At 42.8% G+C, this 72,089-nt stretch overlaps 3 protein-coding genes and 1 long non-coding RNA gene across 6 annotated transcripts in view; 2 read left to right on the plus strand and 2 right to left on the minus strand.

Moving 5' to 3' along the window:
* Positions 1–9,002: 9,002 nt before the first annotated feature.
* LOC134183736 (uncharacterized) lies at positions 9,003–10,668 on the minus strand. The gene is made up of 3 exons (XR_009970545.1): positions 10,413–10,668; positions 10,207–10,312; positions 9,003–9,337 (listed from the first exon to the last, which is right to left on the minus strand). It is a non-coding gene; the product is annotated as an uncharacterized LOC134183736 (long non-coding RNA).
* A 6,423-nt stretch (positions 10,669–17,091) lies between these two features.
* On the minus strand, positions 17,092–38,113 carry LOC134183139 (THO complex subunit 1-like). 2 transcript variants are annotated; one of them, XM_062650606.1, is made up of 19 exons: positions 37,995–38,113; positions 37,876–37,924; positions 37,686–37,781; positions 36,240–36,316; positions 36,123–36,184; positions 34,489–34,597; positions 34,353–34,432; positions 34,232–34,292; positions 28,024–28,065; positions 27,895–27,953; positions 27,642–27,708; positions 27,534–27,584; positions 21,589–21,659; positions 21,491–21,523; positions 21,299–21,427; positions 20,935–21,018; positions 20,846–20,877; positions 20,411–20,649; positions 17,092–17,329 (listed from the first exon to the last, which is right to left on the minus strand). In XM_062650606.1, exons 1-19 carry the CDS (start codon positions 38,109–38,111, stop codon positions 17,276–17,278), a joined length of 1,512 nt encoding a protein of 503 aa, XP_062506590.1. In that variant the 5' UTR covers positions 38,112–38,113; the 3' UTR covers positions 17,092–17,275. The 2 variants fall into 2 exon arrangements, with proteins under 2 accessions (XP_062506590.1, XP_062506591.1); XM_062650607.1 differs by lacking the exon at positions 17,092–17,329 and adding an exon at positions 17,350–19,754.
* Positions 38,114–63,612: 25,499 nt separating this feature from the next.
* On the plus strand, positions 63,613–70,787 carry LOC134183064 (ras-related protein Rab-23-like). Of its 2 annotated transcripts, XM_062650512.1 has the most exons (7): positions 63,613–63,679; positions 63,730–63,998; positions 64,073–64,235; positions 68,520–68,599; positions 68,661–68,743; positions 68,801–68,887; positions 70,463–70,787. In XM_062650512.1, the coding sequence occupies exons 2-7, from the start codon at positions 63,844–63,846 to the stop codon at positions 70,657–70,659; spliced, it is 765 nt and encodes a 254-aa protein (XP_062506496.1). In that variant the 5' UTR covers positions 63,613–63,679; positions 63,730–63,843; the 3' UTR covers positions 70,660–70,787. The 2 variants fall into 2 exon arrangements, with proteins under 2 accessions (XP_062506496.1, XP_062506494.1); XM_062650510.1 differs by having other exon boundaries at positions 63,616–63,998.
* Positions 70,788–70,818: 31 nt separating this feature from the next.
* LOC134183063 (heterogeneous nuclear ribonucleoprotein D-like) overlaps positions 70,819–72,089 on the plus strand; it is a 1,554-nt gene continuing 283 nt past the window's right edge. The window contains exons 1-2 of the mRNA XM_062650509.1: positions 70,819–71,016; positions 71,101–72,089. The exon at positions 71,101–72,089 is cut by the window's right edge and continues 283 nt beyond it. Of these exons, the coding sequence (XP_062506493.1) occupies positions 70,920–71,016; positions 71,101–72,089 (1,086 nt within the window). The 5' untranslated portion in view covers positions 70,819–70,919. The remainder of the gene's footprint in view (positions 71,017–71,100) is intronic.

Here is a 72,089-nt window from a genome sequence, read left to right on the forward strand (position 1 = left end):
ACCCTAACCCTAACCCTAACCCTAACCCTAACCCTAACCTAACCCTAACCCTAACCCTAACCCTAACCCTAACCCTAACCCTAACCCTAACCCTAACCCTAACCCTAACCCTAACCCTAACCCTAACCCTAACCCTAACCCTAACCCTAACCCTAACCCTAACCCTAACCCTAACCCTAACCCTAACCCTAACCCTAACCCTAACCCTAACCCTAACCCTAACCCTAACCCTAACCCTAACCCTAACCCTAACCCTAACCCTAACCCTAACCCTAACCCTAACCCTAACCCTAACCCTAACCCTAACCCTAACCCTAACCCTAACCCTAACCCTAACCCTAACCCTAACCCTAACCCTAACCCTAACCCCTAACCCTAACCCTAACCCTAACCCTAACCCTAACCCTAACCCTAACCCTAACCCTAACCCTAACCCTAACCCTAACCCTAACCCTAACCCTAACCCTAACCCTAACCCTAACCCTAACCCTAACCCTAACCCTAACCCTAACCCTAACCCTAACCCTAACCCTAACCCTAACCCTAACCCTAACCCTAACCCTAACCCTAACCCTAACCCTAACCCTAACCCTAACCCTAACCCTAACCCTAACCCTAACCCTAACCCTAACCCTAACCCTAACCCTAACCCTAACCCTAACCCTAACCCTAACCCTAACCCTAACCCTAACCCTAACCCTAACCCTAACCCTAACCCTAACCCTAACCCTAACCCTAACCCTAACCCTAACCCTAACCCTAACCCTAACCCTAACCCTAACCCTAACCCTAACCCTAACCCTAACCCTAACCCTAACCCTAACCCTAACCCTAACCCTAACCCTAACCCTAACCCTAACCCTAACCCTAACCCTAACCCTAACCCTAACCCTAACCCTAACCCTAACCCTAACCCTAACCCTAACCCTAACCCTAACCCTAACCCTAACCCTAACCCTAACCCTAACCCTAACCCTAACCCTAACCCTAACCCTAACCCTAACCCTAACCCTAACCCTAACCCTAACCCTAACCCTAACCCTAACCCTAACCCTAACCCTAACCCTAACCCTAACCCTAACCCTAACCCTAACCCTAACCCTAACCCTAACCCTAACCCTAACCCTAACCCTAACCCTAACCCTAACCCTAACCCTAACCCTAACCCTAACCCTAACCCTAACCCTAACCCTAACCCTAACCCTAACCCTAACCCTAACCCTAACCCTAACCCTAACCCTAACCCTAACCCTAACCCTAACCCTAACCCTAACCCTAACCCTAACCCTAACCCTAACCCTAACCCTAACCCTAACCCTAACCCTAACCCTAACCCTAACCCTAACCCTAACCCTAACCCTAACCCTAACCCTAACCCTAACCCTAACCCTAACCCTAACCCTAACCCTAACCCTAACCCTAACCCTAACCCTAACCCTAACCCTAACCCTAACCCTAACCCTAACCCTAACCCTAACCCTAACCCTAACCCTAACCCTAACCCTAACCCTAACCCTAACCCTAACCCTAACCCTAACCCTAACCCTAACCCTAACCCTAACCCTAACCCTAACCCTAACCCTAACCCTAACCCTAACCCTAACCCTAACCCTAACCCTAACCCTAACCCTAACCCTAACCCTAACCCTAACCCTAACCCTAACCCTAACCCTAACCCTAACCCTAACCCTAACCCTAACCCTAACCCTAACCCTAACCCTAACCCTAACCCTAACCCTAACCCTAACCCTAACCCTAACCCTAACCCTAACCCTAACCCTAACCCTAACCCTAACCCTAACCCTAACCCTAACCCTAACCCTAACCCTAACCCTAACCCTAACCCTAACCCTAACCCTAACCCTAACCCTAACCCTAACCCTAACCCTAACCCTAACCCTAACCCTAACCCTAACCCTAACCCTAACCCTAACCCTAACCCTAACCCTAACCCTAACCCTAACCCTAACCCTAACCCTAACCCTAACCCTAACCCTAACCCTAACCCTAACCCTAACCCTAACCCTAACCCTAACCCTAACCCTAACCCTAACCCTAACCCTAACCCTAACCCTAACCCTAACCCTAACCCTAACCCTAACCCTAACCCTAACCCTAACCCTAACCCTAACCCTAACCCTAACCCTAACCCTAACCCTAACCCTAACCCTAACCCTAACCCTAACCCTAACCCTAACCCTAACCCTAACCCTAACCCTAACCCTAACCCTAACCCTAACCCTAACCCTAACCCTAACCCTAACCCTAACCCTAACCCTAACCCTAACCCTAACCCTAACCCTAACCCTAACCCTAACCCTAACCCTAACCCTAACCCTAACCCTAACCCTAACCCTAACCCTAACCCTAACCCTAACCCTAACCCTAACCCTAACCCTAACCCTAACCCTAACCCTAACCCTAACCCTAACCCTAACCCTAACCCTAACCCTAACCCTAACCCTAACCCTAACCCTAACCCTAACCCTAACCCTAACCCTAACCCTAACCCTAACCCTAACCCTAACCCTAACCCTAACCCTAACCCTAACCCTAACCCTAACCCTAACCCTAACCCTAACCCTAACCCTAACCCTAACCCTAACCCTAACCCTAACCCTAACCCTAACCCTAACCCTAACCCTAACCCTAACCCTAACCCTAACCCTAACCCTAACCCTAACCCTAACCCTAACCCTAACCCTAACCCTAACCCTAACCCTAACCCTAACCCTAACCCTAACCCTAACCCTAACCCTAACCCTAACCCTAACCCTAACCCTAACCCTAACCCTAACCCTAACCCTAACCCTAACCCTAACCCTAACCCTAACCCTAACCCTAACCCTAACCCTAACCCTAACCCTAACCCTAACCCTAACCCTAACCCTAACCCTAACCCTAACCCTAACCCTAACCCTAACCCTAACCCTAACCCTAACCCTAACCCTAACCCTAACCCTAACCCTAACCCTAACCCTAACCCTAACCCTAACCCTAACCCTAACCCTAACCCTAACCCTAACCCTAACCCTAACCCTAACCCTAACCCTAACCCTAACCCTAACCCTAACCCTAACCCTAACCCTAACCCTAACCCTAACCCTAACCCTAACCCTAACCCTAACCCTAACCCTAACCCTAACCCTAACCCTAACCCTAACCCTAACCCTAACCCTAACCCTAACCCTAACCCTAACCCTAACCCTAACCCTAACCCTAACCCTAACCCTAACCCTAACCCTAACCCTAACCCTAACCCTAACCCTAACCCTAACCCTAACCCTAACCCTAACCCTAACCCTAACCCTAACCCTAACCCTAACCCTAACCCTAACCCTAACCCTAACCCTAACCCTAACCCTAACCCTAACCCTAACCCTAACCCTAACCCTAACCCTAACCCTAACCCTAACCCTAACCCTAACCCTAACCCTAACCCTAACCCTAACCCTAACCCTAACCCTAACCCTAACCCTAACCCTAACCCTAACCCTAACCCTAACCCTAACCCTAACCCTAACCCTAACCCTAACCCTAACCCTAACCCTAACCCTAACCCTAACCCTAACCCTAACCCTAACCCTAACCCTAACCCTAACCCTAACCCTAACCCTAACCCTAACCCTAACCCTAACCCTAACCCTAACCCTAACCCTAACCCTAACCCTAACCCTAACCCTAACCCTAACCCTAACCCTAACCCTAACCCTAACCCTAACCCTAACCCTAACCCTAACCCTAACCCTAACCCTAACCCTAACCCTAACCCTAACCCTAACCCTAACCCTAACCCTAACCCTAACCCTAACCCTAACCCTAACCCTAACCCTAACCCTAACCCTAACCCTAACCCTAACCCTAACCCTAACCCTAACCCTAACCCTAACCCTAACCCTAACCCTAACCCTAACCCTAACCCTAACCCTAACCCTAACCCTAACCCTAACCCTAACCCTAACCCTAACCCTAACCCTAACCCTAACCCTAACCCTAACCCTAACCCTAACCCTAACCCTAACCCTAACCCTAACCCTAACCCTAACCCTAAACTAATACACACACACACACACACACACACACACACACAAATACACACACAAAACCTACATGCCACACGTATACATGCCTAGACATACACGACGATTTACCGATCTGGATCGTCGTCACTTCGGTGGGAGTTTATCATCATTTGTGCTCTTCGCCTGCATTACTAAGAACAGACTTTCCTGGCCATCATACCGCTGTCCGTTTCTTCTGAAGCCGTCTAACGAGAATATTCGATACAAAACGAGATCACATGACAAATATTCCCCGGATATAAACACATGCCTCGGTACACCACCGCCACAAGTCATGAAACAGACAAGATAACGCGTCAACAGTTATTAGACCGAAAAGAATCATTGCTCTTATTGTTCTCAAGCCTGTCGAAGCCTCCAGTCAAGTCGTCAGAATTTCTCTCAACTGAAACGGCGTTGACGAGACACTCTCTTGCGTGCCACAAGGTTGGACATTCTCATCGGTACGTGCCTGGCGCTGAGGAAGGTTAACCAAACCGAAACGCGTACGCCAATAGGTCGTACCGCGTTCGTTTAATTGTGTGCACGCTACAACGATACCCAACGCTGGATATCGTTTCCTACGCTTTGACGAGTGATCACACCTCAAAACTCACATCTCTCTCAACACCAAATCGATATTGTCTTGAATCGCTTTCATAACAACTGCATTCAAACAGACAAGCACTCTAGACACAACTACGCCCAAACTACTGGTACAACAGACCAGACCTAACTACGTATGTCGAAGAAAACGAGTACAGAACAATAAAAAGTCTTCAACTTTCACACTGGAAATACCATCTCAACGTATCCTGCTTCAAACTGCGTTCTCCATGAATGGGGATCAGCAAATAAATATCTTGAATTACTCCAACCACTGATCATATTAAATGACACAGAAAGACCTACACACATAATTTGACATACGTTCACACATATACCAAAACAAGTTTCACTTGAAAATACATTGAACAAGGAGTGCCAACTATATTGATATACAATTCAAGCTACAGATCAACTCATAACAAGACACATGACATATTGAAGAAATGCTACTATGACCAAACAAACACTACAAGACCTCAACACACCTCAAGCTATTCCAGGATCGTCTCACAATATAGAACATCAGCAACCCAACTTCTTCCACCGAGATAAATACCCACATACCTCAACATTCAAACTCTACAACATACATTCAAATGCACGCGTGCACACACCCATACCCTTCCCCCCCTCCACACACACACACACACACACACACACACACACACACACACACACACACACACACACACATGAACACACACACACCTACACACACACACACGAACGTTACACGCAAGCTCACACATGTGCACATTTCAACAATGTGCTTGACCCTCAACCTAGCTAATAAATTTATTATTTAATTACTACATAAATTAGTAATGAATTAATAATTTACTTAATAAACTATTTAATAAACTAATTGCTTGCATACATAACTTGTCTTTCCTTTCTATCACCTATACGTTTATCGTCATTGGTCAGACTAAACTCATAGCCCAATTCGATATCAGAACAACAAGTTCATAGTACACACAATTATGCTAAGTTGAGCACAGCCAACTTTAAAGCATTCATCACACAGACACACATGGGAGAGCTAAATTGAGCACTGTGCCGACCGGAAAGCAACGTTTGACAGTCAACGACAAGCTGTACACCCAAAGGAGAACCCCACAAAATAGGAATGGAGCCCCGCACGTTTACCGGACCAGGCATTGCCCTGAAGGTTCTAAAACATGAAAAGGTGTTTTAAAGGGCTGAGCGCCTTAACCCAGAACCGTAACCCTAACTCTGACTCTAACCCTAACTCACATAAACTGAATATATAACCTAGACTTAGTACTTGTATGTGCATGGCTCTGGAACAAGTTTGTCTACGTATTTAATGGATGCCCAACGCCACCCGGACCCCAAACTAAAATTTACTAATTGCTCATTTAACTAACATGCTACTTACTATATTTTACTAATTATTATAATCAACTTACTACGTATTATAGAATTACAAAATAAAAACTGCAATGCATGAATCTGACAACGGTTGTCTATTTATCGTAACTATTCAGTAGATGCATTACGTAAGGTTCATTAGTTAAAAACTTTAGAACATACAAGACCGATACAAATTGGAGAACAACCAACTCTAAAGCACCTCTGAAAGAGAGACATATGGCAAGCTAATTTGAGCACTGTGCCAACCGTGAAGCAACGTTTGACAGTCAACGACAAGCTGTACGCCCGAGGGAGCACCCCACAAGATAAATGGAGCCCCGCACGTTCGCCGGACCAGGCACTGCCCTGAAAGTTCTGGCACGTGAAAAGGTGTTTTTGGAGGGCTGGGCGCCCTAACCCAAAACTCTACTCCTAACCCTAACCCAAAACTAATATACCAAAGCACTGAGACCATTATCTTTTTGGCCACTGAAGTGTTCACACACAGCTTAAAAGACACGGTCTTAAATAACGACTTTCAAGAATCGATTATTGGAAGACTCTCTCTTGCGTGCCAAAAAGTTAGACAATCTCATCGGTACATGCCTGGCGCTGATGAAGGCTAGTAAGCTGAAACGCGTATGCCAATAGTCAGTACCGCGTTCGTTTATGTGCACGCGCTCCGGCGATATCGGACTTGATATCGCTCTCTGAGCTAGCCTATAACATATTCTCTCTAAAGAAATTACATGGATGTTGCTCATATATCATGTTTCTTTAATAACGACTCACTATACATTCAAACAGAAATATATGATGTCAAAGAAACAAACAAAACAAATCACATCCACACCGGGATCGTATAGACACACGATCCACTCTATGGCAGAAGCCATGGAGAAAACTCACAGCAAACAACCACAGCTCAGAAGGGGTCAAAAGATCATTGAAGACGATCAACTTATACACTCCATGGAAATTGAAGACAATGCCGCTGAAACCAACCAGACGGAGACAAATCAGCCACCATCACATCACGCCACTCCTGATGATGATGCGCTCTTGGATGAGGAGTTCGACAGACACATTGCAGACCTATCACAACAACGTACCAGTACACCACTGGAAAGAGATCTCGCGCGACTTTGCGTGGATCTACCGACAGAACCACCTAGGGCGCCTCCACCGCCACCTGCATCGCTCCCCACATCTACTACACGTTTACAACAACTTCTGAAACAAAACGCGTTCCCCGAAGATGGGGATCAACAGAAACAGAACTTAGATAACCAGCAACAACCATCAAACGTTGGCACAGTCATACACACACTTCTCTCTAACCGACGAGAACTACTCTTCAACCTAGAAAAACTAGAGCATCACCATTCCTACCTACACCATTCTATTGAGGCCAAAGTTCTTCCTACATGGCTACAAACTTTCAACACAACAAACATACGCCCCATCCTTGCAACCCGCACTGACATCACCACACAAATAGACGATGCAACAACCGAATACCACATGAAACTCGCAACACTGCTACGAAAACATTACAACCAAACCTCAACTACCTTGAAAGAAGACTTAGAAAAAATCGACACAGAACTACAAACCAACATGAGCCTCATCGACCCAGAACAGACAACTGATCTACTACAAACAGTAACGGAATCGGTCGTACAAACCAATGAAGATCTGAAAGTTTAACGACAAGCCTCACAAAAAAAAGAGGCAAAACACACTGAGAAATTTTAAGCGGAACCGACCGGACAACTGGGAGGATGACAGACACGGTGGCAATATAACTAGCTCATCCAAACGATTGAATACAATAAGACACACACTCTCTGGACCATCCAAACGACCGACGGAGAAAAGAACAGTTGATGGTGAGCCTCGAAGTGAGAAATTTTCACATCACAATTTTTCTAAGTTATCAAATACGATTATTAAAATCCAAACTTCTCTAACCTTTTCCCACAGAATACTCGAGAGCTCACAACAACTACGGTCGAAACAGAGATTACTACCAGGACAAACGGTGACTCACTCCATCACCGAGGAGTTACCGATCACACAAACGAGACCCAGAAGAAGACAGAAGTCGAAGCACACGATGAGAAGAGTTAAAACGTTGAATAGACCCTGTACATTATCTAGAACTGTCAGAAATAGAAATAGATTAGACAATAATACAGTTATTGATGAAACCAAGGTTACTGAGTCAAATGTTGATCACAGACACACTAGGCCAACAGATACTGTCTCGCGATCACCCCCAACCACCACTACACCGATGAAAACAACAATATCAACTAAAACAACAACAATGAGAGCCAACAAATACATTCTGAACAGAAGCAACCAAGAACTATCACACACAGAAATGACCTTACTCGATAAAGGTTTCACCTTCGTTCCAATCGAGCGAAAACCGAACAGACATTGATTGCTACAAAAATTCGACAATTTCACTAGACGACTCCGCATTCTTACACACGACAATCGATGGCACGAACAACACCATGACACTAACAACGAAGACGGAAATGTTGCACACATTCCCGGCAGACCACAGCCATTTCGAATGAAATCAAAATGGAATCTTCCAACCACAAGCTATCAAGCTCTAGAAACTTACATAACCAGAACAAGACAGTGGCTTACTGAAGCAAAACCAGCAAAACATATTCATCAAAATCTATCCCAACATGAACGAACTGCCCTCACACGTCTCACACGCAGGAATGACATAATTATGAAAAAAGCTGACAAGGGATCCCTGATAGTAATTGAAGACAGACAAACCTATATTGAGAAAGGCTTGGAACAAGTACACGACGCACAAACCTATCGACATCTAGACAAAGACCCAACACAATCCATAGTAGAACAAATCAATCAGACAGTTACTGACATACACAAATTAGGACTTCTGGATAGAAAGACACTACAATTTCTTTTCCAACTTAAACCATCTAAAGTACGAACACAACAACTCTATTTTCTTAGTAAAATACACAAAACTCCAGTCGCATATCGACCAATCGTGTCTGGTTGCTCAGGACCGACTGAAGCCATCTCTCAACTTAATTAAACCATCTAAAGTACGAACACAACAACTCTATTTTCTCAGTAAAATACACAAAACTCCAGTCGCATATCGACCAATCGTGTCTGGTTGCTCAGGACCGACTGAAGCCATCTCTCAATTCGTAGACTATCTTCTCAAACCAATTGCACTCACACAGAACAGTTACATCCGGGACTCAAATGACTACATATCCCTAATCGAAACAACAAGAATAAAACATGATGCCATACTAGTCACAATAGACGTTACATCGCTCTACACAAACATTCCACACAAGGAAGGCATACATGTATGCATTGAAAAACTCCAAGACTATATTCGAACCACCGACAACGAAGTATATTATAACATTGGCTTTTCACCAAATCTTATTTGGATAACCGAGACATTTCTGACTCACATTTTAACTAACAACATATTCGAATTCAATGGTGAAATATATAGACAACTTTTTGGTGTTGCCATGGGAACAAAAGTTGCCCCAACATTTGCCAATTTCTTCATGGCCGACCTCGAAGAAAGGTTTCTCCGAAATGAACCAACCAGACCACTGATCTGGAAGAGATTCATCGATGACATATATGTCATCTGGGAAGACACTACTCAAACCCTACAACACATGATGGAACGACTCAACAATTTTCACCCCACAATCAAATTTACATACACACAAAGCAACACAGAAGCCGTCTTCCTCGACGTTCTTACATACAAAGGCAATCGGTTTTCACAAAACAACATCCTTGACTGCAAGACTCATTTTAAAACCACTAACAAATTCCAATACCTGCATCACTCCTCATGCCTTGCACCGAGTACATTCAGAGCTGTCACACTTGGTGAGGCACACCGGTTCCTAAGATCCACATCAGACCCAACCGAGTACCGTCACATTCTTAACGACCACAGAACGCCTCATATCAAGAGGTTACCCCAAGAAACAAACCACAAGACTACTCTCAAAACTACCATTCAGCAAGAGACGTTACCTTCTTAAGAATACGACACACGATAAACAACAAACACAAAACACTACATCAATATTCACGACAACTTTCTCACCCTGGTTCCCAAACATCAAACAATTGATCCACAGACAATGGCAAATCATGATCGACAGCGATCCCCAACTCGAATCAATACTTGGATGTCACCCACCAATGATTGCCTACAAAAGAGCAAAGAACATCGGTGATCACATCACACGGGCCCGATTACGGGGAACCTCCAAACCAATAAAAGACGTTAAAACAGCGACGTCTCAGTACCTAGAGTCGCCATTACGCCAGTCACGACAACTTGAAACCACACACAATGCGGAATATGCCATCAGATCACGATTTGCTCTGCCATCCGCAGCACCACCACCGGTAAGTCATACCCACTATATTTCCAAAACAACAACACAACAATAAATGGACGAATGACATGCGCATCAACAAACATAATTTATGTCATTACGTGTGATGTACCCAGATGTCACAAACAATACGTTGGACAAACAGGTGGCACACTCAGAGTCCGTATGAGACACCACCGCAACAAACTGCGATCACAAGAAACAAAAAAGATCTACTTACATTGTAACGAACGAAACCACAACTCAAAGGGACTTTAGAAAATAACACCGATCCAAATCGAAGAAAATCACCAACGACGCCTAACTCTGGAAAACGAATGGATAACACGACTCAAAACCACTGGTAGATTCGGCCTAAACAAAAAGGCACAACAATCAACTGACAATAACGATGGAAATAAACGAAGAGACACACCGGTGGTGGAGGCCCCACAACCGTTGCTACCTCATGTGATGACCTCACAGCGTCCGAACACAAGCGCATCAGCACTTTACATTGAGTCGTCACACACAGACTTCAACCAAATGGAAACAGAACTATTGCCAATACAAATAGTCACAAACCATTAAACTTTAGAAAGACATTTTGTACATCATCACTATTATATTAGAGTTTTCTTTTTTTTAAAAGAAATTCACCATCATATGAAATATTGGTTCTCTATTTAAAACAAATTACAAAAATAAAAAGTTTACAGAAAACCGCCTACGGAACTGAACATTTATGACATCACAAACATGGAGACATCCACTACCGAGATACCTCAAACTCAACTAAACGCAACTCCAATGTCATCACAGTGTACACACACCAGCTCACGAAGTCTCTCACAAAAATACAATTTAACTCAACCCCTACCATGACTCAAGATCAACATTCAAGCACGATTAACATTTACAGAAACACAGTCATTTAATCAACACACCACACACAAACAAAGAACTCGTCAACAATTACCTACACACTCTCGAGACCTCAACAACACCATCTCATCACAAGCCACACAACATTACCAGCCAACAGTCATCTTTCTTCCATTGAGGTCAGTATTTACACAACCACATTAACCACCCCACACCACAGCACGCACAAACATGGTCCCACTCAAATTAAATTGAATACTCTAATCTAATCTTAAGTAGTACATGACTTAACATACACTAAATTCAAGAAAGCATCTTTCAGGAGTCTAAAATTATCCTGTTGCTTGGCTGATGAATGTTGAAGCAGCTGTCCCCACCCCCACAACAAATAAAATTTAATATTTAATGATCTAAATTATATATGAATTACCAAAAAACTACTAACTCAATTTTTAGGATATCAAACTCTGACTGAAGGTGACAATACAAAACTGCTTCTTTGGAGGTATATCAAACCCCGAATCCACTACCAATAATATAGTCTCACTATTTAGTTGGTCTACCGATTGTGGGACCAATTATTTATACATTTAATAAATTAATTAAGAGCCATGATACTTTACCCCATAGCCCAGTTCAATCTTGATTGTGTGGCGTACGACGTAATTAACCTAGCAACATAATCTAATCTTATCAAGTAATTAATTTATTACTACAATAACTATTTGATTAAAATTAATATGAGTGAGTGTGTTCAATTTGAATTCATAGCTTCTCAGATCTAACACAACTGCACGAATTTTTTATGATCCCCTCTTCGGCAAATATCCTGGTCTATTCAATATCTGTGGCGCCAAAACTACGATTATCTCAAGGTGACCGTATCTGAAGGCGTGAGCCATATCAGAGCCAAAGTCTTCAGCACCTCAATTGTAACACAAGCGCACTATAGATTTGCGACAGTTGCTTGCAGCGCTCACTATAACCTAAAGTAGGAAAAGCAATAGGTGGCAGCGTAGCAATTGCGGTAAATGTTTTTGTAGATATAGGAGACTAGGAAGGGCATCACGGAAGGTATACAGATTACGTTACACATCAAAACGGAATCGAGTTCATCGAAAGACCGACGAAATAGTTGAAGAAGCGGTCGACCATGTTCTCATTGAAGTAAGGCGTGAAGAAGAGACTTCAGAAAGCGAAGAAGCCTTTGTTTCTAGAACAGATGACGCCTGTAGTGATTAGAATGACACAATTAGCCTGTCGGTGCGGGTAAAGTCACAGATGGTCGTTCTATTTGCTCATGAGGGCGTAATCACATCGCGTGCTATACAGGAAGTAGCCAATTCTGTAGTTGCACAATACCGATCAAAAACAAGCTCTATATATTTGTCTTCTCGTCATCCTCAACTTCCTAAAGATGTTAGAATTATCTGTTTGCGATGTATAGTTAGCGAGATTCACGATTTTTCCCTTGGTTCCAGCTATTACTTTTCCTACTTTAGTAAACGTCAGTATGGCTCATCATTTACGCATAGTTGCATGATAGATTTACGGTCTTGCACTGCGGCAGCCAACATAGCCTGGTCGACTTTGTGTGCACCTCATTCACGACATAATCAAACTGTGGATTCGTGACCAACGCTTGCGGCAAATACAATAATCTTGTCGACGTCTGGAACTCCACATAAACGACATAGTTGCATTTATATTTGTTACCGTCGGCTACTACCCAAACAATAGATGTATTTAAATTGGTGACCCCCCAATCACGAATCAGGCGCATAATGTGTTCTTGACCATCTTTTGAGGCCCATAACATAATCGAGTTACAATTGAAGGCTCCCTATTTTCAACATAAATGAACGAATTCTTGGTGACCACCTTGTGTAGCCCATTCTATGACATGGTCGAGATCGACCTTGCCATAATCGTAGCACAATCGCACAATGTGTATGTGAAATTCACAGGCAGACATGTTCATAGACTATTGCATGTAAGTTGCGCCAAGTTGTCGAGCTAGATGTGGTGGTATGACTCGAAGTGCAAGCTATGCTTATGATTTCATTAGGAGAAAGGGTATGTCCATCTACAATGACTTCTCTTTCATTCAAATGCATTCGAACACCCAACTAGTAGACTCCGAAAACATTCTTTGTACGCACAGCATATTCAGAAAGAGATGAATAGTAATATAAAAGCTTGATCACTGGCAAGAATTTGTTGAGGTATCAACATCGTGTATATAATATAGATAACATTTGTCTAGTATGGCGCACCTCTTAGTGCCTCTGTATACCTCGGGTGTCCTAATAACGTCGTTTACGCTTTTTCTTTTACATTTCTCGGCTTCTGCTAAATGGATATCGCTGATTCTCTTTTGTAAGCGTATGTACACGACAACAGATTCGGCCCCACTATTTTTATTAAAAATGTCAGGACGTATCTCCTCGGTCCAGAATTTGAAGTCCTCCGGATCATTCTTCCTACTCCAGAGTTGCCAGAATTCGTTGAAGCACTTTAGATGTCTCATGGGCAGCAGTCTGTCTTCAACTTCTGTGACCACTCGCTCTGTGATTCTTTTACAGAGGGAAATGGTTTTAACGGAGATCGACAACCAGCTGCAGGAACGCCATGAACAAATCATTAAGACTCAGAGGTCAGGGTTGGTTCTGCTAGATCGACTTTATATCGTTGATAATGAAAATGTGAAGCCCGGTTGCCAGTTTGGGCGAATACCCACAATACAGCAACAGCTCATTTCCTAGGATGATCGCGAAGATACAACCTTAAAATATTTTACGTCTGGCCACATAATCAACAACTCAGTCGATACATCAAACAAGAGGTAGTAGGTTCCCTATAGTTACCGTATTAAATTCAGGCACAGCTGCCATCGCACACAATTGTGTAGCTATATACTAGAGATGTTACTATTCTAAATACGGCGCAAATTTTACGTAAGGTATCCAGTGGTTATGCGACCTAATGGATTTCACGAGTTCTAGCAGTATATCGGTGATTATAAATGATACTGCCTGCCTCTCCCCCAAATTTTTGGGCTCATCTCCGCTCGAGACTGCGAAAATATGGAGAGAAACAGGTGGTTTTATTCTAAAGTCAAATATACTTTTTTCTTCTCGCCCCGCACAGTCTATCCTATCTCGCTCCGCGCAGTCCTTACAAAACTTCCTTCGCCCAGTCTATTCTATCTCGCAAAGTGTCGTTTTTCTTTCTCGCCCAATGCATTTTTTGGTCGTCGCCCCGCGCAGTCTTTTTAATCTCGCCAGTGCAGTCTTTTCAATTTCGCCCTGCCCATTGTTATCTCTCGCCCCGCGCAGTCCATCTCTTTCGCCCAGCCGCCTTTTCTTTTTCGCCCCCCGCAGTCTTTTATCTCTGGCCCTCTCATGCAGTCTCTTCAATCTTGACCCGCGTAGTCATTTCTCTTTCCCGCCCTGCCCAGTCATTTCTCTATCTCGTTCCGCGCAGTCGATTCTCTCGCCACGCGCAGTCTTTTCTTTCTCGCTCCATCCATTCTTTTCGTTGTCGCATTTTTAATGCGCGCAAGCGAGTGCTTTACCAGAGCCGAGCTCTGTTACAATATATTGGTTGTCTGACTATTGAATTAGACTAGATAAACACAGTGTCAAATTGTAGTCTGGCTGTATGATTATTAGGTTGGATGTTAATTAAGTTAATTAATATTCTTAGTTGAATGTTTAGTATGTCTGGTTCTAATAGGATGGTCGGGGCTACCTGACTATATCGTGTACGTTTCATCAATACGAGTCTGTTTGTCCGGTCTGTCAGAGTAGAAAATTATACTGTCGTGTCAATAGAATTAATAGGCACAGGCGAAAGTTCTATATCGAGGCGACCTTTGTTATAATCTATTGATGGTCTGACTTCTGGGTTAGACTAGATAAATACTAGCCTCGACATAAGCCATCTTCGCCTTACGTTGTTGAGTAAATCGAGCGATTATGTGTAGGGTTCACATGACCGGAAACGAAGTTGCCACCGTAAGGTCTAGGGACACATTATGTCACGTGATAAACTAGTTTGTCACGTGGCGACATTCTCACGTTGCGATTGGTTGTTGAGACATTATGTATGCAATTAAATTAGCCTAATGATTATTGCTAGGTGGTGCCTGTAAAGTCAGTTAGTTAATTGGCAATAGAATGGCATGCACATAAGAAATGGAGTGTGAGATCGCAGCGATCAAAGCGCTAAAATAATGAACGAAAACCTAAGTCTATGCGTGCAAACAGGATTGGTACCGCTTTGTGAGTGTCATTTTACTTGTGCCTCCAAAGATTCTGTGACTAGATGTCCTCTCAGGACCGCATGCACAGTCTCAGACTACATGTCTACAATCGCCGTTAGCGTGGCAATTGTTTGTCGATTCTTCCACACCATCCTTGCAGTTCAACGGAGTTGTAAAGTTCTGCTGATCTGTAGACGGTTGTCGTTCGATCTGTAGCCTACACAGCTGGAAACATTTTTTCCAGTTTGCTTAGTAGTTACGGAATGAGAGGTGATGATGACGAACCAGGAGGAGCTTACTCCATTAGAGTAATTGAATAAAGATTATTGATTAATTGGATAATAAGTCACGTGAGTGTATTTATGCATAATGTGTTCCTAGTCCAATCGTCGCCTTACGGTGGCAACTTCGTTTCCGGTAATGTAAATCCTACGCATAATCGCGAGCGTTACTCCACCACGTAAGGCGAAGATAGCCTAACGTCGAGACTAGATAAACATTGCGAGTCAATTTATAGTCTGGCTGTCTAGTTAATAGATTAAATGTTATAATAGTCTTAGTTTTATTCAGTATGTCCGGTTCTAATAGTATGTCATGTAATAGTCGGGCAGCCTGGTTATCGCATTCGGATTTCAGTAGGAGTCTAATTAATTAATAAAGTTAATAGAGGCTTTAGCCAGAGCCGAGCTCTATAATTTATTGGTGGTCTGATTGCTGTAGTAGACTAGATAAACACGGTGTCAAATTGCAGTCTGGCTGTCTGATTATTAATTAGGTTAGATGTTAATAGTCTTAGGGTGCGTTCCAATACTAGTTCTAGAACTGGAATTGGCGGGGGAACAAAGTGCTATAGCGTTTGATTGGTAGTTCCAGCAGTTCTGCCTAGCGAGCTGGACTTGTTGGAACTGTCACGCCCTAAATGCAAATCCCGAAGGCTGCCGAAGTGAAATGGCGGGTACAGATGCTGAGGTCGTTGTGGACCTTCTTGTTGGTTCTAATGAATACTTGTGGCGACCATCGGCTTGGCAAACACCAGAAAAAGCGACATTTGGAACTGATTACAGTGACCTTGGCGAGCAGTACCAAAAAACCGAAAGCGAAAGCCCTGCTGATGTTTGAACAGACTACAACAAGTTATTGGAGTAGAAACGCCACTCTACTTCATAGTGCGCTTACTGGAGGTATGAGACATTTCGCATGCTCAACTTGCTGACAGTTCTAGGCGTTCGTTTGTTACCAAGAGTTCCAACAGTCTTAACAGTTCTGGCAGTTCCAGTTCTAGAACTGGAACTAGTATTCGAACGCACCCTAAGTGAAATTGTTCAGTGTCTGATTTTAACTTGTAAATTGTATATTACGATCTACTAGCTAGATGAATCTACTCGGGCGATTCCAAAGTTTCAATCAATTTGTACTCCAGTTAGAGGAAATTCCCAATGACTATTGCTTCGCAGCTTTCATTTGTTGCTACGCTCGACAAAGGTTCACATATTAATAGTTGGTATTCACAATCAAATAGTATATATTAAACTGAGAAGCTCAGCACATAATGCACCTAGGCAAATCCAACGCTGGCAAACTGCATGAACGAGTACAGCACATGTCTCTGCATGTATAAGTAAATAACTAAGCTAAGTCGTTTACTCAATTTCTGTTTCGGATGCTTTCATTGACTTGGGGCTTTCTTTTATGTCCTAATAAGGCAAACAGAAGTCAAAAGAAACACCAGCCAGTCACTCTAAAAACACTACGTTAAATTAAATAAACACCAAGAGTATGATATTGACGTACTATATTATAAAACCCTAAATGTATACATACAGCACATTGTCATAAATAAGTCTAACAAACAAACCTCAAAGCCACCAAACTCGTCAGAGAAGAGTCAAAATTAGTATTGCTAACAATACAGTAACATGACATTGTACTGCCACAACATACCTACAGCAGTACGTTCAAATGCATGGAGTGCAGTATACTACAGTTTCCCCAACAGAAGGATTGCAGCAAATGACTAGCCACGTGGACAGATCAACACAGGACTGCATGCATGGTGAGAATGGACAGCGGAAACTAACGCACACGCCAAAGCTGATAGAATTGACCAAATCTCGAAATAAGAAAACTTAAAGCGCCATTGTCTCTATGTACGGCTCTAGTCAAGATTTTAGCCTCGGATACCTGGCGTCTGAACGCCTCCGCAAACTTAAATTTACGTAGACATTTTTCAAGTTCTTCAAAACGACGAACCGTTGGCAAGTGTGATTTCAACCATAGTTATATTGCGTTATCTGCCACGTTTTGGCAATAGATCGACTTTCGTCGTACTTTGACAATGAGTGCATGCCTGACTGCCGCTAGATCGCGATCGTCAATCGTACTAACTAGGTCATTGCGCGTCGACTTGATACACCGCATACGTTTTGCAAATATAGAGTAGGCATAGCGTTTGTTTTCGACGTCGAACGGTTCCTTTGTACGGCGACAAAGGCCCCTTTAGAAGCCACACGTGAAGGACAAGAGTCCCGAAAGTTGTCTCCGTTAATATCGGTATCTCAGAAGACAATCCACGGAGGTGCACGTCAAGCGGCAGGACGCCGTCGCAATTGCACAGCAAGCGTTATGAAGACCATTCTAGTACTCGTATACAGTATCTAGTACGCTTCCTATAGTCATTACGCTGTCCTAGGAGTCCCGATGTAGATTTGCGCGAAGTGTGACACGCCTAGAGCGCACAAGCATGCGCATAAATCTTGACAAAGTCGCTTTAATTGTCTTGATTGAAATTACATTTTCATGTCAAAGTTACGTGTAGTCGCATCAAGTTTGCTTTATGTTAACTTAAACTTCTATTTGGTCATACCAGGTATACTCAACCCAACTTGGTACATTGTGCCATGTACACAAAAACTGCAGACTGCTCCGTGATTGGACTACACAGAAGGCGTGGCACATTCCACAGGCGTGACTAGACTACAGGACGCGTTCGATTGACGTCTTCCAAATAAGACTGAAAGATCTGGGAAAGACACTTTGATAGAATTGAAAAAGACTAATTAAGACTGGAGTTAGCGGAATGGTGTTTCCTCGCTGAAAGAAAGCCGCACCAAGTGTGCAAGCTCATGCAGTTAGTTGCTTCTCGACATCATAAACGTTTGCAGTACTAGTGTTGTTCCTTGCACCATCTATTCAAAGTCACTTGAAATATAATGCTAAGGACGAGAAAGAGATGAAACTTACAGCCGACGATGACTTTTGCCACAAGACGCTCACTGCAAAACATGCGAAGTACGCGTTTCTCGGATTCTTCCATCCTTGCAGGAGCTGGAAGAAGTGGGAGAGGCTGGAAGAGTCTTCCAAAAGACGTCCGTGATCAATCGAACGCGCCCATAGCCAGCCAGTCACATAGCTCGCAGACAGTGAGTCAGTTAACCCATCGCTATGTGATTTAAAGCTACAGTACGTTATGTATATACTCCGCAAGTCTCGTGAATTTTACAAGTCCAGTTTCCCAGGGCTCATAGCTGACGTAAAGGCAGAAGTATGTCTAGAATACACGATACGGATAGAATGCGCTGATTTTGGCATCATGGAACTGGCTAATAGGATTTTTGGGCTAGCGCTGTAGCGCTCCGTGAAAATGAAACGTTTATGGCATGTGCGTGTCGGTATCAAGCGGCGCGAGGCAGACAGACGGCGAAGCAAACTACGTGCTATTGGGACGCGTGGTCTCACATGATCGCATTTAGTAGTAAAATGCACGTACGATAGGATCCTTGTCATCATTATCAAGTTACCCGTATAGAATACCGTCACAGAAGCACAAATCATAATGCAATCTGGTTTCCATCCGCGAAGAGCATAAGACAACCGACAAGCAAAGCTGCAATTATAAACAATCACCCGAAAACAATGTCATGGTACTCAAAAACCTTTCGAACTTCATCATCAGCAATCATGTTTTCCAAACTTTATCACTACTATAAATATATAACTTCGTAAACTTCATCATTAGCAACCGTATGATTATCACTACTATAAAATGATAAGTTTCAAAGGTCTTTGAGTACAATGACATACTGCCAGTTTTCTAGCCAGAAGTTATAGAGAGGATTCCATCTAGTATCATAAAAAGTACTACCGTCAATAAATCTTTATTCTCAACTTTACAATGCTAAATGCTGACTGGAAATGTCTTGACACTCATTAATTAACTTATTATAGCATGTTGCCAGCAGCATGTTTTCTTATCCTCTCATATCACTATTATAATAGTCTAAGACACTAACTGTGCAGCTTATGCCTTCTTCATTAGTTAGGTGTTCTTGCACTGTGGCTTTATTCTATTATTTATCAATCAGTAGACAACTGCGGTTCCTCTACCATCCTTTAGATAAACCGTAAACTTTGACCCTTCTAACTACAGTATAAGCTACAGGTGCACAGTTAATGACGTCTAAACGTCATTGACAAGTAAGTGTAAAGTCGGCTGCAACCAAATTCGTTTCAGTTCAATTAACTGGTGCAAAGACAAAGCAAAACCATTGTCTTTCTCACAAGAACATACATTTACTCCCCGTAAATCCCCACAAAAACACGGTATTGAGGTTATTAGCAGTTGTCCCAGCTGCCACAACCTATTTAGACTAAGAGTTCAAACTTATTCAGCTAATGTTTAAACTAATAAAGTTATAAACTACTTCAGTTATACATTAATGGCATTACAACTCAACAAGATTACAATAAATACAGTATCACATTACTAAGTCACTTACCATTTCTAAATTGTTCACTGATAGACTATCAACAGTTGTGCTTGTAGTACAGATATTTGGAACAACCAACTGTGCTTTTTCCTTAGCTAGTTGAGCAGTAACACTCTCGACATAGTGTGACATGGCTTTCATGCCCTGAGTTGGACTTTGTCCCTTTTCCTTTTCTTGAGTCTGATGTTGTTGATGAGAACTGCTCGCTTGAAAGTATGTCGGGCCCCTTCGTGACAGAAGTCGTAAAGCTAAAAACAATCATTGTCACACACACACACACACACACACACACACACACACACACACACACACACACACACACACACACAAACACACACACACACACACACACACGCACGCACGCACTCACACATACGCAAGCAACACTCACTCAAACAGTAACTAACAATCAACAGACTATTCCGTAATTAAACATTAGCTCACCTCGCCACACAAAGCTGCTGTTATTGACCAACCTGTAGACATGACAAACACTTAAGTATCAACTAGAATGATTTCCATTGCTTACATACTTATACTCATCTTCAATCATAGCATCAACATCAGTTTGTTCTATAGCTTCATCAAAGAAAGCATGCATTCCTGGTAGGAAGTCTCTACAAAACACACAGGTTACAGACACATGCACAACAAACAGTGGCGTTGTTCAAGGGACTGTGTGGGCCTAGTCCGAATTCTAGTACGCGGGGACTACTAGACAAGTGACAAGTTGAAGTCTTAAAAGTCTTATAACTCTTGCATATGCCATTTCATTTTTGAAAACCCAGTAATGCCACCGCTGCACAAATAATGGCTAGAAGCAAAACTCAAAATTCTAACAGTGACAGACTGGATCAAGTTACAGCAAACTCAATATGAGGTAATAAATATAACGACCTGTCTTGTAAGCAGCAAGCTTCCATGTTGTCTAGACACAAGTTCCAAAGTCTTGTCAGTTCAGGACTGCCTAAATCTACTCGTTTTGCAGAAGACCCAGGAGGAGGATAAAATCTCTTCCTTGACCGTCTGTACATTCAAAAAGAAAAATTCTGCTAGTCCATATCATCTAGTAGCTGCACAAGAGATTACCTTGATTTAACAGCAGCACTCGGTGGTACTGATCTAAACATAAAAACACGTGTTACTCGTACAGAGGAAACATGTCTAAAAATTGCTAATTAACCAACTTGTCCTTAACAAATGTTTTGCAACCATCATTTTTCCATCCAATCCAGTTCTCTTCTCGAGTCAAAACATGCTACAAAATACAATGCAAATAGGTAAAACACACAACAGTGATCACATCTACTGCAACACTACATCACATTATCCTTTACACAACCAGCTCTCTACATCACAATGGTTTAATAGCATCTATATGACAAAAATGGATAATACTGCTCAAAGTAAAGTCTCAACGCTGTACGAACATCAGTGCCAACAAACCAGAAATTAGCCAGACTTCCATTGAATTATTGATTCAAACATTTCTGGAATTTGCACAAAGCTGATGCAATAGCCTTGTCAGTGTCTGCAGCTTGCCAAAAGAAGTGTAAATACATCAACCAAAGATGCTGAGGTGGAAAAATCTTGACACCAGCAATGCACTTGTCAATATCAACGTATTGCCGGTCTGCTCCCCGTGTAATAAACTTTAAAACATCTTGTCAATATTTAATAATAAGAGTCCCGGATATTGATGGAAGATGGACGTCTAGCTGTATGGTTCGTCTCAGAGCTAGCTGAGGAGTGCGTTCCTTGTCGGGAATTCAGGACAGGGCTCGAAAAGTCCGCATCTGGAATCACTGGAGCTGTTGGGAAGACCAGGAATAGTTCTGGGCGTAGGGCGACTGGTCGAACCATCTCTAGTCCGGCGTCTGATTTGAATTTGGCTTCAAATCCCGCTTACGAGACTACTGTGATGCCCACCGTTCCTAGCGAATCTTGTGTTTCGGCTAACAGGAACGGCAATGCAACAAGACGACGGAAATAGACGCAACAAATGAATAGAGAAGTGATGTTTTGTTATTACCACGTGCTGTTGTCGTGCAAGTTCTCCTCTTTCAGAAAACCCATGCATCGGCTGTGGTGTGAGCAAAATCCTTCTCTGACTGACGTCTCTGAGCAGCGTTTGGCAGACCAGAAGCCATATCTCCTAACTTCTGGAAGTCTGACTGAATCAGAGTTGGAGGAGATTAAACGCGAGGCCGCACAGGATGGAAAGCCCGTCTCATGATTGTTATCTGTTACGACTGATGTTTGTCCTGGTGTGCAGATGTCAGCGTTGGATGTGGTTTCTGTTCTATCAGCTGATAGCTCAGTTGTCACGCCTTTGTTTGACAATGTGTCACCTTGCATGGCTTCAGTCAGGATGACACCTGCTGCATGTGGTGGAAAACCTGTTGTGTCAATGATGCAAAAGGATCATCAGTTTGCTAATCACTTGGAAGATGGCTCCCTTGTTCAGTCAGTCACTATTCTCTCTAAGGACTGCTCATCTGCAAGAGATAGTGGTGATATCCTATCCGTAGATGACACTTTGGATTCAGTTCAGTGCAGTGCTGTCAGGGAATCACCATCCCCTTGTGACTCTGAGAGCTCTGATCTGACGACTACACATCCCAATATAGCTTCTCGGCTAGAAAGGATGGAAACTCCTACATCTCAACTCAGTCCAGACTGCTGCCAAACGGAGGATGGTCTTTCGCTTGATTGTGATGCTGCTGTGGACCTTGTACTTCGTCGAGAGTTTCTTGAGGAGTTGCAGAAAGTCAGGCAAATTCCTATCTGTGAGAGACAACGCCTTCCAAGGATCTTTGTGAACAGTGGAACTCTGAAGCTTATTGGTGATCTTAACACGATCATCAGTTCGTTGAAGGATGAACCAGATATGAGTGAAATCAGTTACCTGGTATACTCTGCTGCTTCACTAGTGTCCAAAAGGCGGGGCTTAAAGACGACGAAGTCAACCATTTCTCAAACACAAACATGGAGACGAAGGCTGGATAGGGAGATTTTCACACTTCGACGTGTGCTCTGACTGTTGCTGGAGGTTAGAAAGGGTTCATCGGGCATTCGTATGTTACATGAACTCCGACGTCTTCGGCATCGGTTGGGCATTTCCTGTTCGGAGAGTTGTGAGGTCTCCATCAATCGATTGAAAATGGAACTTAAGTCCAAGGTCGAGCGGACCAGGAGGCTGGAGAAGAATCGTAAGAGACTTCGCCAGAATGGTTTGTTTCAACGAGATGCTGGACGGTTTTACAGAGAGCTGAATAAGCAGACTATCCAGGTCACTTCCCCGCCATCCAAGTCTGAGATTGAACAGTATTGGGGTGGTATCCTAGAAACTGAGGCACATCACAATGAGTCTGCCTTCTGGCTGAGACGTCAAACTGATGGCGAGACGCACCGGAAAGATGAGCAGCAGTGGTTACCTATCTCAGACAATGAGGTCACATTGTGTCTCAAAAGGATGGGGAACTGGAAGTTTCCTGGTCCAGACAAGGTTTATGGTTTCTGGGTCAAGCGTATCACGTGTCTTCACACTGATCTGACTTGTAACTACAACCTGCTGGTTCAGAATCCAGACTCTGTACCCGACTGGTTGTCTCAAGGAATAACTACTCTGATTCCTAAGAATGACAACACTGACCAGGCCAAAAATTACCGGCCTATCACGTGTCTGTCTGTCTTCTGTAAGACCCTCACCTCAGTCATCAGGAAGAGGATTGCAGGGAATTTGGATCAGAGAAACCTCATGGCTCTGGAGCAGAAGGGTTGTCGACAGGGATCTTTTGGTGAAAAGGATCAGCTGTTGATCAACAAGCTGCTTACCGAAGACTGTAAGACCAGGCACAAGAGCTTGAGCATGGCTTGGGTGGACTACCAGAAAGCCTATGACAGCGTGCCACACAGTTGGTTGCTCCAATGCCTTCAGATGCATAAGATCAGTCCAGTCTTGTGCGAGTTCTTGTCACGTGTGATGAAGAGTTGGACGACATCGATGGTGCTTTCTTGCGGGAATAGTACGATCAAGACAAGGCTTATGCAGATCAGGAGGGGTATTTTCCAAGGTGACTCACTTTCTCCACTTCTCTTCTGTATGGCTCTCAATCCTCTGAGCAAGGAGCTGAACAGAACCGGTTACGGCTACCGGATGACCACTGGGCAAGGTGAGACCGCCAAACGTCAGCTCATCAGTCATCTACTTTACATGGATGATCTGAAGATGTATGGCAGAAACTCTGATCAGTTGGACGGATTGTTGCACACGGTTTGTACCTTCTCTGATGACATCCAGATGAAGTTTGGTCTGGACAAATGTGCTGTTGCACACTTTGTCAATGGCAGGCTATCTGGACACAACTCTGGAGTGACGGTTGGAAAAACGTACACCATCAACTGTCTGGAACCGGGTCAAGTCTACAAGTACTTGGGTGTAGATGAGAGTAACGGTATTCAGCACAACATGATGCGGGAGAGTCTCCGTCGTGAGTACTTCCGCAGAGTGAAGGTGGTTCTCCGGACTGAGTTGTATGGTCGGAACAAGATTCTAGCCATTAATGGGTTTGCACTACCGATTCTCACTTACGGTTTTGGCGTCATTCATTGGGGGTGCACGGACCTGCAGCAGCTCGATCGACGGACCAGAAAGCTCCTCTCTATGCACAGTGTCCACCATCCTGCTGCAGACGTTGACCGACTGTACGCTCTTTGCAGTGATGGGGGTAGGGGGTTACAACAGATTGAGTTGACATATCAATCTTGTATTGTGAGGCTGAACTGTTACCTTGCTGACAGTTCTGATCCTTTCATGCAGATGATACGAGAGTGTGACTCTGGAAAATCTTTAAACTCGATCAAGCGCATGGCTTGTCGGTTTACTGCACAGCTGCAAAGGAGTCTTGTTTCGGACGACAAGTCGCAGAACTTACACAGGAATGCATCCATCTCGGTTAAAGGTGGCTTCGAGCAAGCGGATGAAACAGATGCGAGACATTACCGTACGTGTTGCAGTTCTCTTCGTGTGCGGTCCTGGAGCGAGAAGCCTATGCACGGGCAGTATCGCCGTCTCACTGAGCAACCGCCTGTGGACATGAAAGAGACCTATGGATGGCTAAAGGCAGCGAATCTTTCTGCTGCAACTGAGGGACTGGTTGTTGCTGCTCAAGACCAAGCTCTTCGGACTCGGTACTATGATGGCAAGATTCTACATCGTGATGTCAGTCCTACTTGCCGCATGTGCAGTGTAGGCCTGGAAACAGTCGACCACATTGTGGCAGCCTGTAGTGCTTTGACACCGACGGACTACACTGATCGACACAATCAGGTGACCTCCATCATTCACTGGGATGTTTGTCGCCATTTTGGGGTTCCAGTGGAGAGCAGATGGTACCAGCATCATCCTGATAGGCTTGTGGAGACGGATGACATTACTATGATGTGGGATATCACCATCCCCACTGCCAGGAAGATCAAAGCCAATCGTCCAAACATCTGTCTCAGAAATAGGAAGACAAACATTTGTCTTCTTATTGATATCAGCTGTCCTGCTGATGGCAACATTGGCAAGAAACATGCTGAGAAGTTGGCGAAGTACAGCGACTTGCGAGTGGAGATAAGCCGCATGTGGCATTGTCGAACACTGGTGGTTCCAGTGGTCTTGGGAGCTTTGGGCACAGCGCACGCAGGTATTGCACGGTGGCTGGACATTATTCCAGGTCATCACAACCTGCAGCACTTACAGAAAACAGTGCTTCTGGGATCTACTCGGATCCTTCGTAAAGTCATGTCTTCTTTCTAGACAGCCGTGATGGTCTAAGTACTTCTGAAGCAGGGTTTGCTTCCGGTACTTGTAATAGACTTTACAAACCAGACTGATCTGGTTGAGCACGACACACAAAGCAAATGATCTGATCCCATCCCAAGCAAAACTTACTGCTACAACTGTGGTATCATATCGGTTGGTATTATCATCTGCACCAAACTAACTGCCTCGTTGCTTCTTAATACATTGCAGAAGACTAACATTGCCATTGCAATGTTCATTGTATTAATTATAGATATCCCCATTGATACTTTCCAACTTCTAGCACTCTAACCCCATATTATTGCTAATACATGAATAAATACGTACATTTGCCTTCAGAGGTCCCCATAATTTAATCTTGTAGGGGTATCCACAAAACATTAGCATAATGAAACACAAGACACAAAGAGGTAAAGTCTACTTTGCATGTGTCCCCTACATTGACAAGCAAGAATATTAAAAAATGTAGGTTAGCTCCAATTTAACCAGAAAAACCAATGAATACTAGAAACTAAAGCTGTGTTTACACTATCACTTCCACAGCTATAAGCCCTCTGAAACAATCGACTTGTTGCAAAGTATTACATATTTAATTTAGACACCATTTTGCTTTCAAGCGCGCTTCTGTAAAATCTATCTAAGAGTTAACACATTAGAACATAAATGGTTATGCAATGTTAAGTTTCCGTATAATTATCATAATTCAGAAAACAATAGATTTCCTTTAAGCCGTTGCATGGAGTTAGGTTTCTGTTGGTCCCTTCTGACAAGACACAATATTCATTAACGGTAGCAGTGTGTGTGATGAACTGTCTGTCCACTATTTGTAGTCGCTACGTACGACCAAACATGAAGATTGTTCTACGATTAGACCATTTTGAATGCACCAATAGTGCAGCAAATATTTAGGTGCATGTGCTCACACACACACACACACACACACACACACACACCACGCATGCACGCACGCATGCACACATGCACAAGCACGCACGCACACACACACACACACACACACACACACACACACACACACACACACACACACACACACTCACACACACACAGACAAATGTTAAGTCCATCAGTATTCCAACGATAGCTCCCCATCCCTAGGAACGGCCCTGTTAGTTAGACTATAACCTCCTGGAGCTTGGCCAGAGTTATCCAGGTGTACTGACCATGGTGTAACACATTGTGTATGAGCTAGCACAGCCACTGTGCACACACACACACACACACACACACGCACGTTCCACGTTCTTCAATACTGCAAATTTGATTATAACATAGCAGTCAGCCATCTATATTAGTGCTCACCTCAACTGTTCTAGCAAACTGTTGCCCATCCGGTGGAGTGTCTTTCAATAGCTGAATAACCAAACAATTAGGCATGAAGTCCATTAGTAACTATCAATTTAATCTCACAGCATAAACATTTTCTGTCATTTGTCTAATCCATGCGTGTTGTTCTTCATTCAAAACATGAGCAGGTCTAAATACATTGCTGATACACAAGCTGTCATAGTACATTTCTTTGTCAAATTAAGTAATTATTAATAAATGCCAAATTTAGAAACATATCAGTCACAAGTTTCATTAAATCCACTAGTAGTAAGAATAAACATGCATAAGGAAAAGCAAACACATCAGAGACAATAGAGTTCTAAAGACAACAAACCCTTTAAACTTGACAGTTCCCGTGAGATACTGAAACAAAATGAGAAACTGTACAAGAATCTAAAAAGTACCAAACATGTTTCTCCATCAGTTATATCTTCATGAAATATCACAAACTGCCAAGGCTTACATGCTGCCTAAATTTACTGTCGTATATCTGGAGATCCAACAACTAAACACATCAATCAGATGAAATACGACACAACATTCCAAAGAACAAATTACGTGATTCAATAATATACCAGAATACAAAATTATAATAATAATAATAATAATAATAATCTATATCAAATTGGCTAGTCATTGATCGCCGTGTGGACTACACAAAAACAAGTACCCTGCTGGGCTCACCTACCGGGTTGGTGGGCGCCCAGATGGGGGTAAAGACCCCACTTGCCCATTATAGAGGGGCATAACGACACATAATAAATAAAATAAAAATGTCCTGGATATTGATGGAAGATGGACGTCTAGCTGTATCGCTCGTCTCAGAGCTAGCTGAGGAGTGCGTTCCTTGTTGGGAAACCAGGACAGGGCTCGAAAAGTCGGCTTCTGGAATCACTGGAGCTGTTGGGGAGACCAGGAATAGTTCTGGGCGTAGGGCGACTGGTCGAACCATCTCTGGTGCGGCGTATGATTTAAATTTGGCTTCAAATCCCGCTTACGAGACTACTGTGATGCCCACCGTTCCTAGCGAATCTTGTGTTTCGGCTAACAGGAACGGCAATGCAACAAGACGACGGAAATAGACGCAACAAATGAATAGAGAAGTGATGTTTTGTTATTACCACGTGCTGTTGTCGTGCAAGTTCTCCTCTTTCAGAAAACCCATGCATCAGCTGTGGTGTGAGCAAAATCCTTCTCTGACTGACGTCTCTGAGCAGCGTCTGGCAGACTAGAAGCCATATCTCCTAACTTCTGGAAGTCTGACTGCATCAGAGTTGGAGGAGATTAAACGCGAGGCTGCACAGGATGGAAAGCCCGTCTCATGATTGTTATCTGTTACGACTGATGTTTGTCCTGGTGTGCAGATGTCAGCGTTGGATGTGGTTTCTGCTCTATCAGCTGATTGTTCAGTTGTCACGCCTTTGTTTGACAATGTGTCACCTTGCATGGCTTCAGTCAGGATGGCGCCTGCTGCATGTGGGGGAAAACCTGTTGTGTCAATGATGCAAAAGGATCATCAGTCTGCTAATCACTTGGAAGATGGCTCCCTTGTTCAGTCAGTCACCGTTCTCTCTAAGGACTGCTCATCTGCAAGAGATAGTGGTGATATCCTATCCGTAGATGACACTTTGGATTCAGTTCAGTGCAGTGCTGTCAGGGAATCACCATCCCCTTGTGACTCTGTGAGCTCTGATCTGATGACTACACATCCTAGTATAGCTTCTCAGCTACAAAAGACGAAAACTCCTACATCTCAACTCAGTCCAGACTGCTGCTAAAAGGAGGATGGTCTTTCACTTGATAGTGATGCTGCTGTGGACCTTGTACTTTATCGAGAGTTTCTTGGGGAGTTGCAGAAAGTCAGGCAAATTCCTATCTGTGAGAGACAACGCCTTCCAAGGATCTTTGTGAACAGTGGAACTCTGAAACTTGCTGGGGATATTAACACGATCATCAGTTCGTTGAAGGATGAACCAGATATGAGTGAAATCAGTTACCTGGTATACTCTGCTGCTTCACTAGTGTCCAAAAGGCGGGGTTTAAAGATGACGAAGTCAACCAATTTTTAAACACCGACATGGAGACAAAGGCTGGATATGGAGATTCTCACACTTCGACGTGTGCTCTCACTGTTGCTGGAGGTTAGAAAGAGTTCATCAGGCATTCGTATACTCCATGAACTCCGACTTCTCCGGCATCGGTTGGGCATTTCCCGTTCGGAGAGTTGTGAGGTCACCATCAATCGATTGAAAATGGAACTTAAGTCCAAGGTCGAGCGGACCAGGAGGCTGGAGAAGAATCGTAAGAGACTTCGCCAGAACCGTTTGTTTCAACGAGATGCTGGACGGTTTTACAGAGAGTTGGGTAAGCAGACTATCCAGGTTACTTCCCCGCCATCCAAGTCTGAGATCGAGCAGTATTGGGGTGGTATCCTAGAAACTGAGGTACATCACAATGAGTCTGCCTTCTGGCTGAGATGTCAAACTGATGGCGAGACGCACCGAAGAGATGAGCAGCAGTGGTTACCTATCTCAGACAATGAGGTCACATCGTGTCTCAAAAGGATGGGGAACTGGAAGTCTCCTGGTCCAGACAAGGTTTATGGTTTCTGGGTCAAGGGTATTACATGTCTTCACACTGATCTGACTTGTAACTACAACCTGCTGGTTCAGAATCCAGACTCTGTACCCGACTGGTTATCTCAAGGAACAACCACTCTGATTCCTAAGAATGACAAGACTGACCAGGCCAAAAACTACCGGCCTATCACGTGTCTGTCTGTCTTCTGTAAGACCCTCACCTCAGTCATCAGGAAGAGGATTGCAGGGAATTTGGTTCAGAGAAACCTCATGGCTCTGGAGCAGAAGGGTTGTCGACAGGGATCTTTTGGTGCAAAGGATCAGCTGTTGATCAACAAGCTGCTTACCGAAGAAGACTGTAAGACCAGGCACAAGAGCTTGAGCATGGCTTGGGTGGACTACCAGAAAGCCTATGACAGCGTTCCACACAGTTGGTTGCTCCAATGCCTTCAGATGCATAAGATCAGTCCAGTCTTGTGTAGGTTCCTGTCATGTGTGATGAAGAGTTGGACGACATCGATGGTGCTTTCTTGCGGGAATAGTACGATCAAGACAAGGCTTATGCAGATCAGGAGGGGTATTTTTCAAGGTGACTCACTTTCTCCACTTCTCTTCTGTATGGCTCTCAACCCTCTGAGTAAAGAGTTGAACAGAACCGGTTACGGCTACCGGATGACCACTGGGCATGGTGAGACTGCCAAACGTCAGCTCATCAGTCATCTACTTTACATGGATGATCTGAAGATGTATGGCAGAAACTCTGATCAGTTGGATGGGTTGTTGCACACAGTTCGTACCTTCTCTGATGACATCCAGATGAAATTTGGTCTGGACAAATGTGCTGTTGCACACTTTGTCAATGGCAGGCTATCTGGACACAACTCTGGAGTGACGGTAGGGAAAACGTACACCATCAACTGTCTGGAACCGGGTCAAGTCTACAAGTACTTGGGTGTAGATGAGAGTAACGGTATTTAGCACAACATGATGCGGGAGAGATTCCGTCGTGAGTACTTCCGCAGAGTGAAGGTGGTTCTCCGGACTGAGTCCTATGGTCGGAACAAGATTCTAGCCATTAATGGGTTTGCACTACCGGTTCTCACTTACGGTTTTGGCGTCATTCATTGGGGATGCACGGACCTGCACGGACCAGAAAGCTCCTCTCTATGCACAGTGTCCACCATCCTTCTGCAGACGTTGACCGACTGTACGCTCCTTGCAGTGATGGGAGTAGGGCGTTACAACAGAGTGAGTCGACATATCAATCTTGTATTGTGAGGCTGAACTGTTACCTTGCTGACAGTTCGGATCCTTTCATACAGATGATACGAGAGTGTGACTTCGGAAAATCTTTAAACTCGATCAACCGCATGGCTTGTCGGTTTACTGCACAGCTGCAAAGGAGTCTTGCTTAGGATGACAAGTCGCAGAGCTTACACAGAAATCCATCCATCTTGGTTGAAGGTGGCTTCGAGCAAGCGGATGAAACAGATGTGAGACATTACCGTACGTGTTGCAGTTCTCTTCGTGTGCGGTCCTGGAGCGAGAAGCCTATGCACGGGCAGTATCGCCGTCTCACTGAGCAACCGCCTGTGGACATGAAAAAGACCTACGGATGGCTAAAGGCAGCGAATCTTTCTGTTGCAACTGAGGGACTGGTTGTTGCTGCTCAAGACCAAGCTCATTGGACTCGATACTATGATGGCAAGATTCTACATCGTGATGTCAGTCCTACTTGCCGCATGTGCAGTGTAGGCCTGGAAACAGACGACCACATTGTGGCAGGCTGTAGTGCTTCGGCACCGACGGATTACACTGATCGACACAATCAGGTGACCTCCATCATTCACTGGGATGTTTGTCGCCATTTTGGGGTTCCAGTGGAGAGCAGATGGTACCGGCATCACCCTCATAGGCTTGTGGAGACGGATGACATTACTATGATGTGGGATACCACCATCCCCACTGTCAAGAAGATCAAAGCCAATCGTCCAAACATCTGTCTCAGAAATAGGAAGACACACACTTGTCTTCTTATTGATATCAGCTGTCCTGCTGATGGCAACATTGGCAAGAAACATGCTGAGAAGTTGGCAAAGTACAGCGACTTGCGAGTGGAGATACGCCTCATGTGGCATTGTCGAACACTGGTGGTTCCAGTGGTCTTGGGAGCTTTGGGCACAGCGCACGCAGGTATTGTACGGTGGCTGGACATTATTCCAGGTCATCACAACCTGCAGCACTTACAGAAAACAGTGCTTCTGGAATCTACTCGGATCCTTCGTAAAGTCATGTCTTCTTTCTAGACAGCCGTGATGATCTAAGTACTTCTGAAGCAGGGTTTGCTTCCCGTACTTGTAATAGACTTTACAAACTAGACTGATCTGGTTGAGCACAACATTATATACATAATTACGAACCACCATAACTCCGCTGCATCTAACATACTCTAGCAAAAAATGTAACAAAACTACAAAACCCTTTACATCTGCAATGGATAATTTCAAACCAGTTGGGAAGCCTATTAGGCTCTTTACTTCTTTCCAGACACCCATATCAATGACACCTAGAGTCAAACATCCTGTTTGTAAAATTGCAGTCCTTCTAAAATTTCTCTTTCAAGGTAATAGCAATCTCCTTTTACATACAACGTACATGGAACAAGACATACAGAATAGACAATAAACAGTGACAATCCACGTTTAAACAACATTTAGACTAACTGTGATAACAAGCACGTTAACACAGTAAAAATGGCATTTCTATAGCACTCACGAATCATTATAGCCATAAGCAATTCACTTGGTGTTGATACCAGTACCTACACATATTCCAACTAATACTACCGTAATTCTGCAAACTATTATTCTATGGCTAAAATAATGCATATCGACACAGTTGAAGGTTTTCTAATGATAACGTTATTCATGTATATTAAAATGCAAGCATGAAATGTAACGCAATCAAAATGATGTATCAGAAACTTTAGTATCATTGAATGACTTATATATTTCACATTAAATAAATGATTTATTAGATTACCAAACTACTTTCCAAATTATGCATAAAATCAGAACAGTTATAATTATAATAACTTGAATACAAAATATTTCTTTAGAGGTTTGAATTGACAAAATACCCACCACTAGTCTGTCAAAACAATGGCCTTCCTTGGCGAGGTAAATAAATACGAAAAGGCATATATAACCACTTCAAAAGAGAAATTACACAGTATTGAATGCATCTGAAACCTTCCTGTCATTCTCATGAAGACCTTTAGAGGAAAACTCTCACCAAATACTAAAACTTGTTGAAAGATACAAGGCCTGGTATCTTCCTGCAGAAAACCTACAGTCCAGACAGCCACAGAAGCATAGAATCGGCAACAAATTGTTCAGACAATTCCCCATATGTACACAAAATCTTACTCTCTCGAAGCAACTACTTTAGGTTTAACCATACCAAGTGCTCCTAACGCACCCAAAGTTCAGGCATGAATCAGCAAAACATGATCTATGAGCTAATCCAAGAAGGGTCTCCTTCTGAGGTTGTATTGCCACAGTCGATACTTACGTGATAACTTTGGGGTCCCAGTTTGCTTTAGTTAATAAATCACAACTTGACACCATATGTCTCACAACCCTTACCTTGAAATGTGCACAGATATCGGTCTTCCTTGCTAACCAACAATCAGAGGTACGTATACGCCACATACGGGTACTAAACACGCCTACGCAGGTAATTTCAATGCTCTATTTCTTCGTTACAGTAAACTTCTGCAGTAAATGGTTGCAAAGGGTTGTGTCAGGAAGTGACAGCTTTCATCTGAGAGCTAGTTGATTTTAGTGAGAGTTCTCCTTTAATTACAAAACAAAGAAAGAACAGAACAATCAACTTTGCCTCCATAATCAATGTAAAGAAACACCAATTCACACAGAAAAGTAAACACATACAGACAACATAAAACAAACTACGGTACTTAATTACTTAAAGAAGCATGCATTCTGTTCAGTTAATTACTTGTTGTAAAACAATACAGTACAGTAAGTAGTCAGCCATGGCTTTACAGTAAGTAGTCAGCCATGGCTTTACCTTTTCACTAGTTAGATACTTAGTGAAGTAGCAGTGAGACATCTCATCACCATTAGAGTCACTACGCAGAACATATAAATCAGTGAAAACAAAACAGATGCTTCTGATATTATAGCCAAACCTCCCTATTTCAACATGTGGAGCAGAAGTTGTCTGGCCAAGCTTAAAGCTAGCAAAGACTTCAAGAACTTTATCCGTATTCTAGACATAAACAGCCACAAACATATTAACTGTAAAGATAAAATGTACAGGATAACCATTTTAAGTGTTTTCCAATGTTCTGGTGAATAGCATCTTGATGGCTCTCGAAAACAATCCTGTAACTTCCAAAACTGTTTGTACAGCTCAAAGTCAATTGGATGTGGACTAGCATAAAAGACACAATAAATTAATACAAATAACGCACACAAAAACCAGTAGGATTAGACGAGACCATTCTGCCTGCGCTAGCACATCACAAACACTGAAACTGTCAGATTATGATTTAAACCCTTGCCAGTTTTCAAAAAGGTACATGATAGTATCCTTTTAGATACTCAATGTAATGATCGATGCAATGCTCTGAGAACAGCAAACACTAATCATGAAATCACTTCAAGCATGTACATATTTTAGAAAATGTTCCAACATGCAAAGAATGCTGCATATTACTATATATGGCCTCTAAACAACATTCACTAACCATCCAGTTGTTACTTAACTTAGTGTGAAACCTGTTGAAGCACTACAGTGCAAACCCTCCGTGTGCCATAGCTATGCAGCTTGATTCACGTCCACAATATTAAACGTACGCGACATTTATTTGGTCACATGTTATGTCGTTGCCTAGCAGGTCGGTTGTACGTACCACGAGGCGTTACTATACCTACCATTTCAAGCGTCCGTAATGAAAAATCACCTTGGTAATACCAACTGTGCTATCCACAGCCTCTCCTAATATAATAGGCAATACCTATGTGCAAATGAATGACGTATTGCTTCAGGCATAATAGTTTGGTCACAGATACGCGTTCTTTTCACATGAAGCCAATGTCCCAAAAGTTCAACCTGATACTACAGAACATCAATTCTTGGTGACACTAATATTTGGCAAAATGGACCCAAAATGTCTATTATTAAATTGTGGCAAATATTGGTGACCTACAAGTTCCTACATAGAAGACCTACAACAACATAGCATGTGTACACAGTGTGCTCTTTCCTTCTGCCCTGTCTACATCTGGCATTCCATGCAGGTATTGCACGCTCATGCAGCCCATCTAAGTGGAAGTCCATGTAACCTTCACCAATGAACGGCTCCAGATGTCAGGGTAAATAATTATGATGACCACAGATACAGCTTTGAGCTTTGTATAGTTATACTGTAAAAAGGAAGACTGGCAATAGCCATGATTAACACACTGTGGGCAGTGATAGGTGAATTGTGACAAACTGTTAGAATAAGTATGCACATGCACAATGGGACATCCAACCAATATTGACAAATTTTAACATTGCCAATTCTCTTGTCAATTGACAAATCTCCAAATTAAAACTGGCATCAAAGTTTCTCAGTCTACAGGAATCAGTTAGATGACAATGCGAAGGACAACACTCCAATACCATGATGTCTCTTGTCCAAAGAAGCGACAGTACAATAAACTCCCACTGATGGCATTTATAAAATATCTAATAAAACGACTTTAAATCTAAATATAATATTATAGAAATATATTAGAAACCACTAACTAAGTTTTAAGGTACAGACTAAAGTAAAGGAATCACAACAGATTGTCTACCTGCCTGTCTGTCTGTCATGATAAACCTTAATCTGACAATTTCAGTGTAACCTAATCTACAGACAGAAAAACAGCAATCGCTGTCACGCAAGCTCAGAGTCACTAAAACTTACATAACAGGTGGAGTCTCTCCTTCCTCTGCATTGTTGTCATCATCTTCTATCACACTAACCAGCTGCAAACATAAGAACATAATATGGTTTACCTGCCAGCGATATGACATAAACAACCCTCTCAGTATCTGTGTCCGGCTCTTCAGCAAATGTTGTCACATTTTCAACATTGAATTGGCTCATTAGATTGAGTCCTAATAACAGCAATCATTAAAAATTAAAAATTAACCATTCTATGAACAGATAGGCTACATAGTTACGAAAACACATCAAAATAAAAACATGAATCCTAAATGCAATACACGTAAATCAAAGTCTGTCAATCAAGATAAGATATCAGGAGCATTAACTTCAGACAACTTATGACAAAGCTGCTGAAGTTAGAATAAATACTAGAGAGTCCCATTACTTATAAACGTTTAACAATACATTACATTAAAACAATGACTTAAAGAGACGTAAAAGATGCAACACAATGACAAGTACACCAAGATTGTCAAGATTAAGTTATTGCATTAGACACAATTCCTGTACATGCAGTATTTCTACAAAGAAAAGTTTCTGTAATTCTGTGAAAATAAAAGACTGTTGCAACTAATGGTTTGTAACCCTTATGTAACTGCCAGTGCTAACTTCACAGATCAGCAGCAAGCAGCAAGCATTCTGTCTGGTCTACAACCGCTATCCAAATTATCAATGCAGTAAGGAGTGGTTCAAAATCATCGACAATTTCACAAGTATACAAAACGCACACTAGGAAAGGAGGCTATGGCCTCTGTACGTTTTATAAAATGTTGATTGGTAGCAAATGGCTCGTGCCAATTTCTGTTTTCCATGACCGGAATTGCATCGTGCATTGTTCCCCTGCTAGTCACCCGTATGTACAGAATTTGCAAACATGTACAACCACGGCAGTCTACTCCAGTTTTGTTCTAGAACAACAACAGCCACTCAAAAAGAGCCCAGCTGTCTCTACAATGACTTTCTCAATGCTCTCGGCTTTGTCTATTTGAATGACCGAGAACCTTAAGATGACATCATTTGAGCGGGTCAACTGGAATGGAAGAAGAACTGTCTCAATGCAGAAGCGTTGAAGACCACATGTCAACCCTCTAATAGATGGTTCACACCATGGTAAAGCTATTGAATTGTGCACCAACCATATTGCGTACACTTCGCGAAGGGGAACGGCTTCAGAAAAGCAAGCACTTTGTATGCTCGTGAAATTGTCAATAATCTTGAACGACCCCTAACAAAGTGTGGAATTAAGTCTTGCACTGAGTGTCCAGTAGCTTATTTCATCTTAGTTCACTTAATACCTCAAGAACCATAGACTACAATAAAATAATTATGCCAGAAGATAACAATGGTCAAAAGTATGACTGCATCCAAAAAATTATATTGTAAAATAATTCAACATGAGCTTTTAAGCACATTTGCAACAATTAACTACCACTAAAATACTGTTTATGGCAGCCCTAAAGAGCCATTGAGATATCAGTTGAGTTTTACACTCACTAAAATCCTATTTTCTACTTCAAGTACAAGTGAATACTGTAGTACCTGATTTTTCTGATAAAGGAAAGATTCTTGCTAGAAACAACTGAATTCGCCCACAGAACACCGTGTTCCTAGATGGCGACAATCTCCTCAACAAATCTAACAACAAACAATACCATATCACATAACCAACAACATGCCAAAATTCTGTTACTTAATTAATCAGACAGACACAATCTTCCCAAATCCTTACCATTACACATCCGGAGAAGGAAGTTCTTTCCATATGAGTAAAGAAAAGGCTACAATGTTCATTAATAGTATAAAATCAGAAATCATGCATTCAATGTGCTCTGGTTGCTGATAACATACTGATGTCCATAAAGCCACATTTTTCTCCACATAAGAAAATGCCTTCTCACAGACATCCAGAGTTACACAGTCAAAGGCGTCACCAAGAAGAATAAAGGGCAGTGCAGCCGAACACATTCCTACACAAAATACAAAATACCAAACAACACTCTTATAACTCCAAGTTGCCACTAGTAATTAATACACAATGTAGAGCACAGTGAGACACATTCACACAACTTTACAAGAACATCATAGATGCTATGTTTTCACACAGCTATGAGCGCTCTAAAAAATTCAAACTGATCGACTTATTGCAAGCATACAAAGTTAGATGCCATTCTGCTTCCAAGCACGATTCTTAAAAAGCTATATTACATTTGTAAGCAACTATCATTTCACGTGACAACAAATTCCCTAACACCATTAAATTGTCTGTCACAGAGCTCAAAATAAGGGCTGGATTGCTATTTGTCTGGGCAACTGAATATATGCGCGGACATCCTAGTCCAGTCAATCATTTGAACTGTAGCCAAGAAAACTTGCTTTTTGTTAACCAATGTGAGTTTATAACAAGCTAGAGCAAACTGTCGAGCATGTAACTTTTAGCGTGTACATGTACAAGGCAGTATTCTATGTCTGCTGCATCACACGTAGTCACAGGTGAAGGTAACACATTTAAGTCTTTAGGTGTCTTACAATAACAAACAGCTGGTGTTACCATTCTAGGTGTTGTGTTAATTAATTAGGTTGAATTCGTTTTTCTGGCAGTTGTTGCAGGTCTTGAATATGTCTAGGTAAGGCAGCCATCCCAGTCCTTTGGCCAACCATCCATTGAGTGTAGTCCTGCAACTACTATGCAATCTTGTCTCTTTCTATGCAATTAGTAGGCTCTAGCATAGTTTCACATACTGATGATAGGTGTCATAGGCTATTAGTCTAGCTTCCTAACTTTTACCTGTCTTTCGTTTTCTGATGGCTGTGTTTGAGTTTCCCAAGATTGATTTACATTCCTTCAGAGTGGACACAGTTGCAGCATCAATTCTGCCGGAAGAAGCACAATCTGGTTACCTACCAGTAATGGTGAAAGGTGATGGGAATTGCCTCTTTTGGTCAGCAAGCGTTTTCGCATTTGGAGAAGAGAACCAACATAACATTTTAAGAACTTTGACGATGAAAGAAATGGATGAAAACGCAGAGTATTATGATGATCAGATTCTGCACAGAGCTACCACTATAACGGAAGTAGATTCCTTATCACTGTCTGTAAACTGCTTGCTAATGCAAGAATTGGGCAAAGAGGCTAGTGGTGTATTCTCACAATGCCTTCAAGAAAAGCTATCTCCTAGAGAAGCAATTGTGCATGGACTGAGGTGTGAAAGTGCTGTCCCGGTGCAAAATTGGTGAATGGTCAGGAATGGCAGAAATAGCAGCTCTAGCCACTGTTTTGGGCCGGAACCTTATTTCTGTATATCCCTCAAAATTTACTCTTGCCTGCCAAGCATACATGAATACAACATTTTCTCCCCAACTATCAGAAGGCACCAGTACCATGGCATTAGATTCGGGATCCATGGCTTCACAATCTGAATGTCACATTATGTGGTCATGTAGTGGAAATAACCTGCTCCGTCATAGAAATCCTCAGTCAAATCACTTTGTACCATTAGTGAAACTTAGTTTTCCTTCTTCAAGTGTGGCCACTGTCACTATGGCCAGTGATGCTGCTAGTGTTGACAAGTGTAAACCACAATCAAAGCGCCTTCAAGGTATGTCGTCAAAGTCATCTGGTCAACCACCACTAAAGAAACATAAACAGGGATCTTTGTTTTAATTCTTGCCATGCAGTAAACGTACTGTACCTGAATCCCGAGCTGATGATTGTTGTAACCCTTGCCAAGAACAGCCACTGATATCAACTTTAAGTAGGACTGTTGCCAGAATTGACCAAGGACTGCTGTTACCACCAAACCCTTCCCTTGATGATGCTAGAGACGGCACTGACAAAGCAAGGGGAATGAAACTCGAAAATATGGAAAAATCATTGCAAACAGTACCATGCACTAAAAGCGAAAAGTTACAGTGAACACAGCAAATAAGTGGATCTCTGATCATGACAGATCTATGAACACAACTCAGTGGTTGCATTTTGACAGTAATGGAACATTTGTTACAGTCTTGAAATGCACTGTTTGTCAATTCGAAGAGAAATTGATTGGCTGTAGAAATTTTACTCATAGTTTTATTCAAGGTTCAACTAACCTTCGATCTTCCTCCTTCAAAGAGCATTCAGAGTCGTTTATGCATCGCAGAGCCATGATTCTTCTCAGACAAACGCAGTCACAGCATGTGACAGACTATTCTCCAATTGCTAAATCTCTTACCACCCTTGACATTGCAACTGAACCTAAGATTCGACGTAAGTTTGATGTTGCTTACTTTATTGCCAAACAGAATTTGTCATTAGCAAGCATGCCACCGTTGTGTGACTTGGAAGAAAGGCATGGGTTGACCTGGAAAGGGACTACAGACACGACAAAGCTTGTGCCACGTTTGTCAAATACATCGCCGCATCTCTACGTGAAGACCTAAGAACTGCATTAAACGAAAGTCTCTTTTTCAGTGTTCAAATTGACAGCAGTACTGACCGCGAAAACATAGAAGAAGAGGTACTTCTAGCATGTTTTTTCAAAACTAACTCTACTGTCTCTGACAGAAAAGTTCATGTACAAACAAAAGTTCTTGCAGTCTGCCAGCCAGAGCAAGCGACAGGACTAGGCCTGTGCCACTGTCTCAAACAATCTTTTACACGCGTTGAAGTAAAAGAATGGAGGAAAAAGTTAGTTGCCGTTGGTTGTGATGGTGCAAGTGCCAATCTTGCACATAGAGGCTTGAGAGGGCATTTAGAAGCGGACGTTCCATGGGTAGTTATGTTTGGTGCTTTTCACATAGATTAAAACTTGCTCTGAAGGATTCTCTAAAGGCAAACCAACTGTTCAAAGACATTGATGAACTCATGCTACGCCTCTACTACCTTTATGAAAAATCTCCAAAAAATGCCGGGAGCTGACTGACATCACCCAGACATTGGCAGCTAGTTTTGACCAAGCTGAATTTCCTAGCAGAGGTGGCTACAGACCTATTCAATCTTGTGGTACTCAATTTATTAGCCACAAAGTAGCTGCCATGAATAGGCCAGTAGAACGCTACTGTACATATCTGGGCCATGTCATTACCTTGGCTAAGAATAAGATGATCAAGGGCACTGATAGACAGAAATTCTTAGGATACGCAAAAAATGGAGTGACAGCAGAATTTTGATTGGCTGTGCAATGATTCACGATCTCCTTAGACCATGTGCCACACTTTGCAAGGCATTGCAAAACGGTGACATATGTACAATCACAGCAATCAGTTCCTTGGTCAAAGCTGCAAAGTCCATTGATGAGCTCAAGACCATTGACTTTGCAGAATTACCCACTGTCAAGAAAGTACTAACTAGATTGCACCACGAGGCAGCTGAGACAACGTATCAAGGTGTGAAGATCACGAAGTACAATAGAAGCGTAGAATATTTAAAGTTGCAAAAAACATTCTTTTGACTTCTATTCTTCATTGCCTAAAGGATTGTGTGAAAAGCTCACATTTAGATTTGCTAAACGAAGCAGCTACAGTTTTGGCAACCTATGGCTGGGAAAAGACAAAGAAGGAAGATCATGAAGACTCTGCTGTTCAGAACTGCATCATTTCGAAACACCCCTAGAACACGCAGGCGTTGACATCCCAGTTCTTGTTGATGAATGGCGTGCGCTATGTGGCTATGGCAGAAACTATCTTAATCTTGTCGAAGATAGTTATCAAACTATTTGGTGGAAGATTTTCAATTCTGCAGATGTTGGAAAGTGGACAAACATCTTAGCTCTTGTTAGACTTCTTTTTACACTTCCTGTTGCTAACGGCAGTGTAGAAAGAATCTTTTCAAGGCTCAACCTGATCAAGAGTGACCGTCACTGCAGTCTGGGAGAAGATAGTCTTGAGAATTTAGTTCGCATTTGCGTAGCTGGACCTCCGCTTTCACAGTGGGATGCAAGCAGTGCCATTAGATGTTGGTGGAAAGACAAACTGCGTAGACATAGTAGAAAAACTGAAATATGTGAGGTCAATGGAAGCACTTTAGCTAAACCAGGTAGTGAAAATTAGGAAGATGTCTTTGACTTGCAAGATTGGGACAAGTATTTTGCTCAGTGTTAGTATAAAAAATTTAAATTTGTATTTTGCTAGCAGGTCATTGTATATGACAATAACTCGATGCTAAAGATCACAGATAAGTGTTTGTGTTTTTTTTTTCATTGCACTAGTACAATCATGTATGCAAACAGTGAAAAGAGTGCCAAGGTGTTAGAATTGACTCAAGTTACTTAAAACAATGAACAGTTGCTATCCCAGTAAGGCAGTAGTGCCCTGGGCTTCAAGCCCCAAATGGCACCTACTAATCTGGTTGCAAAGAGGTACATGTAGTGTGATGCTGCATCCATGAAGTCCATAGAGCAGTGACAACAGCTCTTTATCTCTCTATTTGTATAGATACATCTAATATATAAAGCTCAAATTGTCTGTGTGTGTGTGTGTGTGTGTGTGTGTGTGTGTGTGTGTGTGTGTGTGTGTGTGTGTGTGTGTGTTCGCATTTGGCGGCCACGTCTTTTGTCCGTTCACAACCGAAATTGGCACGCACACCCGGCACGCACAGAGGAAGATTTGTGTAAAAAAATTTTAAAAATTACGCACCGGGTCCCCTCTCGAGGGGTCGACCCCAGCGCAAAATTTCTCGACGACGCAAACGCTACACATTGCACTTCATTTGAACACATGCCAACACCAGTCCTGTGTAGACTGTATGCATCGTCGTCCTTCGCAAAGCTTCCAGCAATCGAATATCTCTTGCCGACAAAACTTACTCTTCTAGCGCTTTCGTTTCACTTCAAATTCCGATTGCATTTGCACCGAATCCAACCTACACATTTTCTGCAGCAAGCGCTACATGGTGTGTGTGTCAATGTCTATCGAAACAAGCACGAAGAGCAAGATTCAAATTCATTCAGCACATCCGGGACCTCGCAACAAAGACTGTACGTGACGTGTCCACAGACCTATCTTTACACTACAGTATCTTGCCCGTGCGAAGGACGGGCCATGTATACTAGTTATGAATATAGTTTGCATATATATTATAATATATATATATATATATATATATATATATATATATAAAACCATATATTCGTATATAATACAGATAACACAGATAACACATATCCGCCCTAAGGATGGAAGCACAAAGAGTCTAAGTCATAATAATTAGGTAGATAGTCACTAATCAGTCTTGAGTTATACTGCCATAAACGAACAGATAACTGTTCGTGAAATTGCCTGGAAGTTTGGCCCAGAGACAAGCCAGATGATACAAGAGACTTCTTTACAATTGATCTCAACACCTCCAAACTATGTGCAGCCCACACTCCGTATGATTCCACCACAAGAGGGTAGAACAAACAGCCATAACTTGAAATGTTAGCAAGATGGCATTCATCTTTGTCCACTTCCCCAGCCTCAGCAGCAGCACCAGCTTTATGGCAGCATTAATAAGGTGAGAGGGAGTGAACAAATTCCTCACAGAAATGTCGAAATAAGCAGCCTTGCCTAGGGAAAAGTCGGGATGGAAAACATCACCTGGTCTTGTCATAGAGTGAGAGGAACAGCGTTGTTCTCAACGTACATTGGAGTTGTCTAAGAGCAACCAGTGGAAGATGACGTCACATAAGGCATCATGTCGCTTAATCCGAAGAGGACCACCGCCAAGAGCATGGTCACCAAAAATGTCCAATTCATGACCGCACACACAACGAACTGAGTGTGAGGGTGCTGGAAAAACCAGAATTCCCAAACACAAACGCAAAGAAGTCACAAATATATATATATATATATATATATATATATATATATATATATATATATATATATATCTGGAAAGCTGAATGCTATCATGTCTCCGTGGCTGGTAGAAGCTCCCCTGACCGCCCTCCGCAAGAAAACCGAGGTTACCGGCCAATAGCAGTGGGGGAAGTTATCCGTCGTTTAGCTAGCAAGCTTTGTTGTGCGGCTGCAAAATCTCGTCTTCCAGATTTATTGCTACCATATGGTCAAGTGGGTGTCGGAACCAAGGGAGGATTGGAAGCTGCAATTCATACATTGCGTACTGCCTTCAAGGAGGAAGGTCACAAAGACGATCTATGCTGTTTCAAAGTAGACATGCAAAATGCATTTAATGAATGTGACCGTTCATCGTTTTTGGAGCATGTCAAGGAAGACTTGCCTGATTTATTTCCCTATGTGCAGTGGTGTTACACAACTATAGGAGAATTAAGATTTGGTCAACATCGTATTTTGTCAACAACTGGAGTGCAGCAAGGTGACCCTCTGGGTCCTCTGCTTTTCTCGCTTGTAGTCCTTCAATTGTTGGATACCATTGGTCCAATCGATGGACTTTTCCCTCACGTTTGGTATCTTGATGACGGTACCTTTGTTGGGACCAGAGACGCTGTTTCTTCATTCTTGAATTCATTGATTAACAATGGACCGTCTTTTGGTTTAAAACTCAACCTGAAGAAGTGCGAAGTCTGTTGGCCGTCAGGTGATCAATCATTTCCTAAGTTTCCATCACAAATCCACCGCATCTGCATTAAAGATACCGGAGTTGAGCTCAACTTCGGCTGCCGCTTTTCTTGGTAGCTGTCAAGCTTCTCGGAAGCTTTCAACACGCCTTCTAGTTCAGAACAAGAAGTTGCCTACACCTGTGTTAGTTCCAACGTCACCAATGTTTGTCGAATCACCTTGTACGCCAATATCCATCCCAGGTGAAGAAAACGCCCTTGTCCGCTATAGACAAGTTCTGGCTAGTTACGGTGCGGACAATCATCCTAATAACTCATCTGGTGAGTCTCAACGTGTATTACAGAGGCAGCTGGATGACGCTTTGCTCTCCACCCTTAAAGACACAAGCAGTCTTCGAGACAAGGCACGTCTCAACACAGTCGTCAGTTCATGCTGCAGCATGGTTACGGGCCATTCCAAACGTTAAGTTAGGCCTATCCATGGCTCCGCATGAATTTACAGTTGCTCTGAAGCTATGCCTTGGAATTCCGATTATTTCTCCTTCACAATCAATACGTTGTTCCTGTGGGCGTGTAATTGATTGCTTTGGCGACCATCTTCTTGGATGTGGTCACAGTTCTTTACGTTCTAAACGCCACGATGCACTGAGGAACATCATATATCACGCATTACTGGTGGATAACAAAGGCGCTCAGCTCGAGCAACGTTGTGGTCCAGACAGCAATAGCCGCCCTGGAGATATCTTTCATCCAGATTTCGCTGATGGACGACCAGGTTATTTCAACGTTTCGATAAGAAACATCATGCAGCCGGCGTATGTCGCTAAATCCGCCATTTCTACTGGAGCCGCTGCAATGGCTGGTGAAGAAGAGAAAGACCATCGACACGACAGTGAAGTCAATGCGGCAGGAGGTTACTTCTACCCAATAATAGTGGAGTCTTTTGGTTTGTGGACGTCTTCCAGTCTTGCCACTTTGAAGGTTATCGCGTCCAAGACCACAGCAAAGACAGGAATAAGTTTTAGTAGGGCAGTCAGTAACTTGCTGCAACAGCTTTCAGTTCGCTTATTTCAGTTTAACGCACGTATGATTTGCACTAGTTTGCGATTTGACACTGAGTTTGACTTTTGGGATTTGCCAACTTTGGCAGGGGACGGGTAGTTGTTATCTGCAATAAGAATATAATATAATATATATATATATACCCGGATATGTCATGGCGACGTCTACGCTGTGATTGTTGTCTGTGATTTCTTCCTCTGTTTTGGTTCTTTGATAACTGTCAGCTTGCTTGTTTACACAAGGTCAACACATTCTTCAGTTTGCTTAGTTTCTGATAGCTGCCTGCTCGATCCCGTTCGTGTTGGAGCTATGTCTGAGTCTGATGAGGAAAATGATTCTCCAACTTCCTATCCTTCTCAATGCTGCTCCTCTCAAGAAGTTACAAAGTGTCCTCTTTGTGCGGTTGTCTCGAAGAACACAGGGTCTTTGTTACAGCATATCAACTCATGTCATATAACTTATCGTCAGTTCCCGGATACAAATTTCCTTGAGTCTTACAATCGTCGCCTCTGTTCTGATTGTGGGTTTGCTTACGAGAAACACTTTAGTCGGTGCCGTCATTCTTTAGGATCAGGTATTTCCCGATGCAGAGGTGAAATGGTTGCACCTATGTTGTCTCCATGGTTACATGATGGGACTTCACACCGCTGTACGTCTGAATCTGCTGTCGATGGTGCTGAAGCTGCCAATGATGTTGAAGCTGCCGATGGTGCTGAAGCTGCCGATGATACTGAAGTTGCCAGTGAAATGCAAAGTCCTTGTGTTGAAAAGGTAATCACTGACATAGTTCTAGATGGTATAGAGGCAGCTACTACTCTTGGCAAGCCCCATGGAGATGAAGAAGAAACGTTATATTCTGTTATGAGGAAAATTGCCACTTTGCCTGTAAACACCATTATGCACGTGCCATCATCTGTCCGACCACTTCTTGCCCAAGTTCTTGCTGATGAATTCAATCATTGCAACAGCAAAAATGGCATCTGGGGATTTACGAGGCTATTTATGTTTGCCAAAACTGTTCTTCGTTCCCCGCCCAGAGGAGGCAGAAGTAAACGGTGTGCAGTGAAAACAATCTTGAACACACGTTTACTACGTTGGAAAGGTGATCTTTGTGGTTTATGGCAGGAGGCCAAGGCTGAGGCTAGACCCCGAAAAGTCTTGTCTGTACAGCACAGTAACAGTATTCGGGCACTGAGATTGGCTAAAGAGGGCAGGTATGGTGATGCAATGCATTCCTTGAGCTCCCAAGGTTGTGCATCTCATGACAATGAAGATGCACTAACAGATTTGCAACGTTGTCATCCAGATCATGTTCTCCCTACTTGATGTGAAGAATTACCTCCACCACTGGTAGCTGATTCAAGTACGGTCCTGTCTTGTTTACAAGCTTTTCCTAGAGGGTCTAGTCCTGGCTTTTCACAACTTGGTGCTCAACACCTATTAGATGCCATCAAAGGCACCAATGTTCCAGCGGCTACTACTTGCCTTGATAATCTCACGAAGCTTATGAACTTGTTGTTGTCTGGGAAAGCTGATCGACGCATTGCACCCTGGTTACTTGGTGCACCACTAACAGCAATTCACAAAGCAGTGGTGGGTTTCGTCCTATCGCAGTAGGTGATACTCTCCGTCGATTAGCAAGCAGAATTTGTTGTTTGTTTGCAAAACCCCACCTTCCTGAGCTATTTCTTCCTTACGGTCAAGTGGGTGTTGGGATCAAAGGAGGCCTTAAGAGTGTGGTTCACACAGTACGTACCATTATTGATCGTCATAGCAGTTCAGGGGATTTCTGCTGCTTCAAGGTTGACATGACTAATGCATTTAATGAATGCAGCAGGACTACGTTTTTGAAACGACTTGTGAAAGAGTTTCCAGAGTAGAAGAGAGGACATGCAACCAACATTTAAGATCTCCATATCATACAAATTTCTGGGAATCGACATTTATTGGGGTTGTTCCAAGTTGTTTAGTGCAACTCGCACATGGCATATCTGGCTTATCTCTCACAGAAATGAAGCTGTCTTTCCTGGCGGCAATCCCCAGGTTTTTGTATCTTTCTCTGCTTGTAGTTTCTAATTACTGATCTTGGCATGTGTACTGTGCAGTATCACAGTTAGAATGGAGTTACAAACAAAGACCAAGCTTTGACACGCCCCTATGGTCTAAAGATGAGTCTTTGCCTAGTTACCAAAAAGCTGCAGATCATAAGGGTGACGTCTTGGTTCTAGTAAATAATAGTAAGTATGCATAACAGGAAGTGTTTATTAAGGTGTACAACATGTGCAAAAAAGGTTTGCAAACTTGCAAACTAAAAGTGGCGCCATGTTATATATGTATATTGTCATAACTTATTAGCATTGCCGGTTGAGACAAAATCTTAGTGAGAACACTAAATTTGTATATGTTAGGTACCTAATAGTTTACACAAATGCATCTGTTACGATCACAATTGAAATACTACCATCACTCCGCACACTGTAAACTGAACACATACAACCGAAGATTCAAAGAAGACTACAGTGGCTAGGACATGTAAGAAAGCCAAACAACCATCCAAAAAAACAACTGCTACATAATCCACGTTTACACGACATTATAGAACCGGGCCGAACCTGGGACCATGTGTTTACACGACAATTGTTCAGGCCAAGTTGGCCCAGACCCCACAGGCAGAGATCACTTTCGAATGCCAAGTTCCCCTCCCCTTATGATATAGCTCTGCCCACCATTGACTAGCACACGCATGCAGTTAATTAATCATGGCAAAAGATCATGAACTCATCTCACGCCTTTCAAGAAATTTTGTCTTGCCATCAAGCTGGTTTTGCACGCTCTCATCTCCCCATATCCCAATGAGAGTCGTCACCTCTTCGTCAGTCCATAGTACGGTTCTGCGTCCCACCATTGTTTACAGACCACGTCATTGACTCGCATATCAGACCCTATGCATCTAGCTGAGATGCCAATGGTGGCTATGGATGTGTGAATGCAAAACAGGGCCGAGCCCGGGACTACGGTTGTGGGTCAAGACCGAGACACAATTCAGTGAGCCTCGTGTAAACGCAGGAATAGTAGACTTCTCAATCATAAACGTCCAGCTCACAGTATAGTACAGACTACTTGACAACGCTGGGTTGATAAAGTTCAAAATGACTTGAAATCATTGAACTTATCCATAAAGGACTCACACAATGGCTCAACATGGCAATCTATTATGCAAGGCCTAAACCCATAGTGGGTCTGGCTAAATTTCAGGTTGAGGTGTGTGTATTTTAATTTACATAGGCCATGTAAAGTCAGGTCTCATTCAATTTGGTATGCAATCTCGTTAGAATTGAATCAATTAAAGTTTAGATTACCGAATCAGTTTCCATAGGTCTGGCCTTCACCAAGAGTAGACAGAATGCAAAAATCTACAACTACATTGCAAAAATACATTGAATTTCGTGGAATGTCTAGTCTCACTAAGATATAACAAAAAAAGTCACGTTTAAGTGGCACATTAATTGCATTTAGTTAAAGTAATTTCTAAAACTCCATACCTTCCTTGACACAATCAGCAGACACGGTGACGAGAGCTGTCAACTTCTGCTCGTCAGTAGATACGATTTCCTTCAGCGCATCACGAAATGTTTGATCAAGAATTGTCTTGCGCTCAGCTTCACTGCATATACAAAACATTGCTGTTGTATAAGTATGCATTGCTATACAGACCTTGTTTATATGGGACTTTTAGATATACTGATTCAGTAATTTTTAGAAGCCTACCTAGAGTGAGAACAGTACATAGTACAAAGAGTATGCAGATACAACTGCCCGAACAATTTGATTTTACAAACTTGATGAGTGGCCACAATGGGCCCAAAGGTTCAAACAGTTTCATCAAATGTCTGGTTTGTCAGCAAAGGACGATAAGCATCAGGTGAGTATGTTCGTCTATGCTATGGGCAACAAAGCAAACGATATTTTGAAAACCTTGCAACTGACTGATGAGGAGAAGGAAGTCTATGTCACCGTAAAAGGAAAACTAGACGGTTACTTTGTCAAAAGACGAAACACAATTTATGAACAGGCGCGATTCAATCAAAGAGTACAACTCAAAGGAAAGTCCGCTGATGACTTCATAGCATCACTCTATTATTTGGTCAAACATTGTGCATACAGAACGTTGACTAACGAAATGATTCGTGACAGGATTGTTGTAGGTATTCAAAATCAAAAGTTAGCAGAAAAGTTACAACTAGACTTGGAATTAACTTTAGACAAAGCCATTACAATGGTGCAACAGTCAGAAGCTGTAAAAGAGCAACAAACAGTAGGGCAACAAGAGCTGAATACCAAGAAACCCAATCGAAGAGAACTAGACACCAGCTATATGTAATGGATATTTCACAAATAGAAGAACCCTTCCAACTAGAAGTAGGCAAGATATGATGTCCAATAGCTTTGTAGTGCAAAGTGTTGCAGTATCTGTTGTTGTAGGTGTAGTATCTGTTGTAAGTGTAGTATCTGTGTTGTTGTAAGTGTAGTATCTGTTGTTGTAAGTGTAGTATCTGTTGTTGTAGGTGTAGTATCTGTTTTAGGTGTAGTATTTGTTGTTGTAGGTGTAGTATCTGGTCTAGGTGTAGTATATGTTGTTGTAGGTGTAGTATCTGTTGTTGTAGGTGTAGTATCTGTTGTAGGTGTAGTATCTGTTGTACGTGTAGTATTTGTTGTTGTAGGTGTGGTATCTGTTGTTGTACGTGTAGTATCTGTTGTAGGTGTAGTATCTGTTGTTGTAGGTGTAATCTCCTTTGCGATCCATAGCTACATACTTTGTAGTATTGATATATGTTACGAGCTACAGTAGTCTCCCACTTCCATGGCTTTGCTACTTCCATACAACTAGGTATCCAAACCTCAACCCAACATACCTTCTAGATCGAAAGAGACAGCTCCAAGAGATCTATCGATCTATCTGAGATATTAGGAACACACTATACAAACCTCGCTTTCGAACATACATCCTTGTTCTTGTAGCGTTCGAAGAGTAACTACAAGTTCTTTGTCCTTTTCTGTAGAGCAAATACTGCTAGTCTTGCTGGCACACAGTCACTCCAACCTACCCCTAGTTGTGCCTACAGGCTTGCTGTATCTCCCCTTGCCAGCAATCTTGTTCGACAAAGTCTTGCAGCATTGTGCTATCCATAGAAATCGTTTCCTATACAACAACAATGAATCTATTCTGTTTCTAGCTTGTAGAAATGCAATGAGATCTCTACTTCTAGATTTCCCACCAAGACGTTGTATATCTGATCCAACACTTTGCAAAATATTTTTGAGTTTGTCCATGTCTAGTCCTACTAGTCTGTGTGGGGGTAGATAGCCATAGTTTTCTATAGTCGAACTATCCACTCTGGTGTCTAGCATCTCTTGCAGACTAGGGTTGGTTTTGGACATGCCGCCAGCATCTCCTCGTGGGCCACCATGTGTGTATGTATTGTCGGCTCTATAGAGGACCTAGGGAATTGGACGTCTACCTACCGGCATCCCATCGTCGGACACCGCTTGTCTAGTTACTGCTCTAGAGGACCTAGGGATAGGTATTGGATGTCTACCCAGTGGCATCCCATCGTTGGACACCGCTTGTGTAGTTGCTACTTTAGAGGACCTAGGGATAGGTATTGGACGTCCCTGCCACATCCCATCATCAGCCGCTACGGGTGTATGTGCTGCTATCATTTTTCCAGATTACATGTCCAAGTTGTACTTTCCAAAATAGACACCCTCTTTGAAATAGAAGTAGACTATATACATGGCTACATATTTTCAATGGAACCTATTGTCTGATGTCCTCTGTTTGCAACCCAACATCTCTAGTTGTCAACACAATATCTGGGTCTTTTTCCTCGGTCTGGCCATCTTTGTATCCAAGAGGTACAGTAGATCCAAAAGATGTACCGAGCTGTCCGAGATGTTTGGTGTCCGCCAATCCCACTTCGATACGTATCCACGGCTATGTACTTTCCAAAGAATGGACACGACTTCTTGGTATGCCATAGGGTCTTTGGCTTGCATCTCCGACCCGATTTGCCTTTCACAGATTGTAGTGTCGCCGTCTCCCGAATCTCGAGTGCCAGTATTTTCCAAGATAGCGTCTTCCACCACTGTACCATCCACCAAACTCGTTCATACGACTACAGTACTTCAAGCTCATTCCTACGTCGCGAAATCGAGACAGGGTCTTCGTTTCCTAATATCTTGCATACGATATAGCAGAATACGCAATCTCACCTTTTGTAGAATCTTGTCGAGACTTGCCTTGTCCAGCTCTTGGAGTCCGTGGAGTGGTGGATAGCCATGTTTTTTTCTATGGTATGTATACCCACACCATCGGCCAATATATAGTATGCTGGGTAGGGCCTCTGGCTTGCTATAGATTGCTGTCTCTTGTGGGCATTGCTGGTCCTGCGGACATGGTCACTGCTGTCTCTGCAGACATTGCACTTTTCAAAATAGGTGCAGCCTATGTATAGGGCTACATAGTTTTCTCATGTGGAACCCATCCGATACATCGACTTGACATCTTTGGTGGCATTGAATTCTATCTAGCCTTGTATATATCTATATGGAAACCCTTAACAGCAAGATTCGTCAAATGACACGGCAACATCCGACAATGCACGGAGGAATCGCATCGCCTGCGACAAAATACGGTTGGTGGGTCCAAAATGACAACTCTGTTAGGATGCAATCTGTGTTGCTTCTTCCGACAATTGCTCGAAGACAAGAGCAGTGTACAACCAAGACCTCCCGTGGGTATCGCTTGCTGGTGGGGAACAATATTTGAACTCGTGTCGGAATGATTGGTGGAGATAGATTGTGGTACCGTGTGTAGGGGTAGCCAGATTTATATTTGATCGGGGAATGTAGGCTATAGCCATGACGGGCACTGCGTCGTATCGTCGACGAAACGTGGCAAAGGTCGGCGAATCCATCCCACACAGAAGGATCCACAATCAGACGCTTCGCAAGATATTGTCCTACTCTCGAGTACAAGGCTCCATATCGAAGGCGTCCCAACGGGTGTATCCCTCGGTACTACAAACCCCAGATCTGGATTGGACTAGATCTCTCTCCCATCGTGAGCTTCGGTCTGTACGTAGAAGTCGTCTATTGTCTCTGGGCTCTGGACCAACTCGGGCCAACACCGTGCTACAATACGGTCTACCACGGAGATGCGAACCACAGTTGGACCTCCCCAGTAGCCTGGGGTTGTATGGTGTCAATCGGAGATGTCCCAGACTTGGCATCTGTGGACTTTGGAGATGACGCAAGCGATTGACTCCACACCACCATGGAAGACATCGTCCGAAGTGTCTACCATGTCGAATATCTGAAGCCTTGGTTTGCCCACGGTAGAGGCAACGCGAAATCTCTCAAGGAGGCTCTCACTGTACATACCCTGGATTTGTGTGGCAAATCTGTGTTGGGATACATTCCTTGGAAGGCCATGGAAGTGCGTTATCTACTTATCAAACACAAAGAATATTTTCTCCAAGACTGCAAACTCAAGATCGACAATCTATGGCAGATAGTTAGCACTCTAGGAAAAGATGCCAATCCACGCCTGGAATAGTACATTTATCCCCAAGGGTGGGTACACTTGCGAAGATGTGTACAATTATATCCCATAGACATGCCTATGGGTGGTATGCACATCCAAAAATGTTGGTATGGGTAGCACTGTGTCTACCTGTATTTTTGGTCCACATCGGATCGTGGATACCGATCAACCTGTATTTTTGGATTTTCTCCTTTTTTCTGTCTGTCTGTCTGTCTGTCTGCCTGTATTTTTGGATTTCTTTTGCAATGTGATTCTACTTTTGTTGGCTTGCTCTTGCAATGTGTTTCTGCTCTTTGTTGTCTTGCTCTTTTCATGCTGCAATGATGTACGTGTCCATGTCCATAGGTGTAGGTGTGCATGTCCATAGGTATAAGTGTCCATAGGTGTAGGTGTCCGTGTCCATAGGTGTCCATGTCCGTGTCCATATGTGCCCATATCTGTGTCTGTGTCCATAGATGGTGCTGACCATGTCCGTGTCCATGTCCGTAGGTGTAGGTGTCTATGTCTGTAGACGTCCATGTCCATACGTGTCTATACTCTCCATTCGCATTGCCCTGGCCGACGCAAGTAGATAATGAGAAAGGACAGGCTCAAGGAGTGCTCTTTAGATCTTTATTGTTAATTGTATTGGCCCAAATGGTGTCAGGTATAATCATTGTAGTAAACATCGAGAGTACAGAGACTATCATTGACAATGACGTAACGTTTAATTAGATCACAACTTTAAAGATCATTAGTGGTTACAGGAAACTTTGATACACAGACGTCTTATTGCTAAGGTTAGGGTTAGGGTTAGCTCCCGCTGCTGAATTGATGTGAACCGTTTCCACTTTTAGAAATGGGAGGTCCTGCAGTTTTGAATGATACCAAGATCATCTCTCAAGAACATCGCTGTGTCGTTCTATTGTCTACACGCAGAGGGCCGAGTCTGTGCACGCCCATTACCCAACATCCCCCCTTCACAAAATGTCCAACTTAGCAACAGAAGAAAAAGATTTACCCTGCAATTCAGTATCGTAACGTCTGTGCTAGCAACAGTATAATCACTCCTGACAACTAAGTTTAGCAAGCTAGTCTAATAATGAATATAGTCTCTAAGCCAGCTGGGAGGTTTGATGACTCGCCCACTTCTGGTTGTTGATGTTGTTTTCCCAGAGTGTAGTGAGTGGAATTAACCATGGACGTTGCCTTTGACTTCTGAGTTCACCGTCGTTGGTTGAATGCGTGTAGGTGTTGATGTTTGCAATGACGATGTCGTGACTATTAGAGGCTGTTCCAATTCAACATCCTCACTAGCCAGAGACGTAATAGTTGATGCAGGTGAGGTTTCATTGCTGTGGCGTAAGTGGTGCCTATTTCTCCTGTACACGGATGATCCCTGTTTAGTGGTCACTTTATATGACCTATTCGACAAGACTTTAGACACAACTGTCTTCTTCCATTCGCCACTTTCAAATAGTTGTATGCGGACTGTTTGTCCTGGCAATAACTCTGAGAGATCCCTCGCTGCCCTATTGTATGTTGTTGCCTGTTTGGCTTTGGCAGTCTGTTGCTTTTGTTCAATGCGTGCTGGAATGTGAGGTCTAAGTTGTTCGTTAGTTGATAGGGATGTTTTTGTGCAACGACCAAACAGCATTTGTGCCAGACTAGCTTGCAATGTTTCAGTAGGCGTATTCCTGAAAGCTAAAAGTGCTAGCCACAGATCACTTTGTGACTGGTACACACGTTTAAAAAGCTTTTTAACTGTTTTGATCGCATTTTCTGCCTTTCCGTTTGACTGCAGATACCCTGGAGAAGAAGCGGTAAGATGGAACTGCCACTCCTTTGCAAACTCGCAAAACTCCTGACAGCTAAATTGCGGACCATTACCTGTGACCACAATATCCGGAACACCATGACAAGAGAATTGTTGTGTGAGCCGCCTAATTACTGATATCGATGTTGTATTGGAAAGACGGATGACCTCAGCAAAATTGCTGTAGTATCCACTGTTGCTAGCAAATCTTTCCCATACAAAGAGCACAAATCTACCCTCAAACTTTCTTTCTGTTGTTTCTGGTCTAGCGACCGGCATGTCTCGCACTGACAGATATATGACTTCACCTCGGAATTCATCTTAGGCCAATATAAGCACTCTCGGGAACTGAGCAGACAACCATTGATACTGATGTGTGACTCGTGCATCTTTCTGAGCGTTTCAGCTCTCATCGATTTAGGAATAATCACCCTGTGTTCTCGAAAACCTATTCTGTCTTGTACTGATAACTCATCTCTCACCTGAAAATATGGCTTGAGCGATTCTAGTAAAACTGTTTTGTCTCTGGCCATCCTGCCTGTATGACTTGTATCAAGACTTGTAAATCATTGTCCTTTTGTGTCTCTATCTTCATAGTACTCTTGGCATCATCCAATACTGGTACACTCTCTATCATATTAATTTTCTCCAGCTCTTGTTGAAACTTCAAGACTCTAAATCTGGTTCTCCCGTTGATGTCTCCGGCAAGTAGGCTCTTGATAGAGCATCGGCAATATGCATGTTCTTGCCTTGTCAATATGTGATAGTCACGTCATACTGTTTTAAAACGTAGAAACATTCTCTGCAAGCGTTTAGGTGCTTCATAAAGCGCTTTTCTCACTATTATCTCAAGAGGTTTGTGGTCTGATTCAACGGTGACCGATCTTCCATAGGTATAATAATGGAACCAATCCATTGCAAAGACTATGGCAAGTAGCTCTTTGTCAATCTGAGCGTACTGGCATTCTGTGGGTGTGAGAGCGTGGCTTGCATATTCCACAGGGCATCCGTCCTGTAACAATGCTGCTCCAAGTCCCGTACTGGACGCATCGCATTGCACTGTGACTGCAATAGTTGGATCAAAATACTTCAACGTCGGTACTTCACACGACTGATTTCAACCGGTCCACTGCCAGGCCGTGCCCTTCGACCATTCCCACTCCACCTCTTTGTGTGTTAGGTCTCGCAATGGCTTGCATAAATCACCCAACTTGTCTGTGAATCGCGGCAGGTAATTGACCATCCCCAGAATTCGACGTACCCCAGCGACGTCAGTAAGACGTGGCATCTAATTTTCTGAGGGTCTGCCATGAGACCATCACTCATTAGCAGATGCCCCATATATACCAATGTCTGTAGCCGCAAGCAAAATTTGTCTTTGTTGAGCTTGATCCCAGTCTCATTGCATTGTTTTAGTAGAGTATGTAGTTTCTGATTGTGGTCTTGCTCTGCTACAGCAATAGTTAGTCCTTCACCTGCAACTAGTATGTCATCCGCGATGACGTATACGCCACGCAATCCTTCCAACAATTGATGATACCCCAAAAGGCATGCACTTCCACTAGTATCGCCCAAAGGGTGTACCAAACGATGTAAGCACTCGCGACACTGCATCTAATTCCAAATGCCAAAATCCGTTGCGGACGTCTGCTATGGTAAAAACCTTTGCTTTCGCTAGCGAGGGCAGGACATCATCGAGAGTTGGCACTGGATAATAGCTGCGTTTTAACACTTTATTCAATGGTTTAGGAACCAGACAGATTCAGACTGTTCCGTTTGGTTTCTTCACTAGTACTAAACTCGACACCCAGTCAGTGGGTTTCTCCACCATTTGTATTACATCCAGCCGCTCTGAACGATCTAGTACTTCGCGCAACTGTTGCTTCATAACAAGAGGAATCTTTCGTATAGACGCCTGCATATTTGTGACTGCAGAATCGACATCTGGTGGAGTTGCCCTGGAATAGTCCCAGTTCATTCACCCTTAAAGACTTCCTGATATGCATCCACTATCTGCTTCATGTCAGTACAACCCGACGACGACGTGCTAGCTCCTTCACTGATAAATTGAATATGATCATATTCAACTTTGGCCAACGCCATTGCCTGCGTGTTCCTTGCGCCAAGAATTGAGGTTTGAGCCTTGTTAACCACTACAAAATTGCTGACATACGTTACCGTGGTTTTCGGGTTTTCTATTGTAAGTGTGCTTACCCCGAGCGGTCGCATCTTGTGTTGACTATACATAGACAGCATCTGCTTGGTTGGCCGTATCTCATGTGTCTCAGGAAGGTCTGTCTACCTTTCTAATAACATTGCATGTCGCTCCAGTTATCTAGTTGAAACGGACGGGCCTCGAATTCCCTTTCACCAACAACGTCACATAAATCTGGCATTCAAACCTACTAGTAGAACTTGAGACTGAGTTTACAGCTTCCACATCAGGTGTCACTGTAACTGTCATGATTTGTTGTTCATCATCACCTTCGTCATAGCTGTCTTCATGTGTCGTTTACTCATTGTATATTTTCTGTGGCACTCATAGCATGGGAACTTCCAGATCTTTGACACACGCAAGCAAAATGATTTCTTTCCACATGACATGCACGTTTTCCCAAAAGCTAAGCATTTGCCTCTACCCCTACCATGCCTCAAACCACAATATCTGCAATCAGGAGAAGAGATCATTGGACTCTGGTTCTTACCACGTTTTGACCCAGTTTGACTAACTCCATGTATCTCTTGTTCTTCACTCATACTTTTTATCTGCTGAGCAGCTACTTCACTAGCTCAACACAAATTAATGCAACTGGACAATGTGAGTGTTTTCTTCTGAAGCAGCTGTTTACACGAACAGCTATCACGGATACCACACACAATCCTGGCACGTAAAAGTTCACTCTCCATTGGACCAAAAGCACAGCGGCTGACAAGCTCTCTACGTTTGTCAGATAAGTCTCAGAACTTTCATGCTCTGTCTGATCTCTTCTATTGAATACGTAGGGGTCGTAAATTACATTAGCCTCACCAACACAATGTCGTTCCATCAGAGTCAGAATCGTGGTCATATCGATCTTGCTTTCCGGATTGGGAAACTGCAAGCTGTTGTATATTTTCAACGCATCTTGTCATAAACACGTGACGAACATCACTACCCTGTATGTCGTAGATGTCTCTCCGAGATCCGCAATAACCTCGTATGCCTTCCAGATCTGCCGCCAAGCCTTCCAGTTTTGTGCTAGGTCGCCTCTTACTTTCAGAGGTACGGGTGGCGGAAAATACTCTGAGTCTGGTGTGGGCATCGTTCTGCCATTCCAAGCGCAGGTGAGGCCTCCGCCTTTACCTTATCGCTATCCATTGTCTTGTTCAGTCAAATTTTCGCAAGTTTCGACTCACTTCTGACACCATGTGTCGTTCCATTGTCTACATGCAGAGGGCAGAGACTGCGCATGCCCATCACCCAACAATCGCATAATGAAGTTATAGGGAATTTAAGATTGGCCAGGTCAACGCAAATAGAAAGTAGGTGTCGGTGTCCATGACCATAGGTGTCCGTGTCCATAAGTGTCCATGCCTGTGTCCCTGTTTCTCTCTTGCAATGTGTTTCTGTTCTTGTCTCACTCTTTTCGTGCTGCCATGGTGTCCATAGATGTGGTGTCTTTCGCTTTTTTGCGTGTCTTTGCCAACCACATTCCCTCTTCTATATCGCTGTTGTGGGGTCTTCCTTGTTGTCCTCTCGGTTGTCTTCTGGGACTTACAGACTTGGACAAAATTATAGGGACACCCCGCTGTGGATATGTAGTAACACAATAATTAGGTCACAATTTACCAACTATCAATATTGTTAAGAACTTAATAGTTACCGCGTTGATTGTTAGGCTTCTTGAGAATACTGTAGACCCTAAATTGTTTTCTTTACGTTTCGCATTGTGGAAAACGAGACCAAAAAGTGTATGATGTCACGACTGCGTAAGCGTCGTAAGTTAGACTCTCTCTGATTTTGTTTAGTGGCTTTTAAAAAAGCCGGTTTTAATAACACGAAGGAAATTGAAGCTCTTCACCAGTTCCTCAGTACCGAGCGTTCTCGCCTCTCGCCTTCCTGATTGCGTCCAAACGTCGCGGAACACATTCTGCCAAGTTCCAGACACGCGCGGCTGGAATCTGCTGCCACGCCTCTTGTAGAACATTCCAGAGCTCAGCTGCAGTTCTCGGTTTGCGATGGTTGGCAGCAGTTTTGAGTTCATGCCACAAGTTCTCAATTGGATTTGCATCAGGCGATTTTGGCGGCCAGTCCAGCAGTGTGACGTCATGCTGGCGTAGCCATTGTCTTGTTGACCGAGACATGTGGATTGGCGCGTTGTCCTGCTGGAAGACAAAGTCGTCTCCTATCAGTGCCGCTGCGTCTGTAAGCATGTGCTCTTCCAGAACCTGTTGGTACGCCATGCTGTCCAAACAACCTTCCAGTTTCACCAGAGACGCCACACCATGCCAACACATCGATCCCCACAACATCACACTAGCCGCATGCTGGACCGTACGATCACAACATTCAGGGAGAAATTCCTCACCTTTGCGACGCCAAACGTACAGAGCACCATCGTTTCCTATGCTGACTTTTGACTCATCTGTAAAAAGAACAGATTTCCAGTCATCCAAAGTCCATTGTGTGTGAGTGGTTGCCCATCCCAGTCGCAAACGCCGATGGTTTTCTGTTAGCAGTGGGTTTTTCTAGGCCTCCGAGCGTTCACTCCTGTCTCACTGAGACGACAACGGACTACTCTACTTGACACCTGCTTGCCGGTTTCATCAGCCAGCTGATACGAGAGCAGTCGTGATGGTGCTCTGCGGTTCTGCAGTGCCATTCTCTTAGTCGATGATCTTCCCAGATTGTCGTTGCCTTCCCACGTCCAGGTCGTTTTTCATAATCGCTGCTGCCATGGGAAAGCCGTTGCAGGCACCGATGAACCGAATTCCTGGAGCGGCGGACAAAAGCTGCGATCTGACGCACAGAATGGCCAACTGAGTGAAGGGCTTCAATTTTCCCTCGCGTTTTTGGACTCAACTGTTTGCCTCGAGGCATCGCTGCAACTCGTCAAATATCTCACGAAACAAGATCTGCAACTGCATGCAGTGGTTTTAGTGCAGCTGACATTTTGGCGGTAGCAGTTTGAGATTTTGCTACGTAAAACGTGGACCGGAAGTGGCATGTCAATGTTCTTTTGTTGCTATAACTTTTTTAGTTTTTGTCTTAGCAGGATTTTTTGTAATTCATTAGTGTCACATGATTATTGAATACGTTGAAGTTTGTTTATTGATTAAAATGGCAAAACAATTCAAATTGTGATCACATGCGCGAAATCAATGCGCAAAAACAGATGATTCGCCTTTTTTCATAATGTTGATAAGAGGACCCACAAAATTGCTTTCACTCTCTACTACAGAGCATTCTTAGATTGTACGCCAAGAATGAGCATCAAAGAACGATGAACGTGTACAAAGACAAGAAAAGTACGAATGGCCATCTTCCTTCTTCAAAGCAAACTAGATGCGCAGTAGGTAGTAAGTACAGCTGCAGTCTTAAACTCAAGCTATGTTACATACTAACAATGGCGCAATCCATGAAAAAAGAAATTCGAAAAACATTTGGTTTTGCTAGAGAAAAATTCAGTGCCAAAGTTAGACTAGACACAAAAATGCCAGGTGTCCCTATAATTTTGTCCAAGTCTGTAGATGTGGCCTTCGTCTCAAACAGGTGTAGGTTCGAGCACAATACGCATAGCTTTGTTTTTGCTTTTGGTCATTCTGATAGCTAGAGTGCGCAGCACCATGGGTTGCTCAAGCAAGGATGGAGTAGCTTGTAGTATCTCTTCGACAAACCCATTGGAGGAGTATGGAAGCCCTTCGATCTCGAACGCAATCTTTTGGGTATGCAATCTATTGGGTATTCCGGTACGTATATCTACCATAGGCCTCTATGCAGAACTCGGTGTTTGCAGGTAGTGTCTCCAGTCTTTTGCGCTTCTTGCTGTTGGGTGTTGGCAATACTCGCATGCCTCCTTTTGCATGTTGGACAAGAACGATAACCGCCGGCTGATCTCTTTTCTTGGTCTGGTTGGTTCGTATGTCTCCGAGGTGGCATCGAATAGGATTGATCGCAGCACCTAAGGCGGCTATTCCTCCAACAGCTTCGATCGCTCTGTGGAGGAATCCACCCATGATGGGACTTGTCTATCGGGTACAGGAACAAGATGGATTTTTCTATTCGATGGAACATTTGTCATAGATAATTAATTGCCTACACTACACCAAACGCTACAGGTCGAGCATTTTTGTAGCGTTTGAGTAGAGATAGTCGTTCCATAGTGTGAGTTGTGCAGTTGGTTTGCGTGCTGTACTAGACTAACATGACATCCTAGACTAAAAATTTTGACGACCCAAAAATTGTGGAAACTCATCATATGACAACTAGTTGGACCAATATTTTGAGCCCTGCTATATGGCTTATTGGCATACCGACCGACTCCTCTCCGTAACTGATATAGTCCAGCAGAATGACTTATGTGTAGAAAGTTACGAACAACACTTTCTATACCTCCGGAACAAAGAAAATCGTTGATACCGGATTTAACAGCATTACCAAAAAAGAAAGTACTCAAAAGAAGAAAGAAAAGAAATTTTGATGAATGCCATAGAGTCAGACCATGATTTTTGAGGCGTGCAATCGCTCTCGCACTCCATAACGCGCCTGAAACCTGTTCTTGGAGTGCGATTTGTCGCTCTCCCGAGTCTTTTCGCTAGACATTTAAGTTAGTGAGACCTGGCCGATCGTAAATTCCCTATAGCTTCGTTACGCGATGTTCTGGAGAGATGATCCTTGGTATCATTCAAAACTGCAGAACCTCCTATTTCTAAAAGTGGAAACGATTGACATCAATCTAGCAGCGGCTAGTGATAAGACGTCTGCATATCAAAGTTCCTGCAACCACTAATGATCCTTAAAAATGTGATCTAATTACTGGACAGTAGCAGTCTCTGTACTCTGGATGTTTACAATGATGTATACCTGACACCGTCAATACAATTAACACTAAAGATCTAAAGAGCACTCCTGAAGGCTGAACTTTCTCATTATCTACTTTCTCATTATCTACTTCGGTCGGCCAGGTCAATGCGAATGGAGAGTCTGCAGCAACTTGGCAGTGACACGCACACGCAGCACATGCCTATAGCGTGGTGTATGCACGGACAGCCAATATCACGTAGGTACTACAGTAGTTTTAGCTAGGAGTGACCTGTCAATGTCTTCAGGGCATTTGTCCACGTTCTTGGGCTGGGACATCAGCGACACCTTTGGATAAGAAATCAAGAGAATGGAGGACAGAGAATTAGTTGTCAAAGTCTGGTGCAAGCTATGCAGCAAGTACGTGAACAAGATCCGTCGTGACGGACGTCTCAGAGGCCAAGCCAAAACAGATATGCTGAAGTACATTGAAGGCACGCAGCTTGTGGTCAAATAATTGCTAGAGTAGCATATAATCCTGTATATAACATGAAATGTTGAAAAACTTAATCACTCTCCTAGCTCTCCTGGGGTCGGGTCAGGAGAGCGATTCATTACACTCCTGCCATTTCTAAACGTTAAGCACTGCAGAGTACGAGAATTGCTGACATTGAAGACAGGAGATAAAGTGTGGATCACAGACATGGAGGAGAGCAGGACAGTTGTTAGGCAAGCAGCACCGAGGTCTTAGCTAACAGCTACTCCTCGTGGAACTTTTGACGAAACAGACGACAGTTAAATAGTGAAGCAGTCGAAAAGAAGATGAAATGGAGCAATCACAGTCTTCCGTCGACTCACAAGAACGTCAATCATCTTCGGACCAACTTGATGAATTCTCAAACCCTGTGCAGTCTACTGAACGACGACAGTTTGCGACAAGATCAGGGAGAACCGTCCGACGGCCAGAGATCAAACTTGTAAACGTAAACATATTTAATTTCACTACCTAATCAATACACAATTCTATTTACTTAGCACTTACATTATCTCTTCATTTGAAAGAAGAGAAGATGTAGTAATGCATGCTCTACAAACATTGTTTATACGGGACTTTTAGATACACCGGTTCAGTTTAGAAGCCTAGATAGAGTGACAACAGTACAATTGCACAAACATTGTTTATACGGGACTTTCAGATACACCGGTTCAGTTTAGAAGCCTAGATAGAGTGACAACAGTACAATTGCTAACAAACATTTCTTCTGTACTCCTGTACTACACATATCCATATTATCCACGTCTGTTTCTACCTTCCAGCTGCACTTGCAAATCCTTCGCTGATGGAGCTTACTTCTCCCTTTTCAAGAGACTTCTTAATGTCTCGCTACGACAATATATCCATATATCCTTATTACCAAAGTCTTGAAACATATAAATATCTACAAACCAAAAGTGAAAGTCGACATTCACTCGGAGCTGCCATTTTGCACATAACATCCGGGAGATGTTGCCGACAACCCGGATAAGCCGTCGCAGAGATATCTCAAATTATACGACGAAGATACCATTTTTGCTGTAAGGCTGTTTGTGTGTACAGTCATTTTCTATATGTAGATTTTTTGCAGAGGAAAGGAAGCTCGTCTGGCAGTGATTTGAAGGAGGCGTTCGGCACAATTTTTATGATTTCCAAGTGTTATTTATTACTGTGTGCATGTTCACATCTGAAAGAAGGATAAAGAATGCGAGAAGAGGAGTTTGAGACGTCCATAAAAGTCCTACTTGTCGGCAATGGCGCTGTAGGCAAGTCTAGTATGATCCAGCGCTACTGCAAAGGAGTTTTTACCAAAGACTACAAGAAAACAATAGGAGTCGACTTTCTAGAACGACAGCTACAGTAAGAAATTGGTCTAGACTACATAACGGTGGGCGTGGCAAGCTACTGTAGCTGTAAACAAACGCATATTTCAGAGTCCATGGAGAAGACGTACGTTTGATGCTTTGGGATACTGCAGGACAGGAGGAATTCGATTCGATCACAAAGTCGTACTACAGAGGTGCACATGCTTGTGTATTGGCTTTCTCAACGACGGACAGAAGATCATTTGAAGATGTTGCAAAATGGCAGGAGAAGGTAAAGAGCTACGCCTATTACTAGTATTTTACATTCTTAGTAAATTATTTAAGTTATTGCATTTGTAATTTGATGGAAGAACTTGAAGGTTGAGGTCTCTAACAAACTATGGTGTAGGAATGGGGAGGGGGGAATGGGGCTTCAGCCCCCTCGCTCACTGTATAGGAATTGAAATTTCTGTGCTACGTATACTGACTTCTGCGAATCTTTTTACAGTCTGGCAAGCGAGGTAGTTTTCGCTTACTCATGATGGCATCCACAGGACACCCCTCCCCTCGCTCGTGAACATCTTCCTATGCCACTGCAAACAAATGGGTTATGGACATCTTGACTTATGCTGTTTGAATATGGAAAGAATTGATCATTTCACGTGGGGCCAATAAGTGACCAGCATTTTTCTGTTTCTTTTTTATTAACTGAGATAGTTTAATATGTCTGGAGTTGTACGTACTAGGTCATACAAATTGTGAGCATGACAGCTGGAGAGGATCTGCTAGGAGGCTAATTGTTGCCATACTTTGGTATGTCGTAAAATTATTCCAATTATCTTAGTTTTGAAGTAGCTGGGCATTGCCAGATTGAATTTTAATTCTTGGAGTAAACAGTTATAGACATGGACTTTATATACTGTAAGTATTCTAATTGCGTTGCTGCACGTCAGATGCTTTGTTGGGCAAACTTGAAGCAACATGCTTTCACCGCCTAATTATAAGATGTAATTGGCAAATGGTTGATGACCAGCTATAAGGTTGAACTCTGGTTTGTCAATGTGGTTGTTTGTCTAGCTGATGGACAACTGGATCAAAACATTTGACTCTTTCCATATCGAATTTGTCCGTATTGTCCACGTTTCCACTAGAGCTTAAATCAGTTTACCGGGTGGTTTAAGCTCAACTGCTGTAAATCAACAACTTCTGTAAATCAAGAAAATTTCACCATTCAATAAATTGCCTTTTTGCCTTTTAAACGTTTTGTCAGAATTCCACTAAAGCCTATGCGAATGAGCAATTTAGACTGCTACTGTAATTTTTGGCAATTAGCAGTTGTAACATCTGACAGGAAGCCAATGTTCTCTTGCACTTAGAATGATCTCATCTCTTTGTCTTCATTGTGGGGATGTTCTGGGGTGTGAAATTTAATCCTGAAGGTTCTCCATGCTTGTTTAACATGTTAGTCGTCAGAAGTAATTGCAATGTGCAAGTGGCAAATCCGCAGCTGGATGGGAAGTACAACACTTCCACAGTGCCTAACCCTAGCAATAGTGCTTTACTTTCTCCAATCGTTGTAGGACTAGTAAAGCACTAATTGACAATTGCTTATTAATTCCTGTGATACTTTATGTCCGTCATCAATTACATATCGCTGTCATTTCCATTTTACTGTTGTTTTAATTGCCTTTTGGGAGAAGTGGCAAAATAGGTGAAAATTTTATCGACTAAACCTAAACCGCATTTCCTAAACCTGTTTTGTTAAGCTACGAGCGTAAACAAAGGACGCCACAATAAGTGGTGGACTGCTTCTCGAGAAGCTCACTCTAAACAGGCTGAATTGACTTCCGGTGTGTTTGTCAGTATGTTTGTTTGTTTATATGTATGTTTGTAAGCGTGCCATGCTCGGGAATTTGTTTTGAGCTAATCAGCTGTCCTTTTGGGACGCGAAAAGTAGGTGACATAACACTAGCTTGTCAGCAGAATCACTCTCGGGAATTGTTGAGCCAACCAGCAGTCCGTTGGGACACCAACAATAGGTGACGTAACAATCCTCCGCATTATGACAGAAAAGTCGAGATGTCATATCCATAGCAAAAACGTTAGTTAATAAGGTCAAACCGTCAAGAAGCGCAGAGTAAAGTTCAGGTAATAGTTGTTACTTTTTACAGTAGAATCGCAAAACAAATTTAAGGAATTCATCGTTCTTCGAAAAGCCAAGTGAAGGTCCCATGGGACCATGCATGCACCATTGAGCACAACCAACATGTCATCCCTATCTTTGAGAGAGCAATATGTTTTCTAGGTGGTATGAGTAGGACTGATCAATGATGAACGACGTCATCTTGCAAGAAAGATTCTTTTGAAACGTTGACATTGTTTTCTGGATCCGGTCTCTATACATGTCGATTCACAGTATTTCCCATGCAGGTAGGAGACATACATTGATTGGACGAATTAACGAAACGAAAGGCGATAGCAACGGCTCAACGAAAGCATGATAATCTCAGTAGTTAACTTCAAGTGATGAAAGAGTGCTACATGCAGAATTGAGAAATAACATGGTTAGCAAGCCCGCTCCGTGCAAGAGTTACACAGCTGTCACGCATGTACATGTGCTGAATTCAAAGTAGTGTGGGACTTTGATGATATTTCGTTAATTATCTTTAATCGCATCAATGAACCCTGTGTTTTCAAAGAATTATACATTCTAGCAACAAGCTAATGATTAGTTAATGATAATGACAATAAAGAGACAAATATTAATAAAATTTACATTGATATCCACAATAAATACACACACGCATGCACGCGCTCGTAGCTCTAAAGCAAGTAGAACACAGCTTCGTTTACTAGTAGTACAGTAGGTTTAGCAAGTGGTTTAGGTTTATCTGTCATGTGGTAAAAGTTGCTGCTGGCACCACTGTTTGAGTTTATCTACTATAGTATTTTGTGTTCAATTATTCGAATCTGGTGTTTAATTATCCAAACTCAGCGTTCAATTATCCGATTCAGGCAATCAATTATCCCAAGTGGGCGTTCAATTATCCGATTCAGGCGTTCAATTATCCGTTGCTTACGGCTGCTTACGGCTGCGCAATAACATGAAAAACTAAATGGGCAGCTGCTCAAATGTCATCATTTATCAACTGTCTAGACGTAATAATTTGTAATTAATCTTGACTTTAGCGTGAATTTTTAGCGTGTGTTGTACAATAATTTCCTTTGCACTAATCTTGGTGTCCCACGTTTCCACGGAGGTTTAATTAACTAAGCTGTTGTAATCGAACTAAATCTACATATCTAGGAAGCCTGCAACGCCTTGCTCCGTCAATCGTGGTGTAAACCACATACTTTGTAAGCTGCGCGTCCTGCATGATACCATGCAACAGTCTAATCATGGGTCGTTGCGGGTGTTTAGTTAGAGCAAAGAGCTCAAATTCCACAACTTTACCTTTTCACCTTGATTGAGTCAATCATTGTTCAGCTGAAACGTGAGTATGCATCATAGAAAGACGTCATGAAAGAAATGTGCGTGGTTTGACTTTATAATCAGACTGAAATAATTATTTCTATAAATTTGGTACTTCTATGACAGAACATCGGATAATTGAATGCCTGAGTCGGATAATTGAATGCCGGATTTGGATAATTGAACGCCGCATTCGGATAATTGAATGCCTGAATCGGATAATTGAACGCCAGATTCGGATAATTGAATGCAAAATACTATATAATTTTTGTTGATATGGAATTGCAAAGAATTATTAAAGCATCACCAAATACAAGAAAGAAATCATCAGCTACTGCATGTACCTAGATGTTGAATCTGGAGTCTCAGTAACAACTACTGTTGGTCTGACTCGGTGGCTGAGCAGCCCAATGTTTCACAGCAAGCTTTGTTTCCAGGAAAATTGCATCTTTGCAAAAAGGTTTGTCTGGATACTTCGTATATCCTGGTTGCGCAAAACTAGTGGAGACAGTTGTCTTGATCTGGTTTAGTTTATTACTTGTTGAAATTTTAGTTTAGTTTATGACTTGTTGAAATTTTAGTTTAGTTTATGACTTGTTGAAATTTTAGTCTAATGTAGAGCTAGTGGAAACACGGTCGGTATGCTTATTGTACTTGTAAATAGATGAGTACATTGTGTTATATGAGAAGTGTGCATGCACATATACATGATTGTGTACATCGGCTTGCTTGGCATTCACGTTCACGTCCATAATTTTAGGAGATTAGAGCTACATTATGTTACTCTAGATGTGCAACTCCGTTTTGTTGAGTTTGCCAAACAGCGTAGTTTTCAATCTTTTTTAGTACAACATCAAGTGTTCAAGAAATGTTAGTACAACTATAGGCAATGTGTCCAAGTTGAAATTCTCATTAAATCTTTACATTTATATTTAGTAAATTGCCTATCATTAACTTGAAATAGTTAGTTACATTCTTTCCTTATACTATACGTATAAACCAAAATGTAGAAATTCTGAAACTTTATTGAACTGTTTAATAAAACCTGTGAAGAGTAATGATATTTAATGTGGTACTATTTAATTAATTAACATTTTTGTGTAGGTTGCTGAGGAATGCGGTGATATTGCTATGGTTTTGATTCAGAACAAAATTGATTTACTAGAAGAAGCAGTTGTTGAAGCGTATGTAGAAATGACCATGACTCAATTAGCTTGGTTGTCTGTACATTGTTTATTGATTCAGCTCTGAGGTGGAAGAGTTGGCGAAATGTTTGAAATTGAAGTTGTACAGGACGTCTGTCAAAGATGATTATAACGTAAACGAAGGTGGGAAACCAGAGCATGGAAAGAAGTCATTGCATAGATTGGTTTTTGCTTTTGCAGTGTTTCTGTACCTTGCTGAAAGATATTTGGAAATTCTTAGCAAAATGGAATCGTCACAAACACATCCATCAGACACAAAAACAATAGGTGAGAACTTTGCTGTGTATAAACATGTAGCATGATCTACCGGTTCATCAATATTTCTATTGTACACTAGTGACTAAGTAGCCTGTCTTTGTACCAGGGCAGATTTAGAGTAAATGTATTGGTACTTATTTCTTTCAAGTGTATTCTCATGTAGACGTGAGAAGGCATATTCACATTATGTGCTAAGTAAATTTTTCTTTGGTACATTAGATTGTTAAGTATGATTCCTGTTCCAGACTTTAATTTGCAGCATGAATCTTGTTAAGAGTCTGAAAGTGTTGCACACAAAATTTGGCATCGATGAGTCATAGCATTGTTGAGAAATTTGCCAATAGACAAACAGACAGATTTAGGGCACTGTCAATTGGGCTCTTTCAGTCTTCTCTGGAAGAGTGTGAAAGAGCCTACAAGAGGTTGGAAGAACTGCCACTAATCAAACACTGTTCCAGTGAACTTGAAGAGTTTGTCTCATGCACAGTTTAGAATGAAGGCCAGTGTGGTGGCTTCCATAATCACCACGAGTTTGCCATTATTAGAGGACTTTTTGGGTGACGATGAAAGGGTGCCGCGGTGACAGTTGCTTCTGGAGACACATGTGATTGAGTCTGTCTCATCAACCTGTGTCTTGCATTCGCAGATATGCAGAAATAACTGTGCCATGAATACTTTAGGCAAGAGGGTCAGTATTACTTTAGGCTTACAAGGGACTGTTTTAAAACTAGATTTCCCAACTGTTGATGCATGGCTCATCACTGCCATTAGCAGTGTCAGTAGCGTCATTTCTTGCTTTCCTGCTGGCAGTATTGTCAAAGTAGTTTCTCTTGGATTCGTTACCGTGGCCACGTCTACATATAACCAGAGGTGTTGTGGTGAATCTTTTGTTACAGACAACAAAGGATTTAACAAAAATTGATCTCCTTGCCTGTTGCGCCGTAGAGTTGAATAGTGTGACGGTTGATGATAGCCTCTTCCAGCTGCAGAGCTGGTAACGGTTGGAAGAGGTTGAACTCAAATGCCTCTTCCACTTCTGGAAGAGACTGAAAGAAACCGTACTGGAGGAACTCAATCAAACGTGTCCTTATGCAGTTTCAGCCACTAGGTGGCTGGTGTTTATAGTATATACATAATGTTGATAGTAATATGAACCACATTTATAATCTTGGATTATATATTTATAGATTGATGTTGGAAAATCTGTATTGACAGGCAGACAAACAGAAAATAGACAAACGGACAGACAGACAGCACTCCTTTATATACATAGACTAGCTGAGTAGCATTCTCTGCCTAGACAAATTAGATTTTTTTAGATAACCAAAGGCAGGCATGCGCTAGAGTTACTGTCACATGCCCATCCTGGTTAGACATTATTCCACCTGTCAATGTACTCTCTGTTGACTCTCACTTTAGACTTACAAAAGTCCCTATAACTCCCGTATTTTTCCCAATAATTTATTAATTAAAGTAAAACAGCAAGGACTAGTAGGGTGTAAGTAATTTTTTAGCTTGTGCACCTTTGGTTGCCATGCATCTAGTCTCTGTGTAGCTGTAAATTAAGTTGTCTGTTTCATGTAGGATTATTTAGTGCTGAGGCTACAGGCCTAGGTGTGCAAGCTATGGCGAACAGCGAGGGAGAAGCAAACAACGCAGAGATGAGAAAGAAGACTCGAGCAAAGAATGACAGCCAGGCGACTGAGAGTTCATTTCAACTGAGACCAAACAAAATGCGCACCGGTGGAAAGAAGAATAAACTCTTGTGTACTGTTTTGTAGCTGATATAGCGATAGTTGTAGTACGTACAGCTTAGCAAATTGTATCCATATCCGCATCCATGTAGCTACCGAGTTGCAGTTCTCCTTGGACCAGTTTTATTCCTGCTTTATATTATCGGTCCATACATAGCGGCTGATGAGTTTGTAGCTACCTTGCGCGGTTGTTCGAACTCTGAAATGCTGTAGTCATTGCCACCCACGAACGTTTGCGTTCGATGTATCCGGGATAGCGTTGCAACGGTTGCGCGCTGTTGCTGAAGATGGCGCAGGATACAAGCGGCCCTTTACCAACATCGTGGAAGCCGGGGTCAAGTCCAGAAAATCAGTATAGACGAAGATCGGAGACACCAGAGCTAGGTGATGAGTACAGTGGTTCTGGGCCCTCTAACTGGGGATCAACAAGTGACCACGTGGGTGACCGAATGCCTCCTGTAATTCCAGACACGAGCAGAGATGACACTGCGAGACCTGGGAGACCGCTGGAAGTTTCTGGAAACAATGATAGTGGAACGTCGGCTCCTTTCGATGCTACGAAGATGTTTGTCGGTGGATTGAGTCGGAGTACAAACAACGAGTCGTTGCGGAAGTATTTTGAGCGTTTTGGGCCGATTGTGAACGCCAGTGTAAAGATGGACTCAGACACAGGGCATTCACGAGGTTTTGGATTTATTGTGTTTCAGGATCCAACGAGTATTGACAAGGTTCTTGCTGTGCCTTCACACATGCTAGATAACAAACTAATAGATCCCAAGCAAGCTGTTCCTTTGGGAAAGAGGCCGCCGCCTGCGTCTTCTTCTTCTTCTCCTAGTCGTGTACATCAGAAGCAACAACATGCTGTTGTTGCTAATCGTATTTTTGTGGGTGGGTTGGGTGATGCTACTGGAGATCAATTGCAAGAATATTTCAGTAAGTATGGACCTATCAGTGACATTGACTTTATACATGACAAAAAAACTGGGATGCGAAAAGGCTTTTGCTTTGTGGCCTTTGAGATGCCCGAGACTGCAGAAGTCGTCACAAAAAAAGCGTTTCACCAAATTGGTTCAGTCACAGTAGAAGTAAAGCCTGCAACAACTAAGGAAGCAGCACGAGCTCGGTGGATGGAAAGAAATGCTGGCACTCCTTATGGTGGGAGCAGTTCCAGTGGTGGTGGCAGTAGTGGTGTTGGACCTGGTTGGGGATCTGGCTATTATTCATATGGAGCTGGATATGGGTATCCATCTCCTTCATATGGCTACTTTCCATCTGGAGGGTATGGTGCAGCGTATGGGTACCCTTATAGTTCATATGGAGCTTATTCGTATCAGCAACAAGCTGCGTATCCTTATGGTAGAGGGTATGGGCAGTATGAAAGTAGTTATGGACCTATGAAGGGAAGTCAAGGGCACTCACAGGGGCAGACACAATCTCAGGGACAAGGGCATTATCAT

Source organism: Corticium candelabrum, chromosome 8, assembly GCF_963422355.1.
Source record: "Corticium candelabrum chromosome 8, ooCorCand1.1, whole genome shotgun sequence".
Lineage (NCBI taxonomy): Eukaryota > Metazoa > Porifera > Homoscleromorpha > Homosclerophorida > Plakinidae > Corticium > Corticium candelabrum.

Bases quoted from the DNA above. Each gene is read 5' to 3' on its own strand.
- LOC134183064 (XM_062650512.1), top strand. From the start codon at position 63,844: ATGCGAGAAGAGGAGTTTGAGACGTCCATAAAAGTCCTACTTGTCGGC. The intron at 68,600-68,660 runs GTATGTAGAAAT...TTATTGATTCAG, and splicing joins GAAGAAGCAGTTGTTGAAGC to CTCTGAGGTGGAAGAGTTGG. The intron at 68,888-70,462 runs GTGAGAACTTTG...TGTTTCATGTAG, and splicing joins ATCAGACACAAAAACAATAG to GATTATTTAGTGCTGAGGCT.
- LOC134183139 (XM_062650606.1), bottom strand. From the start codon at position 38,111: ATGTGTTCGGCTGCACTGCCCTTTATTCTTCTTGGTGACGCCTTTGAC. The intron at 21,428-21,490 runs GTAATCTCTTGT...TTGAATGTACAG, and splicing joins AGTGCTGCTGTTAAATCAAG to ACGGTCAAGGAAGAGATTTT. The intron at 20,878-20,934 runs GTATGTAAGCAA...TCATGTCTACAG, and splicing joins ATGATTGAAGATGAGTATAA to GTTGGTCAATAACAGCAGCT.